This window comes from Typopeltis vanoorti, chromosome 24, assembly GCF_054136105.1.
Source record: "Typopeltis vanoorti isolate ZY-2024b chromosome 24, IOZ_Tvanoo_1.0, whole genome shotgun sequence".
In the NCBI taxonomy this organism is placed as follows: Eukaryota; Metazoa; Arthropoda; class Arachnida; order Uropygi; family Thelyphonidae; genus Typopeltis; species Typopeltis vanoorti.
In genome coordinates, this window is record NC_143572.1 from 88,576,411 (window position 1) to 88,648,499 (window position 72,089).

Genomic DNA, 72,089 nt, shown 5'->3' on the forward strand with positions numbered 1-72,089 from the left:
GATCGACTTGGTGCAAGAGGAGGAGGCACTGCTGTCTACATAAAAAGCTACTTAAACCATAACACAGTACCTGACCTCCCAACTATGAACCTAGAGGTGACCGGAGTGGAGGTACACACCAGCAACGCAGGCAGTCTGAAGATTTACGCAGCGTACAACCCACCTGGAATCCCACTACTGATATCTGACTTAGACCCTATCCTCGGATCCAAAGACTCCATAATCTTAGCAGGAGATCTCAACTCCAAGCATACAGCCTGGTTTAGCTCATCCATTAACACCAAAGGACACATTTTATACAACTATGCAATGCATAACTCTGCCATTGTGGTTGGACCTACTGAGCCCACTCACCACAGCCCAACAGGAAGATCAGATGTTTTGGACATCGTAATACTTAAAAACATCCCATACCAATACCAACTAGAAACAATAGAAGAACTTTCATCAGACCACAACCCCATTCAGCTCAGGCTAGGCAATCAAGAACAGTTCTCACCCCAGCACTCCTTTATAGCTTGGAACAAACTCGCAAAAACTCTACCAGAATACATTGGTCCACCACCCATCATACAGAAAAAAGAAGAAATAGATATAGCCATAATCAATCTAACAAGCCAAATGCATAAAACAATAGCCTCAGTAAAACAAATCACTCTCCACCACACCACCAACAGGATCCCAGAAAAAATCATGGACCTGATTAGAACCAAGAACAAAGCAAGAAAGAGATATCACAACACAAGAGCACCACAGGACAAAACAACACTAAACAAACTCAACAGAAAATTCAGAGAAGCTCTACAAAACCACCGAAATCAAGAATGGGAAACCAAATTAACCACACTCAACCCAGAAGATCACTCCATATGGAAATTCTTAAAAATCCTACGCACCAAAAGGCAGCCCTTACCTCCTATACAAACCAAACAAGGAATAGTACACACAGACAAAGAAAAGGCAGAAGCCCTCATAGACAACCTGGAGGAGCAGTGCAGCCCATCGTACAAAAGTCTTAACATTAATCTCATCTATAAAGTTCATCGCCATGTCAGGAAAGCATTAAATCTCACTGATACCTCAGAACCCATCTCCCCCACTACCCCAGGGGAAATAACCAAAATCATAGCACAACTGAGCAACAAAAAGGCTCCAGGCGCTGATGGCATCACCAACAGAACACTAAAGTTGCTTCCAAGAAAAGCAATAATACATATTGTTAATATAACCAACGCGATCATCAGATTTCAGCACTTCCCGACAACCTGGAAAACAGCAGATATCATACCTATAAAAAAGGCAGGTAAGAATCCTCAACTTCCAGAAAGCTACAGACCCATTAGCCTCTTATCAAGTCTTGGAAAAGTCACTGAAAAGGTTATACTCACAAGGCTACAAGCAATCACTGACAAGCTCGGAATCATCCCAAACGAGCAATTCGGATTCCGCAGAGAACACTCCACAGCACAACAAATACACCGTCTGGTAGAATACATAGCAGGAGGCTTTAACTGGAATCTCCAGACGGCTGCAGTCTTCATCGACATAGCGAAGGCCTTTGATAAGGTATGGCATCAGGGACTTCTCTACAAACTTATACAATTTAACTTCCCAATAAAACTAGTCAAACTAATTAAAGCATACCTAAGTGACAGACACATGCAAATCCAACTAAATGGAACAGTGTCATCCAAACGCAAGATCCGTGCAGGCGTGCCACAGGGTTCCCTCTTAGCACCTCTACTGTACTCGATCTATACAGCTGATATCCCCCCAAACCCGAGAAATATCATTACAGCATTATATGCAGACGACACCGCGATACTTTCAAGATCTCGCAGCCCTCAGCTAGCAATTAGAAGGCTGCAAGGCAGCATCAACACACTAGAAACCTGGCTAACAGATTGGAGGATCCAGGTAAACCCCCTGAAAAGTTCTGCTGTGCTGTTCTCCAGAAGAAAAGTCACCAGCAAGGATGACATCCAGCTCCACGGACTCAAGATCCCATGGGTAACAGAAGTAACGTATCTTGGTGTGAAACTGGATAGCAAACTGCTATTTAGTAATCACATCAAACTAACAGGAGTGAAGACATCCAGAGTAATTGTACAACTCTGCCCCCTGATCAACCGCAAAAGCAAACTAGATGTAAGAAACAAGCTAACGCTGTACAAAACTGTAATTCGCCCAGTTATCACCTACGCCTCTCCAGCATGGAGTCATACCTCACAAACCAACATACAAAAACTACAAAGAATCCAGAACAAGTGCCTAAGAATGATCCTAGATGCCCCATGGTACATAAGAAACTCCCAGATCCACCGAGAAGTAAACATCCCTTACATCCGCTTGCATCTCCACGACTTAGCTGAGAAATTCTTTTCCAAGGCAACCCTGCACTCAAATCCACTGATCAAACAAGCCAACAACTACAGTGAAGCAATACACTGCAAATACAGAAGACCAAAATCTATTCTTCTACACAGCGAACATCACTAACTTCAGGCCCCAAGAGGGCGAGCAGGTAGCTCAATAATACCTCATTCACAGTATCACTTACAGAGATAAAGGGGAAAAAGAAAAGCATTTTTGCTTCACCCATCCAGCCAGTAACGTTATGCGTTATTTGTTTTCGCTGCGCCACTTAGGACAATTAGTTTAATGAAAAAAATCTTAAACAAGAAGCGAACACCCAGCTGTACCTCAGTGACTAACAACCGCGCAATCGTGGACACGCTACTCAAATCTCCCGCTTAGGTTCGCATATTTAGCAAGCGGTGCATCGGATAATACTAACAAACCACTGAATCAGAGTAAGCAAAAGATTTATTTAACATGCTAACATAGATACAGTTCATGGAAGTCTGGGAAAGATCATTTCTAAACTACAAATTTATGCGCTATCATAGTTATCAAGTACGAGCAGTAAATTCTCATAACTCGCATAGGATTAACAACAGAGCTGTTCTATATCACTTCACACTCATAAGATTCTCATAACTCTCTTAATTAAAACCTAGTAAACATACATTATCACCTTGTATTCACACATCCTAAGGTTATCACTCTTTAAGTTACACTTGTCTACTTTCACAACTTATAATTTGCTGCAGTCCTAAGTTTTATCTTTGTGAAGTCCCTACATCTTCATTCACATATCATTCATTCACACTATTTAACAATAAAAATTTCACGGTACCGTATTATAGTTATCTCCTGTGCTCTTTACTCGTCCTTTGACCCTCAAATTGATTTCTTTGTGCTGGGATTGGCACCTGCAATTCCTCGCTTATATGCTGGCCCATTCGTTTCAGTCGGTTATGCCTTCCTTTCAATAGGATTCTTGGGCAAAGTCACTCTTTCGCACGTGTTGCCCTTTTACCTAGATTCTGACGCAGACTACCCTTTTCTTCTGGAGTAATGGGATTCACCTCGGACCTTGCGACGCACGACCTTTCCCGTGGATACGCGCCATCTACCGTTTCCATCTGCCGGGCATCAGGGCAGAGATTTCCCCTCACGCTCTCGAACCGTCCCTCCACTCGCGAAGTCCACACACCAAAACCAAAACCACAACGAAAAAGGCCTCGTGGGGGGGGTCCTAACTCTTTTATATCTCTACACCCTATCAGCACCTTCCTTAATCTCCCCCCCCCCCGACTCATCGATAGCGCTCAACGCGATATCTCTCGGTAGAGGATTTCTTCTTTTCTGCCTACTCATCATGTGCCGTGTGCACACGATACCCTTGCAGCAACTTCCTTCAGTCCTGTGCTCCTGGCCTTGGATTACGCTACAATTATCGTTAAAAATTGTGAGTCATTCATCTAAGCTTTGTCTATCTAATTCCTAGGAATGGTATACCTTTAATCATGCTTTAACGTTCTTTTTCCCTAGAATTTTACCGCCAATATGTAACTAGCTTAAGTAATCTTTCTACATAATGCAATAACACTTCTTTCTTATGCATTTTCGCAATTATTATCCTTTTGTTTAATATATACAATTTTGTTTACATATATGTAGTTTACACTCTTTGATGCAAGCAAATTTTCTATTATAGTTTCTTTACTTGTTAATTATGAAACAATAAATTCTCTTAGGAATTTTATCAATCAAAATTTAACAGCAGGACACATATTGAACATTCCAATCCCTTTTTAAGTGGAATTGATGGCACTGCTGTCACGTACGCACAGTAAAATTTGCATAATCCATTTTACCTGCGTTTACTGCAAATATTTAACTGTTTTCGCCAGCGCCAAAATTTCTCCTACCGGCGACTTTTGGTACTAAATCTTTTTTTTTGCGGAATTCTTCTCCCCATGCCTTCGAAAATCTCAATATAAAATGTGGTCTCATTCCCTGTATTAGTTTTAGCTTAAGATACCTCCAAAGAGGGAAAGATAATTTATGGCCACCCTGTATATATATATATATATATATATATATATATATATATATATATATATATATATATATATATATATATAATGTTAAAGATACCGAGAAATTTTATAAGCTAGGTTTTAATCCTTTTTTCCCAAGTAAGCAAACAGACAAGGAAGTCAAGTTTGCGCCGGCATGTAGTGCAAGTCTGAGGCAGCTCATAGTAAAGGTGGAGTAAGCTCCGATCACTTTCCTTAGTTTTTCCCCTAATGCAAAGCACATCCCCTTGCGGAGATATATGGTGCTATGCATTAAAGGCAGGGGCCACTACCCAGACCGGTTTCGACCCTTTATTGAGGTCTCATCAGTGGGAGCCAGACCTAAAAAATGCCATAAAAAAAAAAAAAAAATATATATATATATATATATATATATATATATATATATATATATATATATATATATATATATATATATATATATATATATATATATATATATATATGTGTGTGTGTGTGTGTGTGTGTGTGTGTACATTATATACAGAATATAGTGAAACGGAGATGCATGCAACCTGTGTGTGTATTTACGTACTTGTACTGTCATCAGTATACGCGTGCATGATATAAACAGGAGATATGAAGCATTAAAAGTTTTTGAATAATAAAAAAATACGCTGCGAAGTCAGACACACGCTTTAAAGTCGTATGACTGCCTTTAGGATCATGTTTCACACGAGTCTGTAGTATACATTGGAGCACGTAGTACTGCTCGTGTTATAAACGCCAGTTACAAGATACACGTGCAAGAAACAGTCTAACCACGCTGGTCTTACGAGAAAGAGTTTCTCGGATGCCTTCTGATTGCATAATCGGAAGTTCCAGAATTGTAATTCATTATACACGTTAATGTAATAAAGTACATTTACATAATTACATTTACATAATTATGTATTTACATGCAAATGTAACACCGTCTCTCATTAACAGCATCCAGCGGAGAAAGTTTCTGCATTGACGAGACCACCACTGAAATTCGCGAATGAGTCGGAATTGGCTTTAGGATTAAGCGCGCTGTTCGGAATTGTTGTTGGAGATCGCCGTTGACAAATTGGATTGTGAGTAGCGAAATTTCCATTTTGCCAACAATGAAAGAAGGAAGAAATCACCAAAGGGATTGGAAATGAACGATTTTTTATTTCTAGAATTGCATTTCTCACGAGGGCAGATTGCCCAGAGAGTGCGTGATATCCGTGAAGGCGGATAAGCTGACAAACGAAAGACGATCACAGTCATCTGCTCGAAACGAGAATCTTCTCTTTTTGACCTTCCGTGGCTAAAAATGTCTCGTCCCGTTTCATTTGTTGTCCGTGTGGCCCCCCTTAATGTCGCTAGCAGCTCTGATGATTTTGATTTCCTTTCTCTAAATGTTCACTTCAACTTCCTGAAGAGATGGTCAACGCCAACTTCATTCTTCTTCTAAATGTGCAGATCAAGCAGGGAGCGAGAGAGAGAGAGAGAGAGAAAGAGAGAGATTTGTTATTATCCTAAGCTTACATAAATTGCTCACGTAAAACTCAAACCCAAACGGTGCGTAGTTTTTTTCACCAGTGATGCTTCAAAGCACAATTTGGATGTTTTTTTTTGGTTCCTCCAGATCCCAACGCAGTGTCCAATTCTTCTTCATCCTTGAAGAAACACTCACAGAGCCTCTCACAATTACGTGTTGTTGTCTGGCATTTTATACGCGACGAGCATCCAAGTTGGATACTCGTCGTGTCTTCTGAATCCCTTTACTTGGTTTAATTAATCTTTTTCAGTGTCTTTTGATGATTCAAACATTTTACCGAACGTATCGGCAAAGCAATCCTTGTTCCGTTTTCATTTTTGTCAATTTACTTTAAATTCCGTTCTAAGCCTCGGTTCTCCGAGACTGTACGAGAGAATAACCAGTGGAACACAACTGGCTTCCGTCGAAATCTCCTTTTCTCTTTATACCAAAGCTAAACCAATTGGAAGCAAATGACGAACGCATCGAAAACTGATTTTGGAGGCGCTCATTGCTGGTCTCTTGCCAAAACTATTGGCAGTAAGTTTAATCCGACGTGGATCATGGTGCATGCCCTCCGCTATTCCCAACGTAAAACATGTTCCCCACCGCCTTTAATCTATTTTCAGGCAAAGTTCCGCAATGTTGTCCAGCCTGGATGCCAAGTGTTTCCTGAAGGCTTTCTGTGATTTACTGTAAAGATTTCGGCTTCCGAGTTCCTGTTTTTTTGTTTCCTTTTATTCTTTCCTATTCCACCGATAGCCTCCCGTAGTTTCCGAATTACTGTCCATTTCCACTTTCTCTCTCTTTCTGTGTCGCTTTTGGAAGTTCGAGTAATGGAGAAATTGATACGTTCTAAAGAATGGATTCTACCACCGTCGATGAACACGTGACTTTCTTCTTATGTTTATACTCCTTCAGACAAATGTCAAGGAAGAGTTTGGAGAACCTCCAAACCGATTTTCCATTTTCGAGGCATCACCGCTTTTAATTCTACACAAATCAAACACCCTTCCAACCGTTGAATACTGTTCTCACGTTTGGTGGTGGCCCAAAGAGCTCGTTGGCGATACTTTATTCGGTTCAGACGAGAACGATTCGGTTAATTATGGGCCCGGTTCGCTCTGACCGGCAGTTTATATGCAGGCGTTGAGTTTCCTCATCTTCTCCAAATACTTCTTGACCTTTGTTTACCTAAAGAGGCGATAAGATGTCATTTCTCGGCCTTTGTTGAACCCATCAACCGTCATTCAACACCTTCGCAGTTCAACTCCAAACTCGCAGAGCATTTTTCTTTCTCTTCGTTCATTCAAATTCTCTTCAGCGAACACTTTTCCCGACGAACGTGTCACAAAACAGCCAAACCTTAATTCGTTTTCGTAATCCCATCTTGAATGACCTTTAAAAAGTAGTGGTGACCTTATGTGGTGATAATAAACGATCCACGTGTTAATTCAGATTTCTCCTCAGACTACAAACACCAGGAAATGGTGTTCGGAGCCACTCCACCGTTTCAAAACCCCGTGGATCGTAAACATTTCGAAGTGCGCTAAAAGGACGGAAATTCCTCTCTCTCTCTCTCTCTTTCTCGAATCTCGGACAAGCTCGTGCTGTGTGTCCTCTGACATGAATATTGGATTGGTTTCTCCATTCCAGGATGCAGGGCTCTGTGCTTGTCACGAAGTCAACCCCAAAAAATAAAAATAAAAACAAACCATCAGGATGAGGGAAATCTTGAAAAGCTCGAGTCGGGGAGGAAATATTTTCAAGTCAAATGAAGCGGAGCATTTATGGCAACGCGAAGGGGTGGGGGAATGTATATTTATGTCGGGGACGAACATGTTCGAGTGCGTCGCTAAATGTCCACGCGGGCCGATCAACATCCCCGCTGGATTGGCTACTGGAGAGAAGGTTTTTCTTCTCTTTTTCGTCGAGTGCCGCCGCATTGTTTCGGGGCGCCACAGGCAGACAAAGCGCTTTTGTGTTGCGTCCGTTTCTTTCATTGCGGATAGGAGTTCGATCGTATTTTTTCCGAAGTGATTGCATTTTCCCTAACAATCGGCTGCAAGCTTTTAATACCCCCCTCCCCCTTCTATGAAGAATATCCTTGGGGATTTCTCCTACCGGAACAGCGTTCTCTGCTGCGTGAAGAGAAACACAAAAACTGGGCCAAGAGATAAACCTTTTTTCGTTCGAGTTTTCGTGTGCAGCTCCGATTTTTGCGTTCGTTCCTTAGAGTAGCGCGTTTTGTCTGGTGCTCTCCCCCCTCCCACGAGCGTTTAAAGTGCTCCTCGAAGATGGCCGCCTTTGTTTGCCGAAAGTAAACATCCGCTCCTTCGAATCCCTTGTCGGAACCTCCTTCTCCGCTGTCTTTTATGAAGCCGCCGCCTCAATTACGCGACAAGTACGAAGGTGATGCGTCGGAGTTGGTTCGTCCGGAATGCAAAACACACTTCAGGTTACGGCGAGGTATTTTCGATCGAGCCAAGCGTTACGAACGCCCCCAAATGTTCTCACGTGACGCCTTCTTTCGTTCGAGTGAAATCAGAAGGATTAGCAAAGAATGCACCGGATACTCCGTAAGTGCATTTTCGCTGGGAGATGAATTGCATTCCCCGGTGTGAGATCACCGCCCTGCTTAGGGGAGGCCTGAAGTGGCGTGAGAAAGGTTCGATCTCTAGAGAAGGGTTTCGGGATTATCGAACTCTTAGCCGACGGTGCCAAAATGCACTACGTAAAGGCTTTTCTTGGGTGTTCATTAAAGAAAAAAGAAACTCCATAGAAATGGCGAAAAATAGCACACGAATCAACAAGTGACCCCCCTGATCTCTATTCACATGAACACAGAAATGCAATCTGCGGAGAAGCGAAAATAATAGCGCCATCTATGAGAAGGAGGCCGAAATATATTTATTTTGCATTTCGCAAAATGGAGAAACGAAGGCAAAGATGCAAGCCGGAAAAGAGTTACTGAACGTTTCCGAGATCTTTTCAAGTCCAAGATCAGGTGATGAGTTGCTGACCTTACTTCCTCTTACGGCCGAAATTCAAAATCCTGCGGGAAGTCCATTGTCATTGATCCATCATTTTCAACAGAGTGAAGGTCATCCCCTCTCGAACTTGAAGCGGGACTGAAGGATATTTGCAATCGGCAGCGGAAAACCTTTTTCGCAGGAACGAATTGCAACTTGTCCTCCTTCCAGAAATCATAGCAGTAAATTAAATCTCTTTACTTTAAAATAAACGAAAATTTATTTTAAAAAATTACCCGCGTGAAAAACTGGAGCAAAGTTGTTCGCACTTTATCGAAAATTAAACAGAAATGTCAGCCAAGTAGCCGCTATAATTGCAAACGTGTTTTCGTCATTAGAAGATTTTCCTTCTGCCGCCAGCATCGACCGAGGCGATGCTTCTTCAAAGGCCACACGTTCTGCATTTCGGCACCACTTGATGTTTCGCTTCCTAAAGTACAGAGAAGGTGCTCGCTCTCCACTCGAGATGTTTCATTCTCAGGTCTTCGCCACAATAAAACCTTCCACATCACTCAAACTTTTAGCATTTTTTTTTGCTTCCCTCATTTGTGACGTCAGCATTTTCATGGATTTGGATTTGTGTCAATTCGTCTCTCGATGTTAAAAAAAAAAAAAAATCCTTTTCCATCTGATTAAATTCTGCCAAGTGTGCAAACATGTTTTTGAATTCCTCTATCTGCGCCTTCGGAGCATTTCTGACCCTCGATAACATTTTCATTTCCTGTACGGCCCTCTTTTTTCAGAGTTGACATTGCCAGTAAGTTCGCCGTGCAGTTTCGCGAGCCTTTTCCGCAAAGCCCTTCATCCTTCTCCGGTTTCTGCTCGTCCTTTCCATTTCCTGTAATGCAACCGAGGTTTACCACTTCTCTGGCCGAACTCCACACGATACGAACAAACAACGCGCGCCGTGGCCTTCCTCGTAATAACCGACTATGTTTCATGACTCAATTAAAACGAATGTCAAGCGTTGCCCCGAGTGCATTCTCTTTATCCCACAAATACCGAAATGATTCCTAAGAACTCGAAGTGCACTTAATTTTTCTTATTTTTCGTGTCGTCAGACGCGAAAAATAAGAAAAGTGAAGCTTCTTTTGAGCATGTGAGAAACAGGAACGGGGAGAAGAGGGAAGCGAGCAGTTGCGAGAGAGAGAAAAAACAGAGAGGGAAAGAGAGAGAGATAGACGAAAAATAAAAAAAATCCCAGCTGATTAGTGTAATGAGATGAGGAAGGTTTCCTTGCACGAAAACAGAGGAGGAGGAGGGGAATTGGGGGTCATAGAAAATCAGATCAGCAAGTTTTCGTGCACTTAAAGAGGGTTTTCGTTAAGAAAGCAACTCCTTTTGAGAAAAGATCACAAATTAATTATGAGCAGACTCGTTCCGGTTCGCAATGAATACAAAACAGTCGGAGAAAATCCGAGCAGCTCGTTACCCCCGGGAGCCTCCCCAGGCAAGGGCTCGCTAAACCCGCGCAGCAACTCACAGGCAAGCGTGGATTCATTTTTAATCCGCCCGCGCTCATTCTCATCTCGCGTTTTCCACGGGAGGGGAGGAGAAAGGAAGAAAATGCTTTTCGAGGGGCCCTGCATATATTGGATCATCCTGATTAAAATGATGGGGGAAGGGGAAGGTGGTTCTTGAATCAAAACTTTCTTGAGAATTTGTGAAAGTGTCTTCCTGATCGAAAGGCTCGAATTCGCGGTGTTTTCAGAGGAAAGAAATTAATGAAAAGGAGAAGCTTCAGAATTTTTAGGATCGCACCGGAAGATTTCTTTTTATCAAGGAAGATGATTTACGCTGAGCCCGGCGGGTTGAAGATTATTAGAATCCGTTAATGACGAATGACCCTTGTCGTTCATTAGTACGTGCAAAAAAAGTTCGGCGGTGCAGAGATGAAGTGTTGGGCAGTCTTATCCCTAATTCCTCGGAATCGCAGATGTCGTGTACGAAATCCTTTGCCAGAGTTGCATGAAAAACGAAGATGGTTGCCATCGTATCCCCTTTAGGCTGCGATGGGTATAAAAAAAGGGCTTTGAACATCGCATGCGTACTTCATCTCGGGCAGATATTTTAAGGAATATTTTTCATTACTTTTTCTTCAAGCAACAGCATTTATTTTGTTTTGGTTCTCCTTTCCTGGGAGGACTAAATTCTGTTCCTAGTTAACAAAAATAATTTTTTTTCTTCTGTAGAAGACGCAAATTCAGATATGGTTTTCCTATAACTCTGGATTTATTGTCTGCACCAAGCTGAGGTAGACAACTAGAGACGGGGGGACCCAAACGGAGTTTTCCCATACAGATGTACGGCTCATGGAAGTGTAGTCATCCTCAGGACTGGTGACTGATTTTTATGGCAATTTTTCTGATTTCAAAGAAAAGCGACTTAAATAAGATGTTTGAAATATCTGCATACAAGCTTTAAAAATTTGTATTTTTAAAGCTCGAATACATTGCGATATAACACGAATGCGGATAATTTTAACTTTTTGTGCTTTGAAGCTAAAAACGAATTCAGTTTTCTACAAGACGCCGAACTTAATGGAAATGCCCAAACTGTTCTCCTTCAATGCGGATGCATGAGCGCCATCTCTTCGAGAACAAATTGAAACAGGCATCAAGCTATAAAGGGGAGAGGAGTACTTATGGATTAAAGGCCCCTCTCCCATGAAATAAATCACATCAAGTCCACTCCTCCTTTCTCGGATTAACCGAATTGTGCACCAACAACATAATCAAAGTTCCACCGTCATCTGCTTCTCGAGGTGGTCCGCCGTATCACCATTGCCCATCTCAAACGCGCTTCAGAAGACACAGCCAAACTACTTGATCTCTTCACTTACACGCGTCCTTCTGCCTTGTCAACATGGTATCTACTTTACTCGGCTCAGCTAAAGAGAAGCATCCACCTTTGGTCCACCCTGGAGGGTATCAAATTCCGTGCCACTGTGGATTGTCGTATTTTGGATCTGCGCCAGTGCATCGAGATGAACATTAAACCACGTTTAGTTCCCTGAGCCGAAACAGTCAGGATTTTCAGAACTCATCGGATTCTTTGGAAGAGATTTCTTCCAAAAGATCTTCTCCATAAAAGTAATTACTTCCTGGAACGTCTACACAAAGAGAGTTGCGACATCCTGCTACATCGACCGAATCTAAATAGAAACTATCGACTTAAATTATCCCGTTTATGGGGAATAGTTCTTCTTCACAAATTCCAGAATTAACTTAAAATTAATTTTGTGTGTGCGTGTTTGTATATATATATATATATATATATATATACAGTATATATAAATCTTATTTAAAGTTATTTTGACCACAATCTTCATATATTTAGACCAAGGCGCTCAATATGATGTACGTGTAGTTCGCGCGTGTCATGGTTGAATCAATCTGTTCTTGTTTAATTCGAACGTGATACTGAAGATGTCCTCAGTACCAGGGAGGAAAAAAATAATCCCAATCAGTACACGCTTTTAAGGTAAATCCATTTTATGCCATTTATTAATTGTGCAAAATGTTGAAACAGAATTAATTTCAAACTCCATTAAAGTGGCGAAGAATATTTGCGAGCAGACACTTTACGTATCGAACAGGTGTAAAAGGTAAGAACGTATGAAGAAGTTCTAATAAGCGTACAAAGGCCGTGAAATTAGCACGAGACTAACTCGGGTGAAATTCTCTTCCTTTAATTGAGGACAAGCCGCATTCCGCGCTCAGAACTCTTCCAAGCCACGTATGCAGTTGTAATCTGATCAGGGAATGCCTTGTTCCTCAACGCCGTTCGCTCTCGTGCGTGCTCTCTCTCTCACACACATACACACGCAGAATTAAGGCCTGGCAGCTGCCCCTTCATTAGCGCAGCCGCATTAGCTATCCCAGAAGACCACCCGAAGCGTTTGGGTTTCTCAAACAAGTGTTGCTACGAGGTTGGAATGTTGGCTAACACGCCTCCTGGTGGTGCCATGCGAGAAAGAGAAATCGAAGCGACACCTATCGGGGGCTCTTAATCATAATGCGCTTCGTTTCTGCTCTTCAAGCGAATCAATGAATGCCGAGCTGCAGTAATTATGAGGGGAAATACTGCCTCGACTCGCCGAACCCTGAGGGGAAGATAACACTTTTCGTCTGGATCTCCTGTCTGCTCTTCACCAAACGAAAGTAGCAGATTGGTCATCAGATCCTGATGCTGGCCTCACTGCGTCGTGCAATCACTGCATATCGAGGAAACGTTTTGAACGGAGGGGAAAAAAAAAACTTGTTTGGAAATAGAGAAACTAATAAACAAAAAGGCTGAGAATGATGATGATAATAATAATAATAATTATTATTATTGACAGACCCCTCCAAGTCAGAGAGTCATCGAGGGGGGCCACATACTACACGCACCAGCTATCAAACTTATTCTTCAATTCATTCACACCGCTTGCACTCACAACATCCAATGGCAATCCATTCAATCACGCACCACCCTCCAAGAGAAAAATCTGGCCTTTACACCTTTCTTAGCAGCCTTCATTCTCAGCTTCCAAGGATGCCCTCTTCCTTTCACCACCCTCCATAAATTGAAAAATCCCATCAATCGAAATATTGTATGACCCTTTCAGCAGTTTGTAAGTCTCAATCATATCACCCCTCTTCCTCCTGTTTGCTAGCATCTGCAGTCTACAAATTCTCAATCTGTCCTCCTAATCAGTATTCCACAATCCTGATATCATTTCTAACACTCTCCTTTGCACTCTCTCCAATATATCAGAATCACAACTGAAACCAGGAGACCAGACCTGCTCACAGCAGTCCAAGTGAGTTCTTATCCTTGTAAAGAGGCAAAATGACATCCTTATCTTTTCATGTGAACGTTCGTTTCAGCGTTGCAATTATCTTTTGAATTGTATTTGCAATCTTTGTCACATGGCTCCTAAACTTCAACTTCCTATCTAATAAAACTCAAGATCCCTAGCCTCATCAGTTTCTTATAGCCTAATCTCACCAATATAATACGACATTGGGTATCTAATCACGTCAAAGTGAACGACTTTACATTTAGTGACACCCATTTCCCCATGCCCACAATTCCAGCCTATTCAAATTATTCTGTAAAGACTGCATATCAGCAGCATTCCTGATTACTTTACCTATCTTTGCATCATCAGCAAATAGCTGTATGTCGCTTGTCAAATCCTTCCCAATATCATTAATGTACAGATTGAATAACAATGGACCAAGCACTGATCCTTTAGGCACAGCACTGGTTTTCTTGAATCTTACAGATTCACATCCCCCCCCACACACACACCCACAAAAACATTTTGATATCTGTCAGTCCGCCATACTCTTATCCATGCTAATATTGTATAACCCAAACCAATTTTCTCCAATTTATGCAACAGTCTTCCATGCTGCATTCTCTCGAAAGCCTTAGCAACATCCGCAAGTATCATGGTGTATCCATTCCCCTTGTCTGGTTCAATGGTAACATTGTTATAGAATGTGAGCAAGTTGCTAAAACATGACCTTTCCTTAGTAAACCCATGTTGTTCATTGCCAAGTAGAGATTCATTATCAACCCATGTCTGAATGCGAACCCTAACCAACTTTTCCAAATCTTCTCCGTTAATCCTGAGATAATGATTATTCAACAGTTGGATACATCGGTCTTTGCTCCACCTTGTGCAATGGAATTACTATGCATTCCTTCCATTCCTGAGGAATCTTCCCTGTTATGAGACTCACATTAAACAGCCTGGTCAAAGGAATGGTCAGTTCAGCTGAACGCTCTTTTAGCACACGTGCTGATATTCCATCAGTCCCTATTGCTGAATTGTTATTCAGTCTGTGCAACTCTAATACCTCCTCTTCATACACTTGAGTTTCTTCATTGAGTGAAGAGGTAACAGTGAGCTCAATGTTGCGTTCACCAGGGTGATAGCTTTTAACAAAATGGGCATTCATTAAGTGAACAACCTCTTCTGCATCTGTAACCCTCACGCCATCTGGATTTAGAAAAGTTATTCTTTCATATTCATTCTTTCGCTTACTTGCTGCATATCGATAGCCTCCTTGGGGGTTGTCTTTAGAACGGAGAATCAGTTTATTTTCATACTCAGACTTTGCTTTTCGAACAACAGTTGTGACTATTCTAGCCTGCGGTTTATAACGGACGTCATCCTTATGCAAATGGTATTCCTTCCACATCATCTTTTTCTTACGAATCTTGCTTAGATTACACATCTGTTTGACTCCTACCCTATGTATTCTTCGAACTATAGGGATACATTCTGATATCGCATCATTCAAGTGTTGTTTAAATACTTCCGATGCACTGTCGATATCCTTTCCATCCAGCAACCGATCCCATTCCACTGAACTCAGTCTACTCCTCAGTTGGTCATCATTTCCTGCTTCGTAGTTCAACACGTAACCTTTTCTGAATGGAACATTCATAAACTTAGTCACTTCCCAAGTGAGTACCGCATGATCACTGTCACCAACCGGAGGCGGAATAGTTATATCTTTAACTGAAACACCATCTGACCCTTTAATAAAATCTAACACTCCTTGACCTCAAGTTCCTTCTGTCACATGTTGTTTGAGGAAGCTGTCCCGCAACAGCTCAATAAATGTAGTTTCATTCTTCACCTGAGATTCTACCGCTACCCAATCAATATTTGGATAATTGAAGTCTCCCATTATGATTACTCTCTTTGCACTCATCTTTTCTATTCGGTGATGCATTTCTTCACCACGAGCAAACCAATTCACCAGGTCTGTAACAACATCCCACTATGTAATTGATCTTGTTAGATTCCACCTCACACCAGATGGCTTCAAACTCACTGCCACGTGAAATATTGTTAGTAGTAGTAGTACTACGCTTATACGATGACTTGAATCCAGTTAGAGGTCTCAACTCTGACTGGATTTAAGTCATCCGATATTATAAGCAGCACGCCCCCTCCTCTCCTCTCTATCCTTCCTAAAAATACTGTACCCGTGACACCCGATACCAGTTAGCATGTTTGAGTCTGATAGCCAGGTCTCACTAATTCCTGCAATCTGAGGTTGCGACATACTGACCAAGGCAACGAACTCTCTCCCTTTGTTTCTGATACTCCTACCATTCGTGTACAGACCTAATAATCCACCTGAGCGTTCTTTTGTATGCTGTTGTCTGCCTGACACAGTTGGACAACTTGCAGATCTCTATTCTTCTGTAATGCCTTACACATGCAGACATCTTTGTACACATTTGATGGGTGCGAACCGGACGAACACAAACCCAAAATCGCTCTCTCCTCGTCAACATTTCCATGACAAAGCCCATTCCCGTCATTAGCACAGTTATTAACATTGTCGCTCTTAGATTCACACCGCTCCTCCCTTTATAATTTAGTTTCCCTGACTCTCTGTGTTAGGTCTCATACCAGTTGTTAGTTTTTCCAGACTCCAAACGCATTCAGGTGTAGGCCATCCCTCTTATACAAATTCAGTCTTCCCTCAAACTCCCTCCAAAAGCTCGCCTCCATTCCTTCCACTCGGCGAACGCATCGAATCGTTTGCCATCGTAGCACCTTCTTCTGCATTCATTTTTATCCTATCGAGGTGAAATAGTAACGATTTTCACTTTCTCACTCTTCCCACTCACCTCTTCCAACAACCCTTTTCATGTCCTCTCTCTCATCCTGAACTTATCGCCAGTTAAGTCTTTAGTACCTAATACAATTAGAATTTAATTTACTTTTCTTTTCTGTTTTTGAATCGCTTTCTTCATACTCTTAATTTTCGCTCCAGGAAAGCTCGAAGTTATAACTCGCTCATTCATGTTTCATTATACAGTCATCATATCAAATAACTTCTTTCTTTTTACTCGCTACGTCACTGACCTGATTTCCGTTATTTCCTGACTTACCTGTTTCTTTGCTTTGTTGTTTCTTATTTTCCTGTTTAATTTCCTTTTTCTCCTTCTTTAAGCCTCTCGACTTTTTTTGCAATTCCCGCGTCGTTTCTCTGATGATCTGCTTCAACTTCTCTATTTTGGAGGTTAATTAATTTTCGCTAACCTTCCCAGTAACCTCGTTACCAGGGCTAACCTTCCTGTTCTCGCTTGCGGTGCCTTTTTAGCCTTCTTACATTTCTTGCCTTTTTTCGGCGCCATTTCAAGCGTTTTCTACAAAACACTACTTTTCTAAGGGAAAACGATAAAAACAGACCAAAATCATCAATTTCGCAGAAGCACCAAATTCGCCAATGTATCCTCGAACCAGGAATCCAATAATAATTGTAAATAATAATAATAATAATAAGATTAAACCCTGCCTTTAAATGGCATTGCTAAACCTACCTATTAAATATGAATTAGAAAATTCTCAGTAGGAAAAATACGTTTTTTTTTTTTTTTTTCCCCACAGTATGTGGAACCCAAAGAACAATGTTTGGCAAATCTCGAAATTTTGAGACTGCGGATTCGAATAAGAGACTAGCGTAAGCGGTCATTCGAAGGAGTAAATCGCGTCTTATGATAGGACGGTGGCGGTGCTTGGTAAATCACTTTTTATTTTCCGTTAGCGAAACAAACAAACTAAACTCAGATCGTGACGGTGTTGATTCGTTTACAGAGCCTCTAAGCAGCCCAGTCGGTATAGACGATGCCTTTTGTTTGGAAGGGGCTGGGTTCGAATCCAAGTCTAGCAGACGAAGGACTTTTCAGCTGAAGGTGATTTAGCCGGTCTCATGCGGATGCGGCAGGGTTTTCGTCCAACAAACAGGCCACGCGAATACACAGAACTTCTGCCATAAAACACTCACCCTTAGAGGACGGCAATCCTGTTGCATTCAGCGGAAACCACTAATTACGCGACTCGATCCGTTTTGGACGGATGAGATACATGAACTTGACCATCCGTTCACGTGGGTGCTTTCCACTCTCATTCGATTTTTATAAAGACCGCGATGAATATTTTGCATTGTTTGCCATATCGAGAACGCATTTTAGGAACTTCTCTTGTCAAATCCAATACAGTTTTTTATCTTTTTCTTTTTTAAATGAAATCCGCACGCAGTGAGCATAAGTAGGAGTTAGAGAGAGAGAGAGAGAGATGCACATTTTGGATACTTCAGGGTAGCGGACAGCAATGAATCATCAGTGATTGTAATAAGTACGACGATGTTTACTAGAAGTACTACAGAAGTATTACTACAGTTTACTACAGTGATGACGACAAAGATTCACAGAAAACAGCGACAAACATCAATATTCTATAGGATAAGAATAACGCTAATTCAATTAATGTGAACTAATTTATGCTTGGCAAATTGCATTGTTCTAAAAGAAAAAATAAAATAAAATAAAAAATAAACAAGTTCAGAAAATATTAAATGGCTTCACAGAGAAAAGCTGAAAAAAAAAAGGTTTAACAGAACTGAAACAAAGTTGATGACAAATGAACACCGAATTGAACTAAAATTAGAAGAATCCTGTTGAAATTCTCGATGACCTTATTCACCAATTCTCCTTGTACAATCAGTTGGAGCTGAAGGAAACAAAACAAAGAAATAAATAGATGAATCACACTAGAAAACGGAGGGTGTTGGCTCCACGAAGATTGTGTCTTAAAAGATCGGCCTGGATGTTTAAGACGAAAAATCCTTAAAATCTGCATTTTGCATTCACCTCCAAGAAGAAAGCTTGGGCAACCGATTGAGTGTGGCAGCAACGTTTCTTTCTGTTTTTAATTTAAAGACCAGGAGAAGGAACGGGGGGGGAGGATCTACAAAGGTTTCCCTTGAAACACTGGCTAAATGCAAAGACAACTGGGATTTGTGAAAATGGCTTGGAGCAGGTTTAAAAAGAAGAAGAAGAATACAAATGAGGAGGTTAATGGCCAACAGGCGAAACTTACCTGATGATTACGGAGTAAAAAATGAATTACGGAAATATGTTTAAGAAAGAGAATCGAATCTTCAGAAGCGTATGAAGAAAGAAGAGGGTGATCGCACTTTTGATGTGGACTTCAGAACAGTTGTAAGGAAAACATACGAAATAGCAATAATAAGAGATGGCCATAATAATAAGTATTACGCGACACCTCCAGGGAGTCCAAAGACTCATCGAGGGAGGGCACCTGCTCTACAACTCTTTGTCTCCACCAACTGCAACGAACCACAACTGCATCAACTACCACCAACGCTATCTACCGCCCACTACTACCACTAGTATTTTCACAGACAATCAAAACATCCACGCCCACATCCATGGCTGGAGAGCGGATACGCCAACCACTCGGCCAGCCAGGCCAGCTAATGATAATGATTTTAATAAGGATAATATTTCCATGAATAAAAATCTGATTATCAGGATGACAGAATAAATTCGGGAATCGAGAGATAATCTAAAAAAAAAAGATGGCGTGAAGAGAAGAGAGATGTTTCATGATGGCAACAGCGCCAAACTGCAAGTTATTTAAACCAAAAGCGTGCATTCTGTAGCCTTAGTGGTGAAAAGAAAGGAAACCTTCTCTTCACCGCCAAGACTACAGAAATGCGTTCTTTCGATTGGAAGGGGTGTCCCATTTTCGTTTGTCTGAATGGCCAACTAACTCGAGACTTTATTAAAATGCCAAATTAATGATAAGAGAGCATGTTGAGGAGCGTGTTGCCTGTCTTGCGGGATAGAAACACTCGGCGAGAAAAGCTCTTCGCCCCCGTATAAGATCTGATAAATTGCCGTCAGATGAAACACGCTGATCAGGGTTCTTCGAGTGCTGGACGGGATCAGAGCTCGTCTTTGGAACTTTACTGTGCACACTGAACCTGCTTTCTGATACCTATTTTATTCTGCCAGCCTCCCCGCCCCCCCCAGGAACAGCCGCCCACCGCAAGAAGTATTTCCGAACAGCGACAGCGTGCAATTCTGAAAAAAAAAACAAAAAGTCAATAAACTTCCGCCTCGGTCCTCGCCTGCATCCCAGACACGGCACTGATGTGCTCCTTTCAGGTGCTGATGAGGTCTTCTCGTGTACGGAATCAATAGAAAAAAATGAAGACCAACAGGAGACAACTCAGATTCGTAAAGGGTTCGATGGCATAACTGGGGAGAGTTACCGTTCCCCGACATGAACAACGCAATAAATGACGTGGGGGAATATTTCTGAAAGTAGCAGGTTCATCAAACGGGCTCCCATCACTATGCAGTAAGTCTCTTTTCTCGTGTGTTCTGAGAATTATGGAAAGAAGAGAACGGCAGGTATTTGTCCACCGATTCTTCTTGTGCGAAATTAAGATGATGAACAGAGAATAATGAAAAGGCTAACGATGAAGATAATCGGGAATGATGAAAAGGCTAATGAGGGTAGCGATTGTTAAAAGATAATGCGCTTAACACAGGGGTAACTATCTGAAGATAATTGAAAGAAGAATAATATTGGCTACTACACAAAGACGTGAATACAGTAACAAAAGAGAAAATACCAAGAACGACGGGAATGCTGAAGACGACACTACGATTACAGAAGAATGAAGGATTATGTTGGGAAATCAAAGCGATGGTAAAATGTCGAAATTTCGTGCTTCGTGTTAATATTAAGAGAGGATCACGTGATCGAATGGATTTAATAACCACCAAGGATAAGGATTAGCATCGTTATCTTGATTATCAGTGATAATCAGAACCTTCTCTCTATCAGTGAAGAGAATAAGAGACCATAATAAATACATCATCATCAAATTCCTGCCCTCGAGGGGTGTACAGGATATGATAGTACTACATGACAAACTCACATCATTACTAACTTCCTATCTACAATTTTCCTCCAAATCAGTCTGTTACTTGTCAAGACTCCAACATTATCAGATCTTATATTTCTATCGTCTAAGACACTTTGTACCATATCAATCCACCTATATCTTGGTCTTCCTCTAGGTATTTTTCCTGCCAACCTGGCAGAGAACACTTGTTTTGCTAATCTTACCTTGTTCATTCTGTTTAAGTACCACCTGAGATTAGCTCTCTAACGCATTCCTGGATGCTGACAATGTCAAGTTCTTTCCTAATATCTTCATTATGATTCTGAGCAACGTGATCTTCTCACTCCCCTAATTTTTATCAGAACTTTCATATTTTATTTCTTTCCCAGCTCTCAGATCCATAAGCTAAAATTGCTTTGAACACCGTCTTGTTTAGAGCTAATTTGGTGTTTGACTAATTTCTCTCTTATTCCATACAAATGTATTCAGTTGACCTCCTCCCACAACAGCTTGGCTAATTCTGCTCTCCGTTTCCACGTTCAATGTGCTGCGACTTGACTAAAATTATGCCTAAATAGTTGCCATGTTTTATAGGTTTTCTATTGAGAATACAGTTTACGTCGTCCAGGGTCGTGCTCATTTTCATGGTTGGTTTTATTTTTTTATTGATAATTTTTCGTACCAAATGTGTCACGGTAGGAATTCAACATATTCCAATGAAGACTTGCCCGGGTTTTAGAAGTCGCCTGAATAAAAGAGCTAAGATTAACATCTCTAATTTTAATGTGAGGCTAAATGCCGCTTCCCAACATCCATCTGGATGTTGGGAAGAGCAGTGGAATAGGATTAGGAAGAGCAGTGGAGCGGATACGCACACTTCTGTTAGGTGTGCGTCAAACTTTTACCGCCTTCAGTTGTAACTGCTCACTTTCAGCTGAAACAGAGACTGCGTGCTGCTCAGTAGAATGTTCCGGTTACATCATGCAACTGTAGCGTCTCGAAGAGCTTTCCTCTTGGCACCTTGTCACGTGCTTTTCCCAGATCTACAAAACTTAAATAGGAACCCTTGTTATATTAACGTGATTTCTCCGCTAAATCTGTTCTTCTTCCAGTTTCTCTTCACGGTTCCAGCTGCTCTCAACTTCTTCTAAAGTGTAGCAGTGCAAATCTTATTTGGAACGTTCGCTCAAGGATGAAAGTGCAATGCGATTGTCGCATTCAGTTTTATTCCCCTTTTCATATTCTTAGCGCTCTTCTTCAATCATCTGGAATTCGATCCTTTGAGTTGGCCTTCCGAATCGCGTCATACAATCACTGCTTAATTCGGACGCTATAAAATTTTTCTGCGTCCATATTTTCTCCTATCGGTTGTAACCTCTTTTATTCGAGTGTAGTTTTACCTTTTAACCAATATGGCAACATCCCAGTGAGAGAATAACGACAATTAGTGCGTGGTAATGTGGTCATGTTGCAAGACTTACCACTCAAAAAGGGACAAAGTTGATATTTGAATGGCATCCCAGAGATGGCAAGAGGATCAGAGATGGCTGGAGAAAGACAGTGAAGAGATGGCAGGAACTCAGTGGCAGAGAAAGGTCCAATATAGGAATGAATGGAGGACTTTGGGGGAGGCTTTCGTCCAGCAGCGGACAGAGAATGGATGACGACGACGACGATGATGAAGAAGAAGGATGGAGAGGTTGCTGATTTATGTAGGAAAATGATGAGAGCGGAGTTATTAGAGAAGGTAACTGAGAAGGTGATGAACTGAGAAAGATTATCATCAAGAAGGTCAGAGCAATATTAAGAGAAGTAAAAACAAGGCGATGATTCATAGAACTCAATGTTAATATAACACGACGGAATTTAATTATTATTATGAACATCAAAATTAATATAACGAAAAAAAATGAATCTTTTGAGGATGAATGACATTGAGAACGTCGTAAGAGGTTATGCTGAATAGAATGTAATTAATACGAAACAATGCGAGACTGGCGATTACGACAACTTGAATTTTAATAAGCCGCGATGATGAACTCGCGAAAAAGAGCAGCAGCAGCGCACGGTGGCTGCGTGGTGAGTTTTTCGGTGCTCCTGCGACATTTTTGCGACGAGTGACGTCCCCTCTGCCTGACTAAAGCGACGTTAATTATGCAACTTACCGCGCCGCCTACGACGACAAGTTCGAGACAGCGAACGAAGAGGGAGGTCAAGTGTCGGACGTTGCAAGGATGTTCGGAGTGCAGATGAAGTCGTAATGATTCTTTCTTTGTCTTTCTTCTCCGCAGTTCAGCCTAAGGCGAAAGCTTAGTGCACGAGGAGGGAGGGAGCAAGGCGAGCAGAAACAATCCTCCAGGATAGGCCATTTGTCATCCGTACGAGGCGTAGCGCCGGAGACGTGCGTATACTCCCGAGACGGAATAAGGAAAAGTTCTTAAGTTATCTTGCCTCCGGTAAGCGAGGCCACATCGGCCTGCTGCAGTACAAATTCGTCCGAAGAGAGTTCATCTTCTTATTTTTACGGTGGAGAAGTCGGCACCGTTTCAGCCGCAACATAAATCTCGATGTCTGCCTACACGTTCCGGTAATGTCTTGCCGTAATATATTCTCCCCGTGACGCACGCGCTAATACATTACCCGCCTTCATCAAGGCCTGCGCCAACTCGCTAAAAAGCTTTTAAAAGACAAACTTTTCTCTCGAGGGGAAGAAGCGGATCTCCCCAGCGAAAACCCCCCGGAGAACTTTTCTTCAAAAAGCGTGGAGACAGCTCAACAAAACCCCATCCTTTCAGAGAAAATCTCCTTTGTGTGTTCTTCGCCACTCGAATGCGTACACTGCCTGTCCAAAAGCGATGGTCCACCCGTGTCGTATGGATGGCGCTGCAAATGTCGGAAATGCTATTGGAATGGAGAAGGTTACTCCTCGTGAAAGAGACTAAAAGGCTCTTTTAAATAGGGCGGTTCCTCTACAGAAAGAAATCCACTTAAAGTTATTTAAAGTGGATTTCTTTCTTCTCAGACCAAAGGTGAACGAAGTCTCTTGATTGTCGTTTTTCACAAATCGAGTAAAAATTAGAATTCGTTTTTGGAACCAAAGTGAAGCCACAAGAAATTCATGCTGAATAAAAATGCCATTTTTATTCACAACTGAATTTTTTCTCTCTTTCTGAAGTTTCCGATCTCCTTTGCCTTTTTTTCCCCAGCGTCTTTTTATTAAGAGACTCGTTTTTGATGTTTATGTACTTCCACGTCCGCGCGGTTGGCCTAATCGCTTCGCAACCATATGCCTGGGGAAGGAGTGTCGTAGGTTCGATTGCCTGTCCATGACGTGAGGAGCTTTTATCTGCCGACGAAAGGTAAGTTAACCGGTCTCATACGAAGGGGGAGGAATTTTCATTCCTGAAAACAGGCAAACTGGTCCCGTGAACACACAGGCTACAGTCATAAGCACTTACGCCAAGGAAAGCAACGGGAAACTACCTTGCGTCACATCTCCCTAGTAATCAGCCGCAACCCCCTCAAAGAGAGGAAGCGCAGCATTGGGATTTCAACCGAACTCATTTTCTTCCCGGTCCTGTTTCCCGGATGTTCTGATTTCTTTCTTTTTTTCTTTCCTTTTACAAATTTCCGAATGACTTGAAAAGGTTTGATTGCGAGTTGGTGATGTTAGGAGGGAGGGAGGTGAAGCGCTCAAATAAATGCGATGAACTTGAGCACTTTGTACGAATCTGACGCGTTGTGGTCTTCGAACGGTAAGAAGGACGTGCGAGCGAACAGAAACCCAGATGGGTCTTTCTTCGACCTTTTATTTTCTTCCGTGCCAGATTCTCGGAGAGAAGCGTTTTAAATTCCGCGACGGTTATTAATTTACGGAGAGCGAAATGCAAAGAATTGCAATAAACAAACAGCTGCGGTGCCGCGGGGGAAGGTGCAACGGAAATTTATCACCGCGTGTCACTTTACGAATTGCAGTCTAATTCGAAGTTGATAAGATTATGAAGCTCGAAAAATCAAGCGCCCCCCCCCAGGGAAAAACAGAAGAAGATTCTGCGCCAAATAAAACAACAGTGAAAAGTTCAAAACGTTTGCCGGAATTAAAAAGAAACGAAATCCACGGAGTTCCATAAAGATCGCAGCGTTTTATTAAAAGGGTGAGTGAAGGAGAACTGCCGATCGTGTAATGACCGTTTTTGGACGAGGGGCGGAGTTCCGGAACGGGGTTGCGCCAGATTAACTATATCACTCATTTGAAAGCTGCTTCTTAAAGAAGGGGGGGGGGAACTGCTGAAAGGGGATGGGGATACTCGTGGCGCCACGAACGCCATTTGGCTTCAAACAGGCGTCATTAAAGAAAGAAGCGCGTCTCGGGATGAGCGGAATGACGTAATAAATGTCCCGAGTAGGACGAGTCGCAGGGAACGAGCATATCAAGCAAATGGACCGCTGTGCAGCTGGCAAAAGATGTCCATCGGGAAGCAAATACGACGACGGAATTTTACTGCGGGCACCACGGATGACAGCGGACAGGTTGCCATGGAAACAGATGTTTCTTCTCCACGAGATTCTTCTGTGTCGACATTCTCGTTTTATGAGAGCGTGTAACGTGAACCCTAAATGGGTATACAAATGCGCGCGCGCCCCATTTCCCCCCTCTTCACACGCACGTAGTTCACGATGTTTAGCGACTTGGCTGGTTTCAGAAGTGCATCATCGGCTGTCCTTCGAAACGACCCCACGGTGGGATGGCAACAGAAGCGCCTTTTAACTTCTGCGCGATTAGTTTCAGGCCCGCAAGAACACTCGGGGGGTAGCAACCCTTAAGTCGCAGTCATCAATCTGGTGGATGCCGAAAGCACACCTTTTGGGGAGGGGGAGCGACGAAATGGAGACACGGAAGGGGCGTGGCGTGCAGCAGATGTGTTTTATGGAATGACAGAAGGTATTAGCCGTAGTCGTTAATCGCCACTGATTAGGAAAATGCGCTCATTCCGAGAGGCGCTGATGGGAATGAAGAGCAGCCACGCTTCAGCGGCCGTCTTTGTGGGTCAAAGGCCATCGCAGGACCGATGGATGAGAACCATAAGAACGAGCTGCTGTTGAGAAGGGAGAAAAGAAACTGCGAGTGCGGATGGGAAAGGAAAGACTTACGACAGACCTTGAAATTAATCTTAGCGGGAGCCGCATTTCGCTGAGTCGAATCGATGCAGACGAGCAGTGGCTCAGTTCATGCTGCGATAAGCTCAGCACCACCTTCAAAACAGCGAAAGTGGAAATCCGGCTGAATGAAAGCGGCGTTTGAATTCGCAACGAGGACAAACTGTCCGCCGCTTTGCCATCAGTCAAGCGATCCTTCTGTGCGGTGGCTGCACGAAGCTAAAACGAGTACGCAGAGAAGTGGGGAGGGGTTCTGTAGTGAAGAGGTTTATGGAACCCGTGAGCCAAGTCACAGTGTTGGGTGGTGCGTCAGGGAAGGGGGTGCAGCACTCGTAAAGCGCTTTCATAGACTGATCACCGAGAAAAGAGCCATCGGCTTAAGAAGAGTCAGAAATCCTCAATAAGATCCGAACACTGTAATTCTCCCTAAAGATAACGATTCTCGGAAGGAGAATTTGGCGCAGTGCGACCCACCAATATCCAAATGCATCCTCGATGTCCGTCTTCATGCTGTGCCCGACTGAACTACCAGCTTCGACAAAACCGCTCGAATGACATTTGGTTTGCAGCGATATCTTCATCCTTTTCAATAAGGGCAAAAAAAAGCCAACTCGGGGGGATAATCCCATCAGGCCGGGATATTCGCCTCGTGTTCCGTCTTCCGTTTGGAGAGCTTTTGTGTCTCGAACCAGGATTAAAATTAATTTCGATCCACCGGCGAAGATGTTTTTCCAGGAGCGTGGTCTCAAGCCTTCCCTCGCTTGGTGCCAGTTGGAAGGAAAAAAAAGCGCATTTTCTGTGCGGCTTGCACGCGATGCGATCTCACTCCGAGGCAGGATTACGACGTCCTACATGCGGACTTAGCCGTAATGGTTTTGGGGACTCGCTTCCCTCTATTGGCGTTCTCTAAACGACCTCTTGATTACACGACCCCGCTTCTGCCCGGTCTTTCTCCCCTCCGACCTGCGGGATCAGAAAAATCGATCCATCGATTGCGCGAGCGATGAACGAGCTGCCCGTCGGTTTTTCTTCGGTCGAGAAATTCCGGATTATTTCCTGGGGTTGTTTCGCAGTCTTAGCGCGGAAAGCAACTGCGATCGGTGGATAAATAATCCACGCGATATTTTTTTTCTTTTTCCTTTCTGCGGGAACAGTGGCGTGCGGCTTTCTTGGAAATGATCTTCCTCGTGGCTCCTCCCCATTATGAACACCTCCGAGAACTCGATTTAATCCCCCGCGCACCTAATTCGCAACGAAACACGCGCTCAGTCACGTAGAGGGAGGAAGGGAAGAAAGCCACCGATGACCCCCCCCCTCCTGCAAATACTACCAACGTCCTTCGTTTGTTACGGGGCCATTTTTTCCCCCACATTCCCTGCTCTTGGAAATATGGGACAGCAATTTGTTTTCAAATTGTGATATAATTATTTTATTTTGTAAGCTTACTATTATAGTACGAAATGTTGAAACAATCCTCTGTGTAACCGAAGAGCAACAGCTCGTCCAGGTTACGACATGCATAAAGTTACAAAGACATTTTCATTATATACTCATATGTTCATTCATATAATGTACATATTACACATTATTATAATATAATATAATAACATACTAAAATCACAGAAAACATGCTAATATGTGCAGAGAAAGTTGCATAACAATTAATTAGGAACAAAATAAAACAAAGTTTAAACAGCATTTATATTTTTTACATTTCAGACTTGAAACTGGATCTTTTTAATACCATTAAGCAAAAACCAATAATTTATACAATTATTTGGAACAGAGCTTCCTCATTTCTGTGGGAAAATAAATACTCTTTGATTAGAGTTTTGTATTGGTTTGGGTTGGTTTCATTTCTTATTGTTGTGTGTTGAATACTTTTGGCGCTAAATAAGTATAAGCGTATTGCTTCTTTATTTGCTTTTGGAACTAAATATTTTAGGCCCTTACGTCTACTAAGGAAAGCATCTCGCTTGATATTTACGTATTCGTTGTCGTTTTTTGTGAATAATAGTACCCTATGGACGTATAAATATCTAAGGGGTGCTATGTTTAGTGTGGTGTATTTATTGCACGTTGCACTATCCTGGTATTTGTTGTTGAGATTCCAATTACTTTATTCTGAGTCGATTGAAATTTCAGCGTAGTGCGATGATCCCTCCCCAACTTAATATACCACGTTGCAGTGTGTGCTTTGAATCCAGCCAGAATATAATATTTTTAGCATATTTAAATATAAGAATCTGTTTAGGTAGTAAAGTCTGTTTAACCACCTTACCGACCGTTATGGATCAAATACGCATCCGCATACGCTTCGTATCCATCATATATTTCATTGTTATTACAATTTTAATAAGCACTTCGCATCCATGATAAAGTGAACGTCTATAGACGTCTTGGCCGGTACGTGGTTAACATAATCCTTACTTTATTTACGACATCGGTGATGTGCGGTTTCCATCTTAAATTACTATCCATTCTATTCTATTCCCTCATCCATACGGCTGGTGGGGGTGGCTCTATTCCACCATACTACTATACCGTACAAAATTACTAACAATTTTGTGATATTCGAGCGATGGCGCAATTCAAGAAATGAAAAGGAAAACAAAACACCGTCAAATCAATGCAGGTGATCAAGTTCTTGGTGTTGGAAATCGAAGGGGACATGCAGCACCCCCGTTCGGGTTTTAAGGCTGTCGGTTTGATATTCAGAAGCAGCCCCACTTGTACGTTGTGGACTTTCGTTTCGTTGTGGCTGCGAACCGAGGAAGTGCACGCTCGCTGGGTGCTGCCTGCACAATATAATCGGCTCTTTGGGGGTCATCGCTGCTTCCGCGGCGTCATCTGCAAGTACGACTTTCCCCTCGTGTCTGCTTTTCTGCGTGTTCGGAGCGGATGGAAAGGAATCGGTCGTTCCAGTCGAATTCCTTTCGTTCGTCCGTCCCCCCCCCCCCCGCGTCGCTTCATTAGTGTTCATTTCATTGAAAATCCCGCGGTGGCTTTTCTTCTGGCAATTCTCCGCGATTAAAATAAAACGCCGTAGCGTCGCCCCTCTCTTACGGAGGTTGGTTTAGCGTTGCAGCAATTAAGAACGCAAAAAACGCGTTTTATTCGAAGGAAGAATTCAAAAACAAAGAAATCATTTCGTCGGAAATTAATTACGAAGGTTTTTCATCGGTCCGTTTATCTCGAAGGGTGAGGAACGCGACCCCCCCCCCCCCCCTTCGTTAAAAACGGTTTTAATGAGGGGAAGGATTCTTTCGATCAACCCTTTCTGGATTTCTTTTTCTCGTGTGCGAAGAAAGAAAAAATTCCCGACACGCACTCGCGGCGAGGATGTCGGCGGGTCTCGTCGCGTATGAAGGGAACTCCTGCGCAAGGAGGGGTGAGAGGCGGCTTCATTACGCCATTTCAGTGCGCGTGTACGTGCTTAATTATTTTCTCTTCTCTTCTCTGACGGAGTTTCGCTTTCCTGTGCGTGCAGGTCGGAATAAAAACTGCCGCGATGATTAAAGCATGCATTTCGTCCTTACCCTGACGAAAAGTCCTTTTTGTGTCCGAGCATCGAGGCAAACTCCGAATCTTCCTCTTTTTGGGCATCCAAAACTGTTTCTTGCAGCGATTGCACGAACGTCGTGAATGAACGCTGTTTTTCCGCTTTTCTTCTTCAGTGTGAGAGACTCGTTTTGTTCGCGTGGAATGGAAAATCTGCTAATCGAAACCTCTTCGAAGTAACGTCTGTTTCACCATTGTATCAACAGGAGGCGCTGTTGTCACCGGACATTTCTGCAAGGACACGCAGAATGTGAACTTTCCGTAAGGTTTCTTGTGCGCCTCTTTTGGATGCTCGGCTTTTAACTTGACCTTTTCCCCTCCCACAAAGAATTGTAAACTCGGAATGCTCCCGCATCAAGAGCAGCAGTGCGAAGAGAGAAACAATCTTCTAGAAACCAGATATGGAACTTTAACGATCACTTCAGGCCTTCAATAAGGGAAAGGGGCGGTCTCACACGGTGCGATTGAAATTCACCTTCTGCCACCTAAATACGATCACAAACATTCTTCACAGTGGGATGTCCTTGATGTGAAGAATGTCCTCTTCTCAGCAGCTGAGAAGAGGACATTCTCCACGCCTTGGCTGTCGCAATACAAATTGTGACTGCAGTTCGCGTTTGCCTTCCGATGTCTTTGTATCCGTTAGGTTGATCTAGATCGCACGTGTCCAATGACTCGCGTCTGTCTCAGCAACCAACAGAAGGTCTGTGACTTTTTTAATTTCCACTGCACGAGTTGCACAGTTCGGTCTCGCTATGCCACAAAGTCGAATGCAAAATCTGCTCTGATTGCAGCTCTGAATCTTCTCCGTCAGCTGGTGCGCCGCCTTTCTAGTTCAGACGCGATGCCTTTGCGATATTTGCCCTCCAATTGGGTTCGACTCCCCTAAGGGAGGCGACAAAACTTCAAATACGGTTTGTTTATCTGAAGGAGCTCTGGAGTGTCCGTTTACAGAGGGACGGGAACTCGAGCTTCTCAGAACAAAACCATAAGGGATGACCAACTCATCTCGTGGCGATTCGGTGGGATTGAAAGTGAAGTCTTTTCATCCCTGAGGGAAGAAAATGGCGAAGAAAGGTTGATTAGCGTTGAACCCTGAAATGAAATGAGTTCAGGTTTCTTGTTTTAGTGGATCCTCCTCTTACAAAACTTGTTAAATTAGGTTACCGGATTTGAAGGAAGATTAGGAATTGGGTTATAATAGCACTAGGATTAGGATTATTGATAATTCCAATGATGAGACATTTAGAAATTTGGGTTAGACAGTCGCTTGAAAAGATACGCATGTGAATAAACGCATTTCCATTATTATTGCTATCGGACTGATCCCGTTCCCAGCTGCTTGGAGAAAATTCACCGAAGCGAAGCGCATTTGATGCCACAGTCTGCTTTACTGAATCTCACTCAATGAGGGCTTCAGAAGGCGAGCTTTCTCTGTTTCTCAGCGGAGTTAGAGGAAAGCTCAGAATGCGAAAAGTGTAATTGTGCAGCAGCGTCCTCTGGCTTTCTATCAACGTCGGCAGTCAGCTCGAGAGGGCCTTTCTGAAACCCGAAGCGTTATTATGCTTTCGGCAGATCGCCACTTCCCGCACGTATCGCGATGATTTAATTACGATGTGCCCAGCAGGATGGTGTTGCCAGGGAGGAAGTCTTCGGCCTCCCAGGTGGAATCTCCTCGCTCCGAGTCAACTCCATCGGTAGCAGCGCGCGCTTAGTTCATGAAAGGGATGCGCTCGCATCACGCAGGTGAGGACTGCGAGGAATTAATTAGCCCATCGAGGGATGGCAGAAGCGATTCGAAGCGGCCTTTGTTTCCACGGCTACGCCACACCAGCCCCGCTTGTCGGGGCTTTGATGTGTCGTTACAAGTCTGTGCCGGATGACACTTCGCTCAGACTCGAGTGACGGCAACATCCCGGAAGTGTGTTTCGTACCGGAAGTTACGTCGGCGTGTTAGTTTCGAAGTGTTTCTGTTTTTCGCATCGCTGCACTCGTAGCTCAGGAGAACGCTCCTCCCGGAAACGGGATGACCTCTGATCGCCCAACTCCAATGAAACCGAACGGAATGTTTGCCGCTTTGTTCGCCAAACAGAACGTGCATGGCGAAGTTGCCGTTTCCTGTTGAACATTCTAATCTGATGTGGTCACGAGTCATTACTGCATTAGGCGCTGATTTGACACGAGAGAGAGAGAGAGAGAGAGAGAAAGAGAGAGAGAGAGCAAAGTGTTCCAATAAATGTAAAAAAAAAAAAAAAAAAATCTCGCTTTCCCCCGTCCCCTTGAAGGTTTGAGGGTAATTCGCACCATAAGTAGGTTGGCGCAATGCCAACCTTTCATCCGCAATCTACAATTAGAATTCGTCGCTGTGGGCATCTTTTTAAGAGCACTCGAAAGTCGATGCGCTCGATAACAAGCTCCTGTTGAGTCGCTGCTAAAAGTCCGAAGTGGAACGGTCACGTGACCTGCTGCTAATGGAGGCGGATTGATCTCTCGAGTGGAATCGAACACATCGACTCCCTTGCCCTTTCGGTCATCGTTTACGCATTTAGGGCCGATTCCAACACCTTCTTCCTGGTCCTCCGCACCAGCTCCCTCTTTCAAGATTTATACGCTTCGTGACCGACCAACTTACTCCCGATTTAATGTTTAGTCCGCGCGTGCATCCTGATAAACACCGCAGTTAGAAATATCGGATTAAGGTTACTCTTCGAAGTCTGACTCCGTTCATTTGGCTTCAGTCGCAGGAAATTTCAGGGACGTGGGAGGGCCGACTGGTTGGTAATCGGAAACACTGCTCTGGAGCCTCCACAGCTGCGGAGTGTAAGATACGGTACGCGAACGTTTGAAGCGACCTTTTTAGCTGACAGTCATTTGGCGGTGGTTTCTGTTTCGAAACTCCTCCCTTACAGCGGGCAACTGGCCAGACATCTCACATAAACCCGCTGACCTCCCCCACCCCGAGTTCTTTCAGCCGTAATTCAAAACAACAACAGCGTTTGACGGATTTCATTAGCATTATTAACTTCGGTGTTTTTATTTCTTCTCCATTTCCGGCAGTCGTCGCTACCGACTTGCATCACTTTGCTCACAACAGACGCACCTTTCGCAACAGCAACGAACTGGAAATTACACCTGCACGATAAGCGCAAGACCACTGCCGTATACGATTGAAACGACGCTAATGTAGGCTCTACGAGGAAAGGCACATGCTGGTGAAGCGCAACACTGCTCTGACACCACGTATGCACCGGGGTAGAAGGAAAGCGAAGTCAAAAAAACCTGTTTGATCAGTCAAAAACATCACACCTCGTGTCTGCGGGACTCACTCCGATTGCGCTTCACAACAAATGCAATCATGAAGTCAATTTCTTCTCCATTTCGCGTTAAAGCGCAAAATTCTGGAAAATCATAAGCTAAGACGAACAGTTCGATCCGGATTGCAAAACACCATCCTATTTATAGAAGTACTCACCCACATGAACACACACGCGCAGAGAAGAAGTGAAACGTGCTACCATTGCAGGATAGAGAAAGTCAATGCACAAAGTGAATTTAGTTTTGGCACAAAATATAAAAAAAATGAACGGAATTCCAAGAAATTACAAGTGTGTGTGTGTGTGTGTACATCGTGGCGAATGAGCTACTCGTACGTACCGAGAGAGCAGTTTACTTAATGCCGTTCGTTCTCGTATCTCCAAATGCGTACTGAGACCACTTTCGACCCTTACTGAGGCAGAGTCGTCTCTTCAAAAAGCCGCCAAGTTTCCAAACATTCTTAGGAATCAACAGAACTCCATTACGCATTGCACTGATTCTTGCTTGTCACTTGCCCTCACTCACTCACTGCAACCCACTGAACTCTAATGCCGTAACAGCACTGTGCCGAACTTTAGTTCCTAATCCCAACACTGTCCAGTGATAGGCAGAATACAATAACCGTCTGTGATCATCCCTGATGAGTCACATCCGCAATTTTCATGCTTTCTCCATCGGAGGCAGCAAAGTTTTCATCGAGGGTTACTACGGATAACCGAACGAGAAGCAACTATCTCTCTCTCCATACCAGCATCCTAGTATGGAAGACATTTTGCAACACGCTGTGTGCTCATGCGCGTTAGTAACTAGGTATGAAGACGAGAATAACATTTCGTGTCGAGTAGAATTTGCCTCGTTACACTTGGTGAAGCCAATAGAAATCTGCAGAGTGGATTGGATTATTCTTGCACGAGGAATTCTGTGATTTGCATTTGATGAGAAATGCAACTCCAATTTGAAAGCGAGTGATCGGACTGCAGAGACGATCAGTTTCGTTCGATTTCGAACTGGGAGTCATTTTCTTTGAACTTTTGAAAGCGAATCTTAATCAATGCCGGAAGGTATTTGACCTGCCGAATGCCACTTCACGTAAAACAGCGAATGGACTGGGTGGCTATAATTACCACTCTGAACAGGATCTGATGGGACTTCACTCCGTGAAAACGACCAATAACTAATATGTCTGAACTAATCTAGTGGGGATGCTTTGTCATTGGAGCCGTTAATTACGGTCGACTGCTCTAGGATGTTGTGATTGTCTGTGGAAAAACTAGTGGTGGTGGTCGGCGCTAGATGGCATTGGTGTAGTTGCGGTCAGTTGGTGGAGACAGAGTTGTAGAGCAGGTGCCCTCCCTGGAGGTGTCAAATAATAATAATTTCAAGTGTTCGGTCGTAATTAAAATGCGTTTAAACAGTTCTGTTAGGATCAAGCGCAACCTCAGAAATAAGATTTCAAATGCTCGAATTTCTTCATCAGATTCAGTTTAGGACTTGGATTCTAAATCGTCCACTGGAATTTGAATTTTTTTGATAATCCCATCGATCGTCTGCGAAAATGAACGTAAGTGAGCGCAGTGAACTGGAGAGGCGGGTCATCACTCCTCCTCTCCTCTACCGTCTGCTATTTTTAGGCCACTCTTAGGGCCGCGTCCATGCGAGGAAACGGCTCAGCGGTCATTTGGGACGTGGAAGATTCAGAAGTAAACCAACGCCTTGAGCGAAAGAGGAAACCTCATCTGAGGAGACGACATTTCTAACATTTTATGCCGAAGAAGGGCTGTGGAAGTTTGAGTCATTCCAAGAACAGAAATTTCGTCTTATTCCGAGATTTGGGTTTGTGCGAAGTAAGCGTAAAAAAGAATGAAGGGAATGAAGTTTTAGTATCATCGAAGGTAAGAGAGTTACTTGGAAAATCCCTCTAAAGAATGATTTGGTATTTACTGCAACATTGGCCGGTAATGAGGGCCTCCAAGTGACCTTTGAAAGAAAACTGAAGTTAGAGTCATCAGGCAGCAGTTTGGTGGCTGACATTCGTTTCCTTTCGATCGGAGTCTTTTGGCATCAGATTTCGTCAAGGTTCTTCTAATCTCGGAAATCGATGCAACAGAACCATCCGGATGCAGTAGGAGTGGAAGCGGAGACGACAAAGGCTGCATCCGCACGGTCTGAGCGAGGGTTCAGAAAGCATGAGTACCGTTTGGAAAGAGTGCACGTTTGCTGATTTTGGTACGTTGAAAGTTATTTTTAGGAGGATCAGAAAAGATTGAGTAGATGACCACTGGGATTCGATTTCATGAAATATTTGGGGTTTCAATATTTGAATGGAATTAAGTTTGAATCATTGGAGTAAAATAAATATTTGAGCGATTATGTTTAGCACTAGGATTGGGATCGAAACTGGGATTAAGTTAGGGAATTAGATCAGAATTTGGTGAGGGACCGAGATTGCAATTTGGGGTGATTAGGATTACATTTCAGGTTGAAATAAATCGCGTCGGACGGAACCGCAGACTTTATTTACTCGCTTGTTTTGCCTGCTTTTATCGTTCGTTCTCTCATTAGCGGGTCTGTGAGCGGATGTTTTTTGACTCCCCACCAGATAATTCAATTATTCCGACACACACGCACGCACAGAGGGAGGGGGAAGGAGGAAGAACGATAAGCGAGAATCATACATAATTCACGCAGTTGACGAAGTGCAATTTAGAGCAGCAAAAACGAATCGGTAAGAAATTATCGACTGCCACTCGCTTCCTTGGAAGGAGTTCATGATTTGATTAGTGCGTCACGTGTTTTTGGGCGATGTAATTGGAAAACTTCGCTAATCGGAATTAATTAGGGGTGGGGAACAAGCTGGAATCGACGAGAATTAAGTTGGAGCCTTTCTTATCGTTCGTAGTGACAGCCATTTCCCGGCGGGCTTTAATAGACGCGCCGAATGAATCAATGCAGAAGAGACAGCAGCGAGGAGGGATGGGGGGTGGCGAAAGCAAACGATTTCTTTCATCCGCGTTATTAAAACTGCTTGTCGATCGGCAAAAGAAAGAAAGAAAGAATGAACGAATGAAACAAGTTTATTTGTTTCGACACTGCGGCGAGAGGATGCACGCTCGGCACCTCCTTCTCTTCTTCTTCTGCAGCTTCCCTAGAAGAAGTTTGGAGGGCAGTCCAAACGCTCGGGTGAACGCGTCCGTTGCCCAGAGCAGTACGGGCGCGTTCACCCAAACGCTCCCCCAAATCTCCGCAGTGTTTTGTTTGCAGGCATTTTTGAAAAATAACACGAAAACAGAATCGCTCGGTTGCAGACGAGTTGTCTTGCCAAGGCGAAAAGTAACCTTGTAGAAATGTACTTCTGGTTCTTATTACACACACACATGTATATACTGTGTATGTTTCCTGTCTCCAAAGTTTATGCATATTGCACATCAGCAATTTATTATTATTATTTTTTTACTGTGCTGCGCTATTTTCCTGTATTTATTTGCGTGTTTAGTCTTCAAATATTTTGTATGCCGGAGGAGCTTCTGTTTTTGAAGTGCCAAATGATGCCTTTCGTGTAATGTTGAAAAGTTTGTCTGAAGTTTAAAAAAATTATCTAGACTCTGTTGAAGTAGTATTTAATAAGCCAAACATCGGTGTAATTTGAAACTCCTAAGGTGAGATTTCGGATACTTTTATTGGTCCCCAGTAACAATGTCCGAGTTTGAAAACATTAATTTAGAGCATTTTAAGTGGGGTTCGGAAGGAAGGCTTTCACTTATTCTCGCAGAATTCTACCAGTAGGTCTTCATAAGAAATATTCGACTGTTTACAAAGAATTAACCCAGCAAACAGCATATGAATGGACAGAGGAGAAAAGTTTATGAATAGTCTCTCTCTCTCTCTCTCTCTCTCTCTCTCTCTCTCTCTCTGTGTGTGTGTGTGTGTGTGTGTGTGTGTGTGTGTGTGAATTGTTTATTCACACAAACCCACAATAGAAGTTGGGGGAAAAAAGTAGGCCGTCAAAATTTTGAGCGACGATCCCTCCGATCATTACTGCGGGGAGTATCCACATTCCACTTTTTTTCCTTACAAAAATGCACGGGAAGCATTCATCGCTGCCGCCCACGTGAAAGAGAGTCTTTGTCTGTTTCGAGAACGGAATTTGCGGCACTTTTCAACGGAGGAAGTACGAGCGAAAGGGGATTTCGAACAAGACACAACGAAGGCGGCTGATGAGGAATAAAATTTAGGACTATTTAGTTAGGATTCAGGATGCGGGAGATTAGGATTAGATCATCGAGTGACTGATTTTAACTAATTTTTTTATAAAACAGATGGGATCGCATCGGAAATATTTCGTCTCAACGTAATTTAATCTGAAAAAATTCTCTTTAACTCCTCGCGGTCAATGCCGATCTTGGTTCTTTCTTAAATGGGGTCCCTTTTTTCTCGGAGACTTTTTTTGGTTTCTTTCTCCCGCTAGCACAAAGTATCAAAGCACTTTATGTTGGCGCACTCCGACTTGGTCGAGTAGTTTCGCTTCGTCTCATTTATCTGAGAAGAGGCGACCAGCAATGGGAGGAATTTTATGGCCTTTTTTTTCAGGAGGACTTTTTTCTGTTTGCGGCTCACACCGGCGAAGTTAGCCGAGGTGAGGCGCAGACAGACGGTTTCCTTCCTGAATCGCTTTTTTTCCCTTTCGACATAACTCTTGGGAAGGTCCGAAAATAAATGTGGTTGACAGAGAAAGAAAAATACACTTCAGCCAGCCAATTATAATTTTCTTTCAATGAAGATGTGCGCTGTCCCTTGCCGTGTTGCGATTGCAGACCATTCAATCATCATGAATTGCTAACATGACAGAGCGCCCCCCCCCATCTAATTCGCGTAGTTTCGAGTTTAAAATTTCCAAAAGAAAAAAAAACCTTATTTCTATTTTATAACTTCCGTAACTGCATTCAGCGACATCTTTCTAACAACCTCAAGATTGATTTAACATTCTTACGTCACTGCTGCATTTCGAATCGCAAAAGTGAATTTTTTTTCGCTCTCAAGTTTGAACGTGGGTCTAAACAACGCGATTACACTGGTCCGTCCGTTTAAGAGATCATTCTCCGTTAACTCAAGTGGGGGGGAAGTCCCCTCTTTCTTTCTTTCAGTGCATGAGGATTTCTGAATTTTTCTGCCATTTCAAAAAAGCGGAATATCAGAAACAACGCGCGAGACCTCGAGGGAAACTCATTTGCAGGAAATGAGAAATGAATCAGAAGAGCGGAGTTGGTTACTGATAAGCGCGGTGGAAGTCGAAGAGTCTAATGACGACCACCAGACGTCGGTTACATCTCGATTACTTCAGCACAGGCCGTGATAACCCGTACTTCGGGGTGGGAGCTGCTGCGATCATCCCCTCCAGCAGTCGTGGCAGTTTCGCTCTCTGAAATGTCAAAGATGAAAGGCGATTAGCAGTCGCACGAACGAAAACTCGTCGGAATGAATGCATTCAGAAGTTTCCGCAGAATAGCCGTACGGAAAGAAAGAACGAAAGAAAGAAAAAGTCTCATCTTCGGAGGAGCCGCTTTCAATAAAGTATAATTTACCGCACGCCGTCATGTAGGGCAAGATCGTTGAGTTAATCTACCAGAGATTCTGCGATTAAGGAAAAACGAAATATTGGCCGCATTACAAGGAAAGAGTTTTAACAGAGCCAAAGAAACGTGCGAAGGGATGGGTGAGGAAGAAGAGGCAGAAGCGGGCGTCGTGGTACGAACAAAAACCAATTTGGCATTTGATCTCATGATGAATAATTAATCCAGTCATTGTCGCCGATGGAGAAGGAAGAGAAGCTCCACTGTTCTGAAAATGAGAATTAGCCGATGGAATAAAATCGATCTAAGCCACAGTGAGGATTCTTCTCCCCACAAAATGTTTCAGTTTCCAAAATTTTCCAACTTTTCCGAAAATGAGGTTTGCTGAAGAGAACTTAGAAGGAATTAGATCTTAAACTACGTAAAGTTTGGTCCCTGTATTGATCTTCCCAACAGGAAGCAATCTAGACCCGAATGGTTGCGAACAAAAGTAGAATCTGCAATGAAGAAGGGCAACGTGGATTAAACTGAGAAAGCAACCTGTGGAATAAGAATCTCAAAGTGCGTGGGAGGGTTTGATGGAACCAGTATCAGACTGTAGCCTCATCAGGTTTAGGATGATAAATGAAACAGGCGTTAGATGAATGAGCAGCATTATCCAGCAGGAGTTGAAGAAAAGAAGTTGTGGAGATAATTGTAAGCAGAAAGTTGATCAGCAAACTGATGAGCGGTACAGTGTATAGCAGAGAAGGCTGCTCAGGATGGTAAGAAAGGCGAAATAAAATTATGAAAGCGAACTTGCCAAAAACGCCAAAGGAAATCTCAAAGAAATCTTGCACTATACAAAGAGTAAAATAAAGCATGGCAGTGGAAGGACAACTTTAATCAACGCTGATGGCAGGAAGGTAACAGAAGCTGGGGATTAAAAGAGTGAGGGATAATTTTTGCAAGGAGGAACAAACTGGGTGGAGAAGTGCGGTGAGAATAGAGAAGACAGAGGCAGATAGTGGAAACAGAGATAAAGCTGTATTCGATAGGGCTAAATTTAGAGAAATCCCAGCCTGTGCCAATATCAGTCATGCTTTCTGGTTCCTCGGAGAAACTATGACCACAATTTTTCTTCACCTGTGCTTTCACCTCTTTTTCACTCAAAAAGCAGCATCGCAATATCATCTAGAGATAAGGCCGACCTTATGACTCCATTCTTCTCATCAAATTCCTACATGGAGGATGAAGACAAAGGAAATCACCTCCTTCTTTAGCTGGGACATTGTATCATATGCTTCCTGCAGCTGTCCGCCAGAAAGACCAAAAGAATCTCGAACAACCTGGACACCAAAAAGGCTTTTGATTCTGACAGAATCTTGCAAGTTGTGCTCCAAAGGTGTGCTCATGAATTAAAACATATTTCTCGTTTCATCTGCACGGTATGTTATACTCAGCTGGCATTCACCCTACAGCATGAAATCAAGCCCACATGCAGCTAATTCAACAAGAAAAAAGTACAAGTGTCTACCATTCAACTATCGGCCTATTGCTCTCACCTCAGTGTTGTTCAAAGTAATGGAGAAAGTCATCTGGAGAAATATCAACAACCACCGATACGAATTTCGCCAATTGAGATACAGCATTTCTCTTGACCTACATCACCCACCTCTGGATATGTTCCACTGAAAACTTTGAAAATCCGGTGCTGTTGCACTTTGCATTTCCAAGGCAATTTATAAAGACAAACATCGATGGCTTTTCCAGCAAACTGCCACTTATGGTCAGCTTCCTCCTTTTGCGACCAGATTTCCAGTTTTATCTCAAGTGGCTTACTGCGTCTAATGGTGGAAGGAGTTCTCTCTTCAGAATTTTCCCTTTAATGCAGAGTCTGTTATTTCATCCACCCTCTTCCTTATGTCTTAACAGTTCTTCTAGTACTCACTCCTACTCCTAGCGTTTCCTGGCATAATCCTATAACTTCAACAGCATTTTCGGCTTCTAGAAAACTTGGCATTTTTTTTTTTGTTTTCGATCAAGGTGTTACTTTCCTTATGTTCACTTGCTTACTTTGTATAATATATCAAATCCGCCAACCTTGGATTATTGCCCGCATTTGGATTGGTGCACCAAAGACCTCTCTGAAAATTATTGATGCAGTTCACAAGATGACGGTTTGGTTGATTGATGATTCCTCTTCAGCCACCCGTTTCATAGACTGTCATTTTGCATATTGTGTCTTTTCTACGGATACTTCACGGACACCTTCAGAAGAACTAGCATCCATCCATCTTCCACCCGCATGTCTGCTAGACTTCCACGAACAAGAGCCACAGCTGCTTTGCATTATCGTTTACAGTCGAACTGCAGACTCATCGACTTTTCTACTCAAGTCCAGTCTTCTTTCATCAGATGAATTGGAGATACTTAAATGTTGCAGAATCTTAATGCCAATTACGGCCATAATGAGATTAAATGGAATGTCGGCTCGTGCATTGCAGGAATATGATGAAGAATTGACAGTACATCGAATCACCAGTTTCATTTAAGTTTCACCTCTGGCACAGTCGCCCAATAAATAAGCGAAAAGAGGCCGAAATACTTTGCACAAAGGAGGCATCGAGTAATGGCACAGATGGAATCAAATATGTGGCAATACTTCACGAGGGGGGGGGAGGATTAAAGTGTTAGAAAAGTTGGCTAAAGGCAGAATTTAAAAACTGGTGGACAGGAATATGATACTCTATGGTGGACAGTATATCTTAGCGAAGGGTATGTCTTGTCTTAGTAATTTTCTTACCTTCTGTGATAAAGTGACAGCCCAATTGTAAAAAAAAGTTGTTACACAATGAATTAAATTGGGCAATCAACAGGACAGATACCAATCAAGATGATGAAGAATGATCTAAAAGGTTTGGAAAAAGGATGATAACAGCACATCTCTGAAAGCACAAAGAATAGCGGTTACCAATTCAACGTTTTGAAATGCAAAGTTATGTATTTTAAGATGAAAAATCACAGACTGTATGTTATATATTAATCCTCCAGGAAACTCAGAATTTCTAGGACACGGGAGTTAAAGTTTTTAAGGCATATCGGGGAAGTGAGCAAAATATGTCAAGGGATCATTTGGAAGTGGAAAAAACCAGTGACAAGCAGAGAAAAGGAATTATTATCCTCTCTTCATCACACTTCGACACATCGGGACTATTATGTGGAGGTGATGATATGGATCCAGAGGCGAGTGACCAAAATGGACGAAGTCTATGAAGTGCTTCCAGTGAGGATAGATTGAGTCTGAGGGTTACAAAGGCTACGACCAGAAAGTGGATATGTGATAGAAAGATGTAAGTCGCTAAAAGGGTTTTCTGACATTGTAGCAGAAGAAAGTTTCAATCGATGACAAGATGGAAAAGAATAAAAGGCTCATTCCTTGGAATTATGTAAGTTATGGTTGGTTTGGACTTGCGCGGTGTCTGATGGGCGTCATCCAACATTATTATAATTGTTACAAGGGGATGTCAGTGGAGTATTTAGAGGTTCGGCTGCTCCAGAAACGCAATCAGAAGATTCGTTATTTCTCCGTGCCCACATACGAAAATACTCTGGCTTGCGATAGTTTATAACACAAAAGACAATATTTTCAAAATTTTCGGGTTCCTGATTTAGTGGGGATTTTTGACACGATCGGTGTAAGTCACGTTACTACTTTGAATAAAGCAATTTATTTACTTTGTGTCAATGTATAATATGGAACGTTCGTCGTTAGGTCGACTTAAGTTCCCCGTATACCACTGAACTGCATCCATTCCTTTATTAACAATTCAGTCAGCAACTCCTTCTCAGGCGGGTTTTGTTTGCCTCAATTATATAAATTCGTTGGATTCTAAAGATCGCAATATTATGAAATCTTCGATTTTATGGCACACAATGCGTAGCTTGCCGTACTCATGTATCAACCTCGCATTCTCGTGGTAGAACAGCTGCAATATCTGCATGCACAGAAGAGTGGGTGCTTATAAAAGACAAGGCAGAACCATTTATTAGAAAGGTGGGTGGAGGCTGTAATTTGGAGGTATGAGACGGTGGTAATCAATTAAGCAGCTTGCTTTCTTCTAGATACAATCGTGAATTCTTAGGGAGGTTTTGAGTGCTCCGTCCCAAATTTGAAAAGAATCCGAAATTCTGGAGGGCTCGGAATTTATATTGTTGTGGTTGCTCAGGAGAAGTGCATTGAACGAAAAATAATGCGCAGTTTGTTTTGACAGCTGAGGAGTTATTACTAAACAAAACATTTACACCCCAACAAGATGGGCGTGAAAGTCAACCCAATAAGGAAACCTCGACTTTGCCTGGAGATCAGAGTATTATCTGAGTAAGAAGGAACGAAGTAAGATCTTTCTTCTGTTTAGATAACGAACGATTATGTTTTGATGACATCGAAGTTCACAAGATTATCGTCACCCTTCCTGGAAATGGTGAAGAGGTCAGTATTTAAGACATTCGTCGTGGGATGCTTGAATCAATTGAAGAAGAGGAATGGAGAACGTGCTCTCAGCAAGGATTTGAAGTTGGGGAGAGAAGGGGATCGAATTTAAGGAGCAAAAATGTGGGCAAAAGTACAGCCTTGGAATATCCATACATTGACAGGGAATTGTGATAAGAGGGATCCAATCAACAAAGTCACGTGTGTGTCACCACACGTGATTTTTTTATGTATGGCAAAATCAAAAACGTTCATAATCCCATCAGGCAGGAAAATGTTATTAGATGCCCGAAACAAAAAGGTGGTGCTATTAGACACAAGGTCATTAGCGAATAATCGGACTTGATCAGAGAAAAACAGTCGACACCCTTGCGTTTGAGAATTAAAAATGCTGCAAGAAGTTTAAAATTAGGTCAATTTTAAGGAAAATGCAGATGGAAGCAAAAGGGAATATCAGAAGAAGGGCGGAGACAACTTCAAATCTTAAATTACAGCGCTGATCGAATGCAACTAAGAAAATCATATAAAAAGAGAGTAGGAAATTAAAATGCACCCTGCGTGCTCTCGACGCTCTAATCAACAGTGGAGATTTAAGAAATGAAAAATGGGGAAAGCTGCAGCGAACGAGGGAATCACTGCATGTTCTCAAAACTGCGATCGCAGCTAATAAAGGAAAACTCCATTCACAATTCCAAGATGTTTCGTGAGAAGGAAACGTCCCTAGAGACGGAAATACAGAGATAAGAAAAAAAGGACATTTAGGAAATTGCAATAATGAGGGGAGCATAAATCTGTCACGTGTTTCTTCGAAACTGTTTGAAGGCTTCCGTGGAGCGAGGACATTACACAGTTGTGTTGCGGCAAGAATAGCGGCAACACAGCTGTGTTAAGAACCCTTTCAAGAATCTTTGGTATTTTAGACGAGGGCACAGAAGACAGCAGCCTGATTTTCATAGCAAACAGATCCTTCCCAGACCAGATGAACTCCTTAAGACAAAAACTGAACGGCCTGGAGGATTTAATTTTCCTTGTGGCAGCTTTTCGATTACGAAGGAAGCATCTGTCGCTTCGGATCGCATTTGGATCGCACTTCGAAATGAAAGAAAGAAAATAATAAACTTCGCAAAGGAAGGTTGTAATAAATTCCAATGGCAGGTGCTCCATGATGGATATCCGTCACCGTCTCTCTAAACTGCGCTTAGAGCATGACGAGGAACTCTACTGTCTGCATTATTATTTATTGCGGTGCTGGAATATGCTTTGGAAGAGACAGGAAGGGCACATTCCAGAGGAATGTCGTGCAAAATAAATAAAACCCTGGTTACCTACACGAAGAAAACAATGTCTGCTCAGAGAAAATGAACGAATGGCATTACAAGAGGAATAACTGAAGGTTGGCTCCAATATAAATGGGATTAAAATGAAAGAATAAAATGTCTCAAGTATAACGAAAAACGGAAACCTTTTCAAATTTCACACCCGTCGGTAGTGTTTTATCGGCAGATGAGATGTCGATTGCGGATCCAAAAGGCAAAGAGGTGCGTGTGGTAAACTTAGTAGAGTATGAAGAAGAAAAAATATGCGCAGAAGCACAAAAGTAAAAATATTCGATGCATGTATTTAATCAGTTTCTTTTGCATGCACGTGAAACGTGGTCGCCCTCAAAAGAAAGCGATGCAAACCAAGCTACAAGCATTCATTCTTTGATCGATGTCTGGCGGGAGGATACCTTGGAAACGGTCGCCTCCAATTATTAGCATTGAAGACCCCTGGAAAAGCAAATTCGCAACCTGGAAAGATATCAGAAAACCAAAACTCAAGGTGGACCGAACATGCATTTAGTGAAGATAATAAAGAAATAAATCACGCGGCCTTAGAAGAGAGCCCAGAACTGAAGGGAAAAGACGGCCGTCCTAAAATACGTTGATAAAATCGACTTTGATGGAAGGCGAGAAGAGTTTTGCTGAACTTAGACGAACAGCAGAGATGCGGAACTGATGGAGAAATTTACACTTGTTCGTGAGGGAATGTGTAAAAGAAAAAATCTTTCTTATGTTCATGCTGAACAGCGATTTCTCACATGTTTGCAAGTAAAAACCGGAGTCCCCGGAGGAAGCAGCAACAAGGCCTTACAACGGTTTAAAACATAAAGTAGTTTTAAGACTTTAAAATATGAAAGAGGGCGCTGTGATCATTAAAAGGAAAAGGGCTTCTGTCACTTGAACAGCAGTTTGCATCTCTGTTCGGTGGAGCGTGAGGTTAAATGATGTTGTGCTCCAAGACCGACGTGTTTGACTTATTGCCCCGGCGGAGAGATCTGTTGAATGTCGTTTTGCTGGCAAGATAAGATGAACTTCGGTCCAAGCACGTTTCTGTCGCTCGATGTAACCTCTCTAACGCAGCGTCAAATCACTGTTGGGTTGCGTTGGATACAGTGAAAGGAAGCGTATTGGCGAAATGACGTCACAGTGCAAGACGGAGTTAACGTTATTGGTCTTGTCTTGCTCCTCAGGTGCGTGTTCTTCGCCAGATAGTCTCTCGCAAACAGCCGACGGCCGAAACAGATAATGGAGCGTGTGAGGCAGACTGGAACCTCGCGAGGAGAAATCAACGGAGCGTTCGGTGCGCGACGTCATCGGTCTAGGCGCACGTGGAACAGTTGGTCACAAGAAGGTCACGGAAGCTCTTCGCTTTATCCCAGCGAGATATCGACTGCTGATGCGGAGGTCAATAAATCGAAGGTTGCTCGCTCGTCGCATCCGATGCATGCATCGATCCCATTAGGCAGATCGTCGAGTTCCCTATTAATCCGAGGGAGAGAAAGGGGGACGGAATCAAATGCGACAGCGCAGTAACTCTAATCGGGTCGTGTCAGTGGCGAAATTAAAATCAGGCCGACATTCGCTTTCGAACTTTCTCTCCTCCCCTTTGGGGACGCTGCATTCCGAAGCCCTTCACGCTTCGCAGAAATTTTCTGCCTGGAGGTACGGAACGCGAAAAGGTTGACGAACCAGCATCCTGGAGTTCTCTTCTTCTTCCTCCTTGTTAAAAGGAACGAGTCGAAGACAGAGAAATGAGCGACGCTTATCCTGCAGCCATGTCGGCGTCACCCACTTCCAACTCCGCCTCTGCTGCCGAGTGCTGTTTGAACTTCGCTGTCTAAACCGAAACCGTTTGAAGCTCGACGATGATCCGGTTTTACAAGTGGAGAGAGTAATCGATGGGGGGTGGGGTGGGGTGGAATCCACGGGCCCGATTCCGCAATCATTTGATTTCGAAGGAGGGGGAGATGCTGTCTAAGAGATTAGGGGGGAGAACACACAGATGATGTCGGCTTTGAAATAGAAAAATGAAAGTCAGGAATGTTCAGAAACTATTCTCGATAACTGTGGGAGAAGAGGAACACAAAATACAGGAAGGCCAAAGGTGAACTTTCTCTACGGAATATATTTTATGCATTCCGAAGGCATGCTTTACTGAAACTCTCCATTTTACTATTAAACTTTCTATGAAAGACAAACTGTTTCGCGTGGCATAACAAGTTGATCGTTGCTTTGACCGCGTTGGCGAATTACGCAAAAGTTGTTTATGGTGAACCCGTCAACGGTATGTCCAATAAGCGAATGGAGTTCCACGAAGTGATTCGTGGTGCTGCATCGTTGATTGAAGAATACTTCCTTTATGTGAGGAAATAATTCCAAGAAGCAGAAGTCAGTAAATAATCAGAAACTTATAATGCGTTACACACATTTTTGTTTCAGGAATTCCCTTTTACATCGCGACATTCTTCGGTGTTTTCTTATCGTTAAAAAAGATTCTGCAGCTACTCGTCAGTTAGAGAAATGCACTCGGCGGGGATGAGCGTATTCGTAGAGTGCTGGTTATGATGGCTTAAAGTGCACGGACATGAAGTGGGTAATCAGTGAGGTGATTTTCACGGGGTATCCAGGACTGATTTGTCGCTTGCTGCCACCGACAGTCCACGAGTGCTTTGCTTCCAGATGATCACACCCAAGAATAAGAAAAAGAATCGCCTTTTCGTTGCCTAGAATTTGATCGCAGCTGAATGCTGACTTCGTATCTTAGAAACGATTTCCTGCACCGGGGTGCGCGCGACTGTCACAACCCAGTACGTTTCAAACTTTATTTTCATAGAGAGAGAGAGAGAGAGCGAGAGAGAGAGAGAGAGAGAGAGGTTCCACCGGCGTTTACATCTTGCAGTTAACGAGCAAGCACAATGACCTTCCAGCACTGCTCTTGTACGCACGTTTTATTTACGCGTAAGTGGGTTCAGTGCACGCGCATGCATGCAGTACTGTATAACGACATTTCTTAAGTAGTGAGCGCCTGTTTTTCGTCGTGTGCATCGCAACCATTTCTTTGACCCCAGCGATCCTTAACAAGGCTGCTTTCTTTGGCCGTAGCTGATTGATTTCCAATAAGTAGCTCACCGCAGCCTCGGTGACTCGAGTAATCTAGCGTGACACAGTCCGTTGCCTCGCAGCTTGCATGAACATAATGCGCTGCCATTGCCTGACCCCACAGCGTTCATTTATCTTCTCTTTCATCTCGCGCGAGACGTTTACTGTTTCTGGTTCGAGAGTGTAAAAACGGTATTAGCAATTACACGTGTGGGGTGGGGAGGAAGGGAGCGCGGTCGGCGATGTCGACGATCGCATTAAACACACTCCCAGCATCCTTCCTCCCCCGTAATTATGGCACTTGTATCGCTGTCTTCGCGGCATCTTACACGCTTCGGTTGTCTTCAAAGAGTTCATTTGGGAAGTGAAACTTCGAAAATTTTATTCTTGCGAGGAGCGAAGCCAATTTAATCCCTGGTGGGGATCTTTTAATTTTCGATGGCGAGGAGCATTTGATGACTAAATCTTTCCTTCTTGTTGCGATTGGTCAAGCACGAGGTCTGTTCAAGGAGCATGTAATTGCACGACCATAAACTCGCTTTATGCATTCGCAATTGACTCTTTTTCTTCGCACGAACCACTTACATTTGCTTCTGCAATTCTCGGAGAAATCTCTTTTTGGAACATCAGGGAACCAAATCCTTGAATACGGTGAACGTGCATTGGTTCGTTTGGACCACACTGGCTCGTCGGGTAAGCGATGCCACTCGAAAGTTGCTGAGATTGATTTCGTCTTTAGAGCTTCGAGTCGCACGAGCTTATTAACAACTCCAACCGCTTCTGCACTCGCCGCACGTAGTTAATCCAATTCGGCCCACAAATGCCGGATTGGTTGACCGAACAGATAAAGTATCTTCTCTCCAGCAGTCTGACTGTAGTTCGAATCCCGTTGCAGATCGGATGCTTTAGAATATTTTTAGGTGGTGGAGTAATTTCACCGCCCCCAGTGTGAGACCACCTCTCGCTTATTGGAGGCTTTAAATGGCTTGAAGAAAGCAAGAATTAACTAGACTATCTTACTCTTCGCCACCCATGATGCCGAATGGGTGATCATCCTCTCTTTTGAATTAAATGCGATTAAGGAATTCTTACTGAAGAATCTTGAAGAGTGCGTGTTATTGTGTTATACGCCCTCCTGATTGCCCTTTTGCTCATCAAGAAGTTAAACTGCGGAGCCATTCAATCATCAAAAAAAGATGGCCTTTAGCTCGGCAAAAGTGATGCCACTCGTCAACTCCCCCACGGCAAATGCTCTCCACTTAAGCTTACTAGGGTGTTCCAAAAACGAAGTACCAACATGTCGCACGTGAAATCACAGCATCCTTCGTGAAGTTTAGAGGAAGTAAGGAGAGCGTTTGTATCGTCTCTTCTGTTTTCTTACACGATCATGAAATTGAATCGAAAGGGTGCGGTGCCCAATCAAGTGTTTTGATTGGTGGTAGCACGACTGAAAACGTGGCCAAAGATGTGCTGGGAACGACAAACAAATCTCCGCTTGCTGAAGGGCAGTGGGTAGAAGTGCGTCGTAAAAACCTCATACAGTTTGGATTTCACGCGATGCCTTCGCGATCCATCACCCGCCACCAAGGACAGCATTGCACCAATCAGGAATTAAAAAAGACGGATTAAACTGAGTGAGTGAGTGATATCGCAGAGCAACAGGTCATCTTCGGCCAGTGGACAGAATGGTTTTGAAATGCGAATGATAAAAGCAACTGGCAAAACTCTTCAAATGGAACTTTTCTCCCGAGCGCTGCTGAGCTTGTACGCTGAGTCTTCGTGTATGAAAATTTATCGAAAATTGAAAAAGGGGTCCTTCTTGGAGATCTGAACAGCAGAGTACGAAATGAATCCTAACCAGACATATAGGAATATGTTGGGAAAAATTTGGAGGGCTAAGCTAATAATAATGGCAAACACCTGTTGGATTTCTGCTCAGGGCAGGATTAGTTTAGACATTACTAACACCATGCTGCAACATAAAGATGTGGTGAAGTTCACATGGAGAGAACACTCAAGAAATGGGAAAAGCCTCATCGACTACGTCATTGCTGATAGTGATATCTTCATGCTCATTCAGGATACAAGAGTGTACGCAGTATTTGAAATTGGAAGCGATCACTACTCAGTACTAAGCGGGATAAAAATGGATATCACATTGAAAAAGAAAAATTTGCAAAAAAGTTTTAAAAAGAATTAACGTTGAGAAACCTTTACTGGTAAATTGTAGACTCTACCATGCAAACATCATTGAAGAGAAAATTAAACAAATTTTCAAACACGAAACCTTCGAGTCCCAGTGGAAAACTTTGAAGAAGACTTTGATTGACTCAGCTAAGGAGGTATGTGGTGAAGTTATCTGCAAGGATAGAAAAGTAAGAACACCATGGCGGGCACAAGAAGTTAAAGAAGCAGTACTGGAAAAGAAGAAAGCATACCGAAAGTTCCTAGCAAATAAGTCGGCAGATGCCCTAGAAGAACACCGAGGAAAATGCAAGAGAGTTAAGCTGTGTATAAAAGTAGCTAAACAAAAGTCATGAGAAGACTTTTGTAATACAGAAAATAAATATTAGAAAGGTGGCAAAATGAGGAAAGAGTACTGTAAAAGGAATCAAAGATGATAAAGGTGACATGGAAACTGAAGACAAGGTTATCCTAGATGTCGGAAGTACTTTGAAATACTGTTAAACGAAACAAGAACCACACTAAAATTTTCAAGAGAAATGCAAAGAGGATTACATATCAATACTTGAGGCAGAAAAAGCATCAAAAACTTGAAATGCAGAACGACAGCTGGAGTGGGTGATATTCAACCAAAAATGCTCAAGTTTGGAGGTGCAAAAGTTCTTCAGTCGCTACACTGCATAATTCAGAGGATCCTGTTAGAAGGCGAAATCCCGATGATTGGAGTAGAGCTCTCATAGTTCCCATCCATAAAAAAGGGAATAAAGCTAGATGTGAGAATTACACAGGAATTTCTCCAATAAGTGTTGCAGGCAAGATTTAGGCAACTATACTTGAGAAACGGTTGAGAAGAATTGTGGAAGAAAAGCTTGGAGAGGAATAGGATGGATTCAGGCCAAATAGAGGCTGTCAGGATAAGATTTTAACTTTAAGGGAAATAGTGGAGAAATCGTGGGAATATGACAAGGATCTGTGCTTAAGTTTTGTCGATCTGGAAAAGGCATATGACAAGGTGCCAAGGGAGAAGCTATTCAAAACGCTACAGTTATATGGTGTCAATGGGGCATTATATCAAGCATTACTTAGCCTTTATTTGAGTTGTAAGTAAGCGGGTAGAATTGAAGGAAATAAGGAAATGCAAAAGATGGTTTGATGTAAAATCAGGGATAAGATAAGGATTCACATTATTTCCACTATTATTTATGATTTATATGGATCACATTATGAAAGAAAGTGGCATCAAGTCTGATATTAGAATTGGAGACATGTCAAACTTAGCTCTTTGCTTTATGCAGATGGTGTTGACTACTAAACATATCTAGTGCAGTCTCCAGAATTGGATTCTCTGACTAGATTGAATAACAGCTGTAACACAATTGGCATGAAAATTATCAATAAAAAGACGAAAACTATGAAAATAGGCAGAAACATGGAAAACGTCAGCTGAATTCTGAATGGAGATCCTACGGAACAAGTCAAATATTCCAGCTATTTAGGCTAAATTTTTAGTGAAGACAGCAAATTAAATTTGGAAATAGACAACAGAATAAGCAAAGCTGGTATTGTGGGGAACCAGGTGAATAAATTTATATGGAATTAGAGAGAAATTAGCCAAAAGACCCAATTAGCAGCATACAAGGTGATATTCAAACTAGTTTTTGAGTTACGGATATGAGAGTTGCGTTAGAAATAAAGCAGTTGATCGAAAAAGAGAAACTTCAGAAATCAGAGTTCTGAAAAAGACAAGATGAACGAAGTGATGACATCAATGGTAGAATCATATTAAAAAAGAAGATATCAGGAAGGAACTTGACATCATTAGCATTCAAGGAGGTGTTACTAGAACTAATCTAAGGTGGTATGGCCACTTACGAGAAATACTCGTAAATAGAATGGATGAGGAAAAGTTAGAGAGATCCGTGATTTATGCTAAGATGGCATAAAAGAGACCCAGAGGAAAACCAAGGCTAAGATGGATTGATTCGGCCAGAAGTGCTTTAGAAGTAGAAAATGTTAGCTATGACAGTATTGGAGTACTCACAAATAATGGACTGAATTGGAGGAAAATTGTTGATAGGAGATTAATGTAAACTTAATCTCATGTAGTGCTGTCATGGTAACCTGAACACTCCTTGAGGGAACATATCAGGAAATTGATTATTATTATTATTATTATTATTATTATTATTATTATTATTATTATTATTACACCCTCTATGAAATCGGTGGACACTTCATGGGAGGTTCATTGAAATGACAACATATTTTTCATGTTGAAGCTTCTTCCTTGCATTAACCACACATTCCGCTAATGCGTTTGTTTCACCCACAACATAAAAAGTCTGCTGCTGACTCGTCTTCGCCACAATCTTACACAATTTCCACGGATGCCATTTTGCTTGTTCCCCTCTGGATTAATTCGATAAAATCCTTTCACTAACTAAATGTTTCTAACATATCACCTCTCTTCCTCCTATCGACCAAACTCTGCGATCCACATTCTTTCAACACATTCTCCATTCTCTCCAACATTCTCTTCAGCATTTCAAAGTCCCGACAGCGTCTTAGTCACTCGCCTCCGGACTCTGTCCAATGTTTCTCCATCACGCTGAAACCCAGGTGGCTAAATCTGAGCACAGTTGCCCAAGTGGGCTCTGAGCGTGTTTTACACGATGGCAATGGGTCGGAGAGACCTCCTTATCTCTACACGTTCATGTACCTATCATAGCATCGCCGTGATGTGCAGTCTTTGCAGTACTTGCAATATCAAAGTACTGCAAAGATTGCATACTTGCAATTGCGAAGGTTGCATCATTTCAGCTCTAAATTTCAGTCCATTATCACTCCCAGATCTCGAATCTCATCGATCACAGAGCCATCCACATCCACATCCCGGCCACTGAATTAGAAACTTTATTTTACATACACGTGTGCGACTATCACTAGCGAGCCTCTTCAGTTCTCTGCTCATACATGGGCGGGAACAGCCTTCATTAAAAGCTTCTGTCAGCTGCTGTAATCAGGAAGTTCTGTTTGTCCGTAGAAGCCTTCTCAGACGACGGCGATCTCGTTCCTCTCAGAAGGTATTAGGATCGCCTCATAGACAAGGGATGCGGGTTAATTTTCCACTGAATAAACATCCGAGATATTTTTGAGAAACCAGCAGGCTTCATTGTTTTCAAGCCAGACGGTCACCTCAAATAGGCTCTCTGTCGAAATTCCAAAGATCCTTTGTTGTTCCCATTGTGATCGACACTATTGACGATTACTGAGCACAGGCATTCTCAAATTATTGCCTTGACACGTGGTGGTGCACTTTACGAAGTATTTTGCATATACGCTGCATAAGTGACGTTTAAGTACATCTGCATAAAGGTTTCTAATTCAATGACAGATATGTGTAGTACGCAGCCTGAAATTTTATTAAATATTTTATTAATATTAAAACAACAACACTCCTTTGTCCAATTAAAAAGTCCATTCAAATCTTCCTGAAGGGAGTTAACGTCGGCTGTGCTGCTTATAACTCTCCCTAACTTTGCATCATCAGCAAAGAACTGAAGATCCCCAGTCGGTCCACAACAAGCTAAACAGCAGGGGCCCAAGAACAGAAGCCTGAGACGCGGTACTGGTCCCCTTCCTTTTTTGAGACACGGCGGCTGCATCATGCACAACTTGTTGGTGTCGTTCAGAGAGTCAGTCTGTGATCCATCTAACGAATGTACCATCTATTCCCATCCTCTGCAGCTTGCGTACCAACTTACCACGTGGTAATCTATCAAACGCTTTCGCAAAGTCCAAGGATATCACTGGATATGATTCTCTCTTATCATAAATTCAAGTAAATTGCTGAAACAAGATCCACCCTCCACCAATTCGTGCTTACCGTCATAAAGATCACTGAAGGAGCAACCCTTGTCAACGAGAGAGTGACAAAGTCGCAACATTAACAGCGGTTTTGAAGCAGTTCTTCGTTATGCTGCTTCTAAGCGTCGCACATAGATGCACATAGTCAACCTTTGGCGGGCATCACATTTCTGCACAGCGGTCAGCGAATAAAGTCCAACCGTCGTTACTGATTGTAAGTAAAATCGAAGGTACTTTGGTTCGGGTGAACAGAAAGTTAATTCACATTCTTTTCTCAGAGACACGTGACTGAAAGATGAAACTTAAAGCGACCCGCCCTGGTGGTCTAGTGGTTATCACACCATTAACAGGCCGCTGTTCGAACCCCGCTGCGGCAGTGGTGGGAAATAAATTTCGTCGCTCGATGTGGGATCATTGTCGCCCTTGCTTACTGGAGACCTGAAGTGGTTTGGTGTCCAGAGCAAGGGTGTCACAAATCCGAAAAGTAAATATGAAACACAGTCTCTTTAAGCTTCCCACAGGATCAGCGCACTATGGATGTTCAATAACGGAGAAGCATTATGTGCTGAACTCTCGAAGTTCTTTGGACGGGTGGAGGGGAGGAAGAAGACACTGCGACGTTTTTGGATCTCTTGAACCAAGGCATTGACGATTATCACACAAAATTATTTGTCGGAGATAAAGGACACTAAATTGCCGTCTCATTATCGCATCTCACCTCCAGTTCGCATTCCCTGAAGGGGGGGGGGGGAGACGTACAGGGAAGTTTTTCGCGACCAAAATGATCCATCATCGGTGTGGAAAGATTCGAAGGCAAGAGCGGTTTCGAGTTGGTCATTCTGGAATCAAGACCGCGCCTAATTCGGACTTTATTTTGTTATTTCTTTCCACTCTTTCTGCACCTTAGTCGGGCGAGGATTTAATTAATTTTCTCTCCAGGAAGTGCACGTAAGCGCGGACCCTTTAAAGCACTCTCGATCCCGATAAATCCTCGGCAATTGCTTTTATATTTTCCAGAATTGGTTATTTGGGTGCAAACGCAAATTTCCGAGGAGGAATAATTCGTTCTTTTTGTTCTTTAGACAGAGTACTTTTGACGGAACAGACAGACGTCTATTACCCATAATCCTTTGCATTGTGAGCGTGCACTTCATTAATGCGCTATTGAGAGGAAAGGAAAATCCATCATCTTTTAACAACTGCCGGCACTTCCCCTGATTAACGGCTTTACAATAGCGCCACCTGCTTTTCTATTCAGAATCACGATAATTAAGAATTTTTACTTCTGTTTGCAGTCATCTTATAGTCTGCTTTTAAATAGCTTGCCGAATGGCCTGTCGCATGTTAACAAGGCTCTGTACGACCGCACGTCTACTAACGAAGTCGGAGATTTGAATTCGGAGAAAATTTATTATTGGCACCATTCAACGTGTTCCGCAAGCTTTTCCACAAAGCGCACGTAAAAACGGAAAGAAAAAGCGAATTAAAGAGTTTAAAAAATGTCAGCAGGAAAAAACGTCATTATTTTAAACTCAAAGCACGGAATTATTATTTATATTTATGCTGATGAGTATTATTTAGATTTATGCAAATGAACCGGCGCTAATTAAGGCAATTTCCTGTTTCTTTTGCGCGCGGCGTGCGTGAGGAAGCACAATAAATATTCATGCAAATTCGCTTCTTTAAAGCCTTTTCGCTGAACTCGGCGAGATTTAAAGTGACTTCTAATTGGCTCGGACCAGCGATGCGTCTCACCGACGTTTCCATGGAAACCGAACAACAGCAACGAGCTCTTCTTGTTTCTGGACGTTGGCGAGGGGGAACCCGCGCAGAAAGTTTGGGCAAGGGGCCAAACGGGGTGTTGCTCGCCGTCGAATAAGGTTGTAGGTGAACACGATTCAACCTCACTCGAGCGGAACTATTTCGGATGACGATGCCACCGTGTGCATTGGGAGATCGATGGAGGGGGGGATGCCGGTACGGGAGATAAATCCGAAAGAAATTCTTTCATCTTAAACAGCGAACTAAACGACCGATCTCGAATTAAGCCGAACTCGGACTGCATTGGAACTTACGCGAAAACTGCCTTTGCACGTGACCTGCACTGTACATTCCGTAAACGAAGCGGGTTAATCGTGATCAGGTTCCACTCTAATAAATTCAAGTGAAATGTTGAAAAAAAAAACAAATTTTACTGTTTCTAAGTCGGAAAAATATTCCCGTCCATGAAACAGCAGAACTTGAATTGCGAAAGCGACTTCAATTGCATGACAGAAAAACAAGAAGAACCGCGATCGGAAATCGCGTATTAGAGGAGGGTGGAACGCGGAAAGATTGTGAAGTGTTACAACATCAAGAACGCCATTTTCCCTCGGATGCTGGGACGTCACCTCTCTCCACTCCAATTTCTTTACGAAAGAAATGAACCGAGACACTTCAATGCCCTCCAGGCAAAGTCTGTTAAATATCTTCCATCTTAGATGACAATATCCGGGTTTGGAAATGTGAGAAGATGTCACAGCATCACAACAGAAGAATCTTACTGCTGTAGAAAGGCGGGCAGGAGACACGTGATCCCAAAAGCACAGAAGAAATTATACATCACCACTGCGCTCATTTGACCGTAAAATCTTTAGTAGCCTTTCCCTTTAAATTTAAAAAAAAAAAAAAAAAAAAAAAACATAAATCTAATGAATACTCAGATGTTCATTTAAAAATTGATTAACGGCATAATAGTGAATTAGCTGACACGCTCGCTCCATTTTGCGTTTATTAGTGATTGTTTATTGCTCACTGAACTGCGCTGTTGTGTTATTCGTAATGTTTACTGCGCATCAACTTTCGATCGTCAGTTATGCGTCTTGCATAATTCTAAAACTTTTAGGGAGATGTAAATTGACGAAAAAAGCTGAAGTCATTTCGCCACTGAGAGGGGATGCTTGAATCAGGTTCAAAGGTTAATAAAAATCGTACGAACTTCTCAGAGAACGGCACCAGAACCGCATAATTATATTACAAAAATAAATAAAGAAAAAAGTCGACACATGCGCGTACTTGCTCGTAAGGATTGACCTTGACACGAATATGAACGTTGGCCTGCACTGGTGAGAAGCGAAATCCCTTGAAGACGAATGGAGCAGAGAGGAAGGCAAGAAAAGGTCTCTGGGGACATCCGCTTAGGAGAAACAGATAAGAAACACGAGTTGGATTGCCGAAATCTTTGCTGACCAGCTAACCTCATACACCGCAGTGAATGAAATACGGGAGTGGGGAACAAAACGAAAGAAAACGAATGGGATTGGCCAATCACTTTATACTCATCGGTCGAAATATCGCGAAAAGCAATTGAAGTGAACAAACGAAAAAAAGGAAAGAAACTGACGGCCGAAAAAGAAAACGAAGAAATACGTCATCAGGTGAAAGTAATGAAAAGACAACACCTCGAAGCAAGCATCCCACAGACGTTTATTATAGTGCAGAGAATCTCGAGGCAGTCCCTCAGAAAACCACAACGGAAGACAATGACAGACAGAAAGAAAGACGAAACCATCCGTTTTCAAAGCAGAATTCAAGTCGGAAGGAGACAAATGGATGACAACAGCAAAAAAATGAAGTAAGGAAATCAGGACCATCGCAGGTCACACAGCGGCACTTCGACGAGAACCCATCACAAGCAAAAGCCGAGTTCTGCTGGTGGATCAAAACGACATCAAACACGAGAAATCTTTTGATGCAAAAAGGGGATGAAAAAAGAACAGAAAAGACCTTTTCGATATAAGTCGGCACCAAAAGGAAAACGCAGTTCCCCAACACAAACCGCGTGCCATTTTCAAAATAGCAAGGAAGCTCGTTGAAGAGGAAGAAATGACCTCCTTGTCTTAGGTTATGTTGTTCTCACCCACAAAGTTTGGGGGTAAAATACACCGTTAGTTCAAACTTATTTTGTACCGCGGGTGGGCTAAGGATTTTTTCTATTTTATCCATATTATATATTTTTTTGAACTTATTTTTTTACATCTTCCGGAAACCCTGCTCTTGAAACTAAACATTGAACTTTTCCAAAGCACTTCAGTCCTCCAATAAGCAGGAAGGAGGTGTCATAACGGAAGACGAAATTAATTTCCACCTAAGCATATTAATTACTTCGCACAAACATAAGATGAACTTAAAAAAAAAAGAAAGGAAGAACACCACAGAACGGCATCGCAACATTCCCATTAAATTGAAGGAAGCGTTTAAAGAGAGAAGAAAGTAACAAGGAATACGCGGGCGGAGTGCGTGACGTCTGGAGTGCTGGTTCGAATCCCGCAGTGGGCATGGATGTTTGTGATCGTCTTTAGTTGGGAGAGGAATTGGATTGCCCAGCGGGAGACCACCGACCTGCTTATTAAAGGCCTGAAGTGGCTTGAAGGAAAAAAGGCTTCTAACGTACGACTTCCGGTCGAACTAAAAACACACCAAAAATAAGTTCAATTAAAATTATAAATTAAAGATACCAAGAAAGTGTATTCTTGCTATCCAAGTGTAAGCGAACAAAGTTTGCACCTGAAGAATTTTCAGGACTTCAGGCGCAACCTTTGTTTGCTTACGCTTGAATAAAGGATTAAACCAGGAATACGATTTCTTGGCATCTTCAATTTACAGCATAACCAAGTGGAAAAACTTCCAATAAATTCAAATTAAGTAAAGACATAAAATAACCTTTATTGTAACCCGGATCCAAAATTTAGGGTAACACAACCTCTAACGGGAGGCTGTTTTAAAGTAGTGACGTAGAAGAGCAACTCTGTCACGATAAAACTTTGCTAAGCGCATTTATTTCATTTCTCATTTTTGGAGAGGGTGAAGTGAAATCCTTTTTCGGTAACTCGCATAAGCGGCAACTCGTAAAGGGGAGAGAATAAGCCGGAATGGACACGAAAATGCGTGCGATTCCAAATATTACTCGATCAGTTCTGTGAAACGAGGAAAGAACGCATGAGATGAGGGATGACATCAAACTGTGAGGAGGTTGCACGTGGGAAAGGTCGCTAAATGAGAAACAGAAAAAATAACTAAAAATGAAATGGAAATAAAAATTATGAAAAAAACCTGAAACTCAAGAGAAAAAGTGAATGAAAGAAAGAATAGCGGATGGGGGTAGGTTGGGTTCAATGGAAGAGGAGCAGAAGGAGGAAATTAGAACGTAATTTTGAGCCACCCTGGATGACCACAAATAATTTATCAACAAAGAAAAGAAAAGGAAAAAATCACGACGCACTTCGAAAGCAGGAAAGTCAACGCCTGCGTGCTATTAAAGCGTTAGGAGAAAGAAAGAAAAAAAGAAAGAAAGAAAGAGCTGCTCGTAATTATTGTCATCTCACACAGCGAGGAGGGAAAAAGAAAAGCAACTTCCATTCGCTTTGGTGAAACACCAGTCCGTAATGAACCCTCCGCCCAACTCTCGCAGAATAGCCGAAAGAAGTTCGCTCTAAAAACGAAGGAACGAATTAACACAAGCCGAACCCTGATGGCGGTTTGTACTCTTCAGGTTCGGCCTGCGGTGCTTGCCAGTCGAGAGCTCATCAGAAAGTGGTTTCCGAAGGAAGCATTTCTGCTGTGAGTTCGTTTCCGCTCCGGGGTTTCAGCGGTGGTGCAACCACTTTAAGCGAAGAAGGGGAACGCCCAAGAAAAGCAGCTTCCCCTTGCAAAACGACTGCTCTCGATCGAGTCCTCAAAATGCTCAATTCAAACGAGTTGCGCGATGGGCGATGTTACCCAGCAGAGAAGTGGCTCCTCACCTTTACTACTGAATTACTGAGTAGGGATTGACGGACGACACAAGCTGTCCTTTTAAAGTAGGTGTCATGTGATCATGGCAGCTATGATGATTATTACTATCTCTCTCTCTCTCTCTCTCTCTCTCTCTCTCTCTCTCTCTCTCTCTCTCTCCCTTCGAGTTGAAACGAGCAGATTAATTATTAAATGATGACTGGCTAAATGATATAGTCTATCAATGGCTTCATCAGGGGTGGTCTCAATATCTGCATTACGGACTTATAACGAGCTGGTGGATGAAACGGCGGTTGCTCAATCATGGGGTTTCTTAGTGCATGCGACAAAAATTCCCCCAACAGCAGCCGCATAATGGGGAGTCATTTCTTGAAGTTTTTATTATTATTATTATTATTATTATTATTGGCTAAATGATATGGTCTATCAATGACCTCATTAGGGGTGGTCTCAATCTCTGCGTTACGGACTTATAACGAGATGGTGGATGAAACGGCGGTTACTCAATCATGGGGTTTTGAGGGCGAGGGATTAAGAGGGCGCTGTGTAGGCATACGAACGGTTGCATGGTTGTATCGCTGGTCCCGTTTTTTATAGTTTTAATGTGATTCTAACTCCTGTTTTTAATTTTAAAGTGTCATAAAGTAACTCTACTTGTCACGCTGAAGACAGTGATATATAATTCGTCGAAATCGGCCAAGTGGAATCCAAAATCGGAGTGTGCTAAAAATTGAAGCCTACACCGCGGTTGCTAACGAGTATAGAACAAAGGACGTCGCCATCTTTACAGCTGTCCAAAGGAAGAAAGGTGAGTCATGAAGTGCAACAAGTGCCTGAAGGAATTACCGTCCGACGGATGTCATATAACCTGCAGGAAATGCCACAGGAATCTTCACTTTACATGTTCCAGACTTTCAAAAACAACATGGCAACGCAAATCCAATGCCAAACGAGAAGAATAGAAGTGCTTAAACTGCAGCGAGAACAAAGAAACGGCGCAACTGATTACGCCGGAGGCAGAATCGGACGATGAACTGAACAGACGACAAAATACCGGTGAGTCTTATAATTTGAGTTCCGTAAATTTATTACTAGAAAAAGGTTTAGAAAATATAAAAGCCAGCTTGGTAGATCTTGTCCAAGAACTATTTGATAAACAGAATAAAGAAATAACAAAAAAAATTAGCGAATATGAAGAGTTTGTTCAATTTAATAATTCAAAAGTCGAAGAAGTCTTACAAACGATAAAAGACATTAAAACCAGCATCAACGCATTAACTGACAGGCAGCACAAATTGATAAAAGACACATCGGAACTTCGTCAAGAATTTAATTCCCTGAAACTACAATACGAAGTTTTAAACCAACAACAACATAAAGAAGACCTTGTCATAAACGGTCTTCCAGAAACTGAATCCACAGAAAATCTCAGAGACGTACTTTTAAAGTTAGACCATGCAATTGACATCCCCCCCTACAGCATAATGATATTCAGACCATAAATCGGTTTTCCAGGAAGAACAAAAAACAAGGCTCGCCACGACCTGCACCAGTCATAGTTCGTCTGACAAGCAAGTCCACAAGGAGCAATCTCATAAAAGCCAGCAGACTGAAAAAACCAGTAGTCAAGGATTTAAATGCATCGCTAGACAATATACGCCAATCTTTCTCTCTGAGTATTTAACACCTTTCAATCAGAATCTTTTGTACCAAGCAAGAAAAGAAAAAAACAGAAAAAAAGTATCAATATTTATGGATCAAAGACGGCAAAATATCCTTGAGAAAGTCACAGACTTCAAAGTCTATACAAATAAAAAGCTCGGAAGATATAGACAGGTTGCCAGAGTGAAACAAAAGACTCCAACTTAGTTCAATAAGAAGACCTCAAAACAACAAAAATGAATGTGAACCATTAGATAGATGTAAATACACCAGAATACATCAGTAATTATATTTTCGAATCGCTTGATGCATGGAAACAACACACAGTACAAGCGAGAGGTCTCTCAATCTTGCATATTAACATCAGAAGCATCCGAAAACATTGGTTATTGTTACAGGCTTATCTGAGGAATTACACTAATATTATTGATATATTGATTCTCACAGAAGTATCCATAACTAATGACGAAGCGACTGCTTTCCAAATTCCAGGCTTCCAACAACATAGATCATGCCGCTAAACAAAAAGAGGGGGTGGATATTAATATTTATCAAACAAAAATTGAAACGGCCTATCAGTTTGAGCATGCTGAAACCCTCTGCCTCGAAATCATTAATACCACGAATGCACAGCATCCCATAATACTAAATGCTATTTACAAGCCACCAAACCTAAAAATGATAAAATTCTTGCACGAACTCAATTGCTGGCTTTCAAGCCAAGAAATATGCTCAACCGAATAACTAATGATAATTGGCGACATAAACATAAATATTGCAAACGAAAACCAGAACAACACTGTACAATACCTAGTCACGTTATCCATGTATAATTTAATACCAACAATAACATCATGTACTAGAGAAGAAATATTCGGAAATACTATCACTGCCTCCTGTCTAGATCATATAAACGTCCGAGCACCACCAAACAGTTACACTGCATCAGTCATAAAGTGCAAAGTAGCAGACCATTACTTCACCGCTCTAAACCTGCACACCAAGACAATATCCATGCAATGTCCCACCGAAGAAAAGCGACAGAAAACAATAATAGACGAAGAAGTAGTCAACCACGAAATAAGAAATACCAAACTGGGAACACTTGACATCAGATTCAGCAGATATCTTATACAACAACATTAAACTCACACTGGAGGAAATATATAAGAAAGTCCGAATTAGTTTAAAAACAACCCAAAATCCTTGGATAGCACAAAACGTAATCCGAGAAATACACAGAAAGGACGCTTTATGGAAAGAATTAAAGCGATATCCAAATAACACAGCTTTAAAAACTAAATATAAGATAACAAGAAATCGGTGGGATATTTAAGTCCGAAGGTTTCGCATCGTACATTACTTTTGCTACCTCGAAACGAAGTCTGTTGGCTTCAGTGCTGGAAAGATGGGAGATGTTTCTCTCTATGTTATTTAAAAAAATGTTTATATTTTTTAATTTTTTCTATTAGTGGTTCTTGGTTTAATTCTTTCATAATATCTTCGTTTCTTTCGTGATCAAATAGGGTATTCTTTGCAGTTTTTCTCATAAACTTCATTTCTGCTGTTGTTAATCTTTGCTTGTGTTTTTGTTTTATTGTCCAGATTTCGCTTCCATACATTAAGACCGGTAGGGCTAATGTATTGTATACTCTTAGCCTGGTTTGTTTTTGAATTAGGTTTGGTTTAAATATAGAGTTAATTACACCTGTTATTTTAAAATATTTTGTAATTTTTATCATTTTCATTTTCATCTAGTTGATATATATTGGAGTTTCAACATATTGGAGCTTCAATACAAGTAGATACTTCCCAATAAAGAACCGCGTGATCACTGTCACCAATTGGTGGTAAAATTGCCATATTCTTGACAGAGATCCGTTCTGACGCTATGAGCAAATGGAACGCTCTTTGACCTCGAGTTCCTTCTTTCACATGCTGCTTGAGAAAGTTGTCTCGCAACAATTCAATAAATTCCGGTTCTTTCTTATCACGAGATTTCTCTTCTACCCAATCAATGTTTGAAAAATTAAAATCACCTATAATGATCATTCGCTTGGTACCCATGAGGCTAAATAACATTGGCGACGCATTTGTCCCTCCTCTGCAACTGAGCCGCCAGGTCTGCAGCAACACCCCACTATACGTTTCATTCTGTTATCCTCCACTTCACACCAAACAGACTCAAACTCATCGCTACTAGGTAAAAATTGTTACCATCAGTGTTTTCTTGTATTTCTACCCTAACTGGACTTAAGTCATCTGATATCATCAGTAGCACTCCTCCTCTACCTCTCCTATCTCTTCTGTCATTCCTAAAAATAGTATTTCCGTTACACTCGATCCCACTTACCATATCTGATTCTGATAGCCAGGTTTCACTAATGACAACAGTTTTAGGCCACATCGTATTCAATTAAGCAACAAACTCAACCACTTTGTTTCTAATACATTTGCGTATAGACATAATAAATTACGACCTAGCCTATCCTTATAATTAGATATTTGGTCTTGTTCTAGAATTTTCTCTTTTCCCTTCCGAGACATATTTAAAAGGTCCGAACCCAAAGCATATTTTTCCAGTCATTTGCCACGTACATAACCATGTTCAAAGGCATTCATATCTTTATCAGTTTGTATGCCATTGCTGAACTTTCACGCACGTTTTTTTTTCATTCCTCCCTTTATGTGGATGACCGAAGAGAAGAGTAAGAAAATTTCACTGCGTAAGGAACCTACGAGTGGTTTACACACCCTTCTTCGGCGAGAGTGAAAGAGCCCCCCCCCCCATTCTACTCACTCGCTGCCACTCGTTTCTGCACTGCTCAGTGCGATTCGCTCTCCAGATGGTCGATGACCTCCGGTGGTCGTTCTTTTCCTACAAACCACGAAAAACTCTGCTTGAATATTTAGCGAAATCGTTCGTTTCTCAACATCAGCTGACTCACGGAACAACAAAGGTGGGGAGAAGAAAATTTGAAATTTCCGCGCTTGCTTCGTAGTGCTAGTCATGAAGAACGTCGTGTTAAGCCACGAGCTTGTCATTCACGACTGGCAGATAGACAGCGTTAAAAAAAAAAAAAAAAAAAAAAACTAAATTAAACCCCAACGGTGCGTTTGAGATGACCGCAGTTGTAAACGTCTTTCATTCAAACTTTCCTTCAGGGTTTAAATCGAGGAACCACTTTGACGCATTTCCCTCTAAACTCTGATCGTTCGCACGCTTTCTTCCTCTCGCTTTTTTTTTTTCATTTATTTTTTTTTTTGGCGAACACTAATGACCTAAACTAACACACCCCCGTAGCTGTTATACCCCGAAACGTGCTCTCTCGGGCTGCTCTTTCACTGACTCGTCGAAGCAGCCCCCAAACTGGTCCCCTTCTGTGCGCTCTTTCATCCACAGCGAAGAATGCGACTCACGCCGATGAAATTTTTGAAGAGTCGTCCCCCCCCCCATCCGTGAGGCTGTGTGTGTATGAGATACTGCGAAGCTGTCGATGCGAGTGATGTGGACTGCAGAAATTGGCGACCTGAGGCTGTTTCGCCATCAGACAGTTTTGTGCGAGGTTTGGACTCTTCGGGTGTAATGAGATCGCGGCTCGTGTTTTATGTGCACGCATCTCCGTGAAGGATCCGTTAATCAAAAGCATCGCTTCCATCTCGCGCGAACAAACTATCGGAAACCCATCGGTGCCTAGGGGTCACGTGACTCGTCTCATAACCGCCGCGCCCCGCGTTTTCGTTCCGACCAGAACGAAATGACTTTTGTAGCGTTTCCCAATTTGTTCGTTACTCCTTCTGACGGCCCTCCGGCTAACAGCGATCACTCTTCGAGTAAACCCCTCCGGTAACCAGCCGAGCAACGATCTCTCTCGTTCCTCGAGGCCTCCTCTGCTGACGAACTCTAACGAAGCCGCAATCAAATTTATTACTCCTTCCATTCCGAGCTTCAATCACGCCTGAACTTTGTTATTGCATCTGCAACCCCTCAGAGAGAAGGCGAGTCCAGACCCTCCCTTCCCCCCCACGCACTTCATCGTGAACCGCGATTGTTTCGGATTGCAAACATGTTCCCGAAATAAAGAAAATGGAACGGTGTTTGTGCCCTCTAACGGATACCGGCGAAAATACGAAAATCATCGCTCGCCATCGAAATCATTTAAACAGACGACCGCAACGAAAACTTAGGTAGTTGTGTCGATGCGTGTTTTAACTTAAATCCGGAGCTGATAGCCGCTAACGACGTGATGAGCAAAGTACGACGTGCAATTTCTTCTCCGCCCCCTCCGTTCATCGTCAACGGCGGCGATCCTTCGGAAGAGACGACAATTCAATATTCATGGCGCGAATTGTAATGGAAAAAGTTTTTAATATTCTGCGGGCGCGTTTCGGAGCGATTGAAAGGCGTGACGTTATTTCAGGTAACTGCTGGGCGGCGCCTTCGCCAGTCGGAGGGGTTGAAACTCGACGAAGTTAAACCGCACGAATGTTCGAGGGCCGCCGCACGAGATGGCATTTAACGAAACAAACACAACAGAGGGGTCTGTCGGTGTGCAGGAAGGACCGACGCGCGATGGAAAGGAGACGAGAAGATTGCAAAACATGAAACGGACCGCCAACGTGTTCCTGTCTTGCTGCTGCAGAGCGTGCTCCTCACCCTCCAGCCTCGATCTCCTGCATCCTTTAAGAGGAGTTTGGTTTTCTGATCGCAAAGCTTTCTTTTCTTCTCAACACTTTTCTTTTCTCTCCTTCTCCGGTTCTTCGATATCCGCTTCCTTTCAGTACTGGGGAAAAACATCAAAATCCTGCTTCCATTTATTCCAATCAACTTCGATCCTGTCCCCGTCCTCCCCGTACAAATGGATTTTTTTTTTATGTTTTCAAGAAACAGCGCAATTGACACACGCAGTGCTTCATCCGAATTTCGACGCAACCCATTCCGACCGTAATACAGCCGAAGTGTTATCAGAATTTAAACACAAAGACAGTGAATCTGGTTGTGCATTCTTCAATTTAAAAAGAAAAAGGACATTTGAAGCCGCTTCAGTATAGATTCCCCGACGTTCGTGGGTAAAGTGCGCATGAAAGAAGAGAGAAGAATTTTTTCCATAAGAATTAATGCGGCGAACGAGGTCGAAAGGCTTCATTCAAGTTGGTGACGGACATTCTCCTTTAAAGAAACGTCGCACAATTTCTGCTCTTATCCAAACATCACTTCAAGAAACGTATTTATTCGGCAGTAAAATAGTTTACGCTAGAAAGTAATCAATTAATACTTCAAGATTATGAAGATAAAAAGCGTGCTTGCCATACACAGATCATGCTCTATCTATTATCGGCGCACATCTCTACCAGCGCCGGAACGATACGTAAAACCACTTTATATCGTTTCACTATGGGAAAAATATCCCGTGTAAAGGGTATGTTGGTATGAGGATGGATCTCTTATAACAACAACAAAAAAAAAATGAACGACAATTCACAATGGGACACACATAGCGAGTTTCATTAACCAAATCGTAGAATATGGCGGATTAATTTGTTCTCTCATCCCTTGAGGATAATCTTCATTGCAATGCATGAGGATCCTTTCTCTAACATTCTCGGGTCAAAAGTAGCATGCAAAAGGAGAATGAGAATGACGTAAGTGGGGGGGGGGGGCACAGAAAAACCTCAAGCAATGAGTGGCTTTTCATTCGTGCCGAAACTGTTCAGGGTGGAAGGACTTTCTTCGCTCGTCCGAACTGCGTCTCAGTGAACACATGAACAGAGTGACCACGACGAGGATGGCAGATCCATTCGCACGCGCACACACATTCGCGGTAGCTCGTTTAATAAGACGGACCTCTTAGACAACAAACAGGCGTAAATTTATTGGGCCACGAATCGAAGTCCCGCGCTGCGAAGTATTTAAAAATCTTCGATGGCGTTTCGCCTTCTCCACGTCACGCGGGATTTTAATTAGAAGTTTTGCCTCGCGTGATTAATGGTTTCGGACTCGAATGAGACTCCCGTGGTGGACAGGCGTTCACGAATCTTCTCCAAAGCCAGTCGTCGCACATTCCGTGCGAATGCCAAACGACATTTCAACAGAATGTTCGCTCGTTCTAATAAAGCGTCGTAACATCGAATCGACAAGAAGCGGAGACCATTAAAGAAGCGAATTTATTCATCGCTCGTTGGCCTCAGTGAAGAAACGAATTCACTTCGAGGGACTCCTCTTTAATGGGGGAGCCATCAATTAGAAACTGCGCTCAGATTAACAGAGCGGACCTTCCTGCTTGGTTGGTTTGCTGCTGACATCGTTAGCTTCGCTCTAATCGGCTCCTGGGTCACCTCGAGACCAAGTAATTCTCCCTCCACTTCATTCTCCAGGGTTTCACCTTGGATTTGTGGGTAGTTTCTTGCACGTGTGCGTCCGTTCCGAGGAGAGGAACGCTCTTCTGTCCACAGTCCTGCGTTTCTTAGGATCGGAAATGTGCCAGTAGAGAAGTTTCAAGAATGTCGACGGCAGCGCCACCGGAGTGTTGTAATGAGGATCGCGGAACACGGTGCCTAATTACTCGAGGGGACATTTGCATTCAAGGCATGCTTCGTATCGTGTTCATCTCGTGCATGTTTGCGATAAATATGACGTTACCATGGCGATACGCGGCTTGACTAAGACAAAAAAGGGACGACTCCCCGAGGAATAATATATTCCAGCGCACAGATGCGAACATGAATTCGCACTCTTCGCACACTTAAGAGAATTGCGATTAAAGAGAGTTTTGGTGTTTTTGAATTAGCAGGGGGAGGAAGGGAAAGAAGGGGTCTACACCCACCGTCATAATGCGGTTCCAGCAGGTACACGCCTCTCGGAAAAGGTTAGGAAAAAGAAGCACGGAAGGACAAAACACGAGGCGCACACACACACACACACACACACACACGAACACACAGGCAGGGTTCATGAGCAGACATTGTCGGGTGGTGTCCACAGAGAAATTATTAGGAAACGATTCGTCGCACATTCTTTGCTTTAAGAACCTCACATCAAAAGGGTTTGTGACGCTACTTTCTTTCATTACGTGTTAAGCTAATAACGTCCTTTCTTCGTCAATTTAAAGTTGCCCACATCCTCATAAACCCCGTGGATCTTATCCCTGAACTGCGGATTGCAACTTCTTTGAAGTGTGTTCTCGAAGTTTCTGAGCTGGAAGTCGTTTTTCATCTCATTGGCGATTGCTGCAGAAGAGGAGTGCATCTGATCGAATGAGTTTAATGGAAATGATTCAAGTCCAGCAGCAGCTCGTTGCCTGCAAAGAAGATCGTGCTTCAAACAGCTCATTGCTGCCGCGATCAAGTGAAATCAAACCTGGTGGTAACTCTAGTTTGGCATTTCCCAAAGTCTTCTATAAGCAGCATTTTCTTTGTAGAAGTGTTAATAACGAATTACCAAAGTTCATCCATCGTTGCATGCCTTTCGGAGAACACGGGGCATTAGAATAACCAAAATTGTAGGAGGTGATGAATGCGAGAGTTGATTTAATTTCATGAACTTCATATTTCTGACTTGAAAAGCGGCTCACAACAGAATATGAAAAATGATGCCTAAAAAAGATGAGGTTCCAACTTTTAACTTCATTTAACTATTTAACTCTGTACGCTGACCTTCAACACGCGGCACCTTTTTACACTTCCGCATTAAAGTTCAACTGGAAATGTAAAAAGCAAGCACTGACTCACTTTTCCCGCTTACTGCGTGTGCGAATGACTGGTCAAGATCTTGCGCAGCTTGAATTATGTTTCTCGTGACCAACCTTTTAAAAGTTGTCGCGTGCAAGTGAAAGAAAAATAAACCACGTCATCGGGGCAGCAGCAGTTGAACCGAGGCTGAAACAGAAGGGAAGGGGGGGGGGGGAGCGTGCTAGAAGTTTCTCATTGGCATCCCAGACTTCGGAAGGCGGTCAGCAATAGCAAGTGCGGTTCTCTTTGGAAATCGGCGCAGTTCACGGGACAGGCCAACTCACACTTGCTGAGTCATCTCGAACATAAGAAATTATTTTCTTATTCTCCCTCGCAAGAATTCTGATTGTGGCCTGAAACGAAACGAAGACTGTTCGTCCCCCATCTTGCCCAGTGGCACTTCCCTTTCACCTCGAGTATGTTAATAACGCACGTGCCGAGCAGTTTCGCTAATTAGGAGGTCTCCACTCGAGCAGAGAGACCCGAAACACTCCTCGCCGTTGAAGTGGACTTGATTTTGTGCTTCGGTCCGATTTTCTGTTTACCCAACTCGCACACGAATGCGCTTTCCGCACTCTCGTGCACCTCGCAAAGGGGTTAATTAGGCACTTGACCTTTGCAGGTTCGACGGACGGTCTTCAAACCTTCCCTATCGAATCCAAAGATAAATTCCCGCTATTCACCCGGCGAGATGAGCTCTGATAAATCATAATTCTTTCAGCACGCCGACTACAGTTTCTATTTACGGTAGATTAATTCCGTTTACCGTCAAGAGATCGTACATGTCGGGGAAAGATTCGTTCCGGAGTGACTTTCATTGGCGCGTTTGGCCAACTGTTTCGTCCCGTCTAATTAGTGCCCGCGTGCAGATTCTTTGGATTTACTCGCTTTGACTCGGCTACGGGAGGTCATTAATCACCCGGGAAGAGATAGGTGGCCTCATCAGCTGCGAAACACCGAGAACCATTTTACTGATTAACTGGGTGCTGGCGGCTTCCTGCTTCTGAACTATTTTTTGAGAAATGCTTCACTGCACGACACGCCTCTGAAGCAGGGAAAGTGCTATTGCAGGAACGGACAGGCAAATTACTTTCTGGGCTTCCTGGAAGGGGACTCTTATTTTCAGTTTACACTGAATGCCGACCTGAGCTTGAGCATTTCTTTAAGCCGTCGAGTTTTCCCAACCCGAATTAGGATGAATGTTCGTAGGTCAACTCAATGAAAGGCATTAGGAAATATTACGCCATTAAGGGTTGGAGTTTACGGTTGACTGTTTTCATCTCGTTTGATGAGCAGGGAGGCACGACACCCTTGAATGCTGCCTCGCAATAACTCAAGTGTCAGTTTCCCTTCACGGTTTACTCCCACCATCCTTTTTCTTCTCTCTTCCATGCCAGAGTTTAATCTCGATTTTCTTCACGGTGTCTGACTTTTAATCCTGGTATCGCTCACTTCTTCCCCAAACTTCTCCAGCAATCGTACAGCACACCCTGGGGTAGAGATTATTACGGTTTAGACGTGCGCAGACTGACCATTATGAAACGCAACGATGTCTGCCCGTCATTTCAAAGTCTTGCAATGTCTCTGATATCTCTCACAAAAAAAGAGATGACTCTTAAAGTGCGAGTCTCGCATATCGGCCGCCCTCGCACGCAACTCCGCGTCCACTGCACGATGCCTCTGAATATTCTGCTGCCCACTTGGGTAGTTTTATTGCGTGTGTTTGAGTTACAAGCGAATGCTTTGAATGTAACAAGTTTCTCGTTCTTTTTTCCTTCGAGTGTCTTTTGAGATAAAGGGATTCTTCTGTTTTCATCCCTTGAATGAGTGGAAGGAGGCGAACACCCACCGTGTGTGCGTGTGTGTGTGTGTGTGTTCGTCGATGAATTAGTGTCGAGTTCGTGTGTTAACAGCATGTGGAAGAATTCTCTGGACTTACTTTCCGGTTGCCATGGCAATAATCAGCCCGCGTGCTGAAAACTCTCCGTCAGGAGATTTCTATCTCTGAAACATTTTTAAATCTCGATTTCCCTCCGCAGAAGGAAGCTGCACAACTCCGCTCGTAGATCTCCATTTGCTCTATTACAGATCTCTTTAACGTCTGCGAGGTTCTTGCAGGCCGTCAATGCAGGTCATACTAACTGCCACATTACGGGCGCCAGGTCATTTGTATCGAGGCTCGCGTGCAACTGCTGATGGATGTCGGAAATGAAGACGTCTATCTCCGTAATTTATCTCCAGTCTCCAATAGTTTCAGCACCAGTTAATATCTTTCGTGCGTTTCACAGCCCGAATTCAATACAGACCGGACAGGAAAAGCCATGGAAAGGTTCATAATCTGCCCGACGATGCGGAGAGGAGCGCTTGCTGCGACAATTGTGTTGCTGCTGAACCGGGGGGGGGGGGACAGAGGAAAGATAAAGGAAAGTCGTTCCGATAATTTACTACACGACAAAAATAGTTAAGGTCCGCTTCGCCCACGAACTGCTATCTAAATAGGAATCTCCCTTCTCTGTTACTACAAAATCTCTTAGGAGTGCTTACCTTTAAGCGTCCTTTCCCCGCGAGGATTTTTTAATAGAAGACCCAGTTGGGATTCTTCGGATATCACTGCACACTGTGACACTGGAGAATCAACTTTCTCACAAGCCCGCAGTTTATCACCGCCAACACTATTCGTCACATTTTACTGCAGCATTCTTGATTACTGAAAACATTTCGAAGGCCAAAGCCGATCAGGAAGGATTGACCACACCATCCAGATGAGCACATCTCGTTAAAAGGGAATCGGCAATTCTCTTCTGTTGTGCTTCTCTGAAACAACACGTTAATCTCTGCACTTCGTAATTCAGCTGCATCTGCTGTGTGCTTGCAACGATCTTTATATAACCCGCATGGCTGATACAGAAGAGTGTGAATGCGGAAGCTGAGAATAAAGATCACGATGGAAGCACCACATAAGCAGCAACTACAGAATGTTGAGAACACTATACATGAAGAGTTCAACTTCTAAGCGCTTTCTGCTAGCCAAACAAGAATTAAAAAGGAAATAAAATGAAAAAGAAAAAATATTCAAGTGTAACAGGGAAAGATCGCGAAGACGGAAATACGAAATCGGATGTGATGAAATAGCGACTCAGATTTCAGGAAGCTAAGGAAGGGAATCGAAAGTTAGAATGCGTTTCTGCACGAAAGAATTGAGTGAATCTCTTCGGGAAGAGTTAAAAGAGGAATTGCATTTGCACTGACCCGCTAATCGCCGCAAGATGAATGAAAATATGAAATATAGAGAATATGAACTTGAGTGAAATTCAATCAACGTATTCGATCTTCATATTTAAGAATGCAAGAAGCACAGAAGATGTTAAGCGATTTTGAACGACCCTCACGTCTAGCATCATTACACTGAAATGAAAGTATTCAAATGAGTTAGCATACACTCATGGCGATGGATACACTGCCCAAGATAAACTGCCCAAACGGACACAAAGAAATTTAAAAATCATATCTTAGGTTGGCGGAGTCGCGCTACTCCTTCTGCGATTTCCTTCTATTCCCATAGTCAAAAAGAACTTGAAACACTCTTCGTTTGTAAAAGATTTCAGAAAAATGCTCAGAAACCGAGATGGAAAACAGAAGACCTTTGACATGTTTGAGAACTGGAAGATTGC